Below are 72089 nucleotides of genomic sequence, written 5' to 3' on the forward strand. Positions count from 1 at the left end.
AGTTCAATCTGGCCTAAGGCAATGGAAGAAGAACTTGAATCTTTACACAAAAACCATACCTGAGATTTAATCACTTTTCCAAAAGAGAAGAAAATTGTAGGGTGTCAATGGGTATTTGTAATACCCATGAATTTTATCGGATAAATAAACTTAAATTTCATATTCATAAACTGGTAAGAGGATGTTCTCATTATTTTACTTGTACTCTTATTTGGATCTTGGACATCTTGTTTGGATCTTCAATGTCAAATCCCTAATATTCGCTTCAGATCTTCAATATTCTAAACAAATCTTAATGGGAAAAAACTTATATAGGTTCCATAATAGCTTACTTTGTATCCATATCAATCTAACGAAGGTTTGATCCAAAAAAAAAAAAACCGGTGCCTGAAAGGTCGGGATCCAAAGTACCTATTTGGATCTTGGACATCGGAATCTCAATTTCCAATGTGGATTTTTACATCGGCAGTGTAAGGGTCCAAATTAAAATTCTCCTTGGATCCAAAATAAGTTGCTTGGAATTTAGGATAGTGTATTTGGATCCATGATAATTTATTTGATAATAAATGAAAACTTTTTGGAACCCATGATCCGGAGTTGTTCATATGAACTCATAAATGGATTGGATTGTGAACCTATATCGCATCGGCCACCATTACGGTATGGTCCAAAACTTAAATGATTTGGATCCTTGAATGGATCCGAATAGCTCTGAGTTGGACCCAAAATGTAAAGGGATAACGGGCCGGGTGGTGGACGATCCAAACTCACACACGTGCGTTAAAATGAAAGCATGTTTAAAAAAAAACATAATGAAGAACCCACAAACCCTAAGTAGGGTTTGCGATCTCTTTTAAAATGAAAGGGTGCGAAGAGGGGTGGGGCGGCTGCGTGAAACCTTCTTTCACGCAGCAGCCAACCATGATTCCCCACCTTCCCACGATCTCTAACCGACCCCTCTACTTCCCCATTTTCTCCACGCCCTCTCTCCCTCTCTTATCTCTTAAAATCTCCCTCCACAGTGTCTCTTTCGTTCTCTCTTCCTCTCGTTCTCTCTCTCTCTCGTTCATGAATCAACGTGAAGGGTGCTCGGGTTCAAGGCAGCAGGAAGGAGAAATCGACAAAAAATTGGGGTCTGCGATTCACAGGTAGGATTCACTGTGATTATTGTATATGTGTCAGTTTCAAGCATGCAACATTTTGCCATTAAACTCAAATCAGAAAAAAATGTTTGGTTCTGTATGGATTCTATACGCAGAACGCTTGATCTGCTGGTTTTGATTTAGGAACCTATATTGAAAACTTGTTTTGCGTGTTTAATGTTTTGACAAAAATCGGTGGGATGGATCATAAATGACTCCCTATATATACATGCATGATGTTAAATTGGGTACTTTCTGTCCTAAGGGAGTGTAGTCATTCATTGGATTAAGAATGCTAGTTGGCTGCTTGACTTGCTTTTGCATTGAGTCCAAGTTATTGAGACTGGGATTTGCATGTTGAACTTCAAATTGAGGTGGTCGGGTATCATGGCTCATATTTCCTGAAATATTTGGTTGACTTGGCTTCTTTTATACTGTTTACCTTTAGTCCTATCAATAGCCCTACCATTACCGTAGAACTTCTGACTGTCGAATTTTTTTTATATGTATACTCAGTTTCTGGAAGTATAAACTATTTCGTTTGGAGAGGCTCAGAAAGAGCAATTTGGAGTTTTTCTATACTGTGCTCATTTCCTGGGTGTGCTGCTAGTGAATATGTACATGAAAGGTTTATGAAACTGGTTCAAAACTTGAATTGTAATTTGGGACTTGGGAAAATAAAATCAGACCCCCTTCGACCATATGTTGTGCGTGGTATTCACATCTTTTAATTTTTATTTATGATCAAATTTTTGTGAGTGGTGTCAAAGTAAAAATAGATATATAGATAGTTTTATGCTAAACTGCCCTGTAATAATATCAATAGGCAGTAGGTACATTCATATTGTTCACTGCATATATGTGTATTGTGAACGTCTGGTTGGACTTTTCACTGCATTAGAACAGTTAATGGGTTAAGGTTCAGCCAGTTTTATAATTCCCAATCAATAGACTGTCAAGTTTTTTTTTTTTGGTGTCTCCATTGTGATACTAATCTGAAACAACTTAGCTTTTACTCAAGTCACAGATTCAAACTTGCTTAAATAATAAATGTGTTCTGTCCAAATTTTATAAATTATGTTGTGCTATTCCAGCTCTCCTCAAATCTGATTGAGAATGATGAAATATAACAACTAAATCAAGAAACAAAGTACCTTGAATCCTGAAACTAGAAAACCACCAATGTTGGAGCTTGTATGGTAAGATATACCCAGCTGTTGTAATAGGCCATGGATCTTACAAAATGTACTATATGTGCCTGTGTTGTGATATACATCAAAGTGTTTCATTTCTGCATGTTATATATAAAGACAACGTGTGTTAGTGTTCGACAAATTGTAAACATTTCAAGATATTTATGATATGCCTACTTCGCTTTTAACATTTTGGAAACAGTATGCATGAAAATTTCAATCTAGTATTAATGAATTGACCATAGTGGGTTTGTGACTGTGGCAACTATCATTTTATTAAATTTTATAACTTCATTGATGCTTAGAAAGGACGGAGCTAAGTTAATGATGATTCATGTCAAAGAAAGTTTTAACCACCCCTTTAGTTTGAGTGTACCATGGTGGTGATGGATGAACAAGGATGATTTCACTTACGTGTAAAAGAAAATTGTTATGGTTTAGTGCTGGCACATGAATCGCCAAGCCTGGCACTTGTGGGTTTCATAATGGCTCTCGAGTTTAAGAGGTTAATACACGTAAATATTAACTTTTTCCCTATGTCCCATGGGTGCGGGTGCGGGTGCGGGGATGCGGCACTTCCAAAAAACCCGGGTGCGGGGATGCGACAGGGTTAAAAATGTAATATATATATATATATATATATATATATATATATATATATATATATATATATATATATATATATATAATTGTGAAGTTTTAACAGTTTAACATTTAACAATTAACATTGTCATAATATCATTCATCATGCATGCAGTATATCAACCAAAATATCAAATTATCAATCAAATAAGTAAAACAATTACATAAATTAACCTAAATATCAATCAAATAAGTAAAGCATAAAAGAACTAAATTACATACCAAAGTATATCCTGATAAAGTAATGTATGTTAATAATTTTCTTCTTCATCATCAGATGCATCATTAGAAGGAATACTGGGCTCAGCTAAATCCATGTTTGTTATGTTGAAATCATGTTCTCCCTCGAAGTCACACTCTTCTGGGTTTACATCCCAAAATTTGGATGTTTTTTGTCTGCGTTACAAACCCAATTTGAAAATGTTAAATACAATACAAGTATATTTAAATGAAAAACTAAGAAATAATCAAATAACTAAGAGAGCAAATTAGTACATGTATTCATCATTGGTTCGCAAAAGTAATCGAAGATTTGAATGAACATATACTAAATCCTTTGCACGCTTGCTGGTGAGTTTGTTTCTCTTTATATTGTGGATTTGAGAATATGTGCTCCAATTTCTTTCACAACAAGATGAACTAGCAGACTGTGATAGCAATCTTAATGCAAGACGTTGGAGAAGAGGTGTTTCTGATCCAAATGTTGACCACCATATGATAGGATCTATATTATCTTCTTCTCTCGCGAATAATGTCGGTCCATATAATCTCGAAGATAAAAATTTTCCAAACTCTTTTGTGACTTGATGTAGAAGATATGCTTCTGAAAAAAGTTTTGTCATACACATATTTTTATGTCTTGATAGCTCTTGGTCTAAATTTGGAGGGACACGAATAATACCACTAGCTTGCCACTTATTTGCAAAATATTTTAGATTAAGAGAATGTGCCATGCAATGCAAAGGAGTGTTGCTCTTATCCCATCTTCTGACTAAAATTAAATGAATATGATTAAAAAAATCTAAATCATCAAATGCGGGATTTTTTTCTTCATGCTTGAAATTATAGCTTGTATTTTTTCAATCATATTATCCCACATTTCATAAACTCTGTGAAGCATGGACTCATCCTTATCAACTTCTCTTAACGTTTTCCAAATAGGTTGCGTAAATTGAAGGAAGTATACCACTCTGTCGTAAAACTCATCATCAAGAATGAATTTTTTAATTTCTTGAGCTTTGATATCATCATCAACATGATAGAATGTCCAATTTTCATCAGTCACCATGTTAAACAAAGCATTCTTCACTCTTTTAATCATCTTCACCATCACAATGATGGACACAAAATGTGTTTTAGCGACCTTCAATAATTTCAAGTCAGAATGCCTATTAAATATAGCATTAACACGATGGTAGTTAACAATAAAATTCCTAATGCTTTTGACATTTCTTTCTAAATTTTCAATCCATGAACATAAAACACATGCTTGTGAAATTTCTTCTTCTTTGGGGTTGCAAGATGCTCTTTAGGGCTAGATTTAAGCTATTTGCTACACAGAGAGTCCAAAAAATATGAGGGTACTCACTCTTCAAACTCAAGGTTGCACTTTTACAAACTGGAGCGTTGTCTGTAATGATTTGTACCACTTTCTGATTACTCACTTCTTTAATCACTTCTATAAACAATCCCTTCAAATACTCTACATTTTTATATTTCCCAAATGCATCAACTGCTTTCAAGAATATTGGGTCACTAAGCGAACAAGCAATGAAATTGATTAATGGATGCCTTTGAATATCTGTTCATCCATCAGACACAATAAAAACTCCATTTTGCTCCCATAAATATTTTTTAATCTCTAGCAACCTCTCCACATTTGCCTTCTCTTCTGCAAGAAGTGTGGTTCATATTTTTTCTGAACTTGGAGGCACATAACGACTCAAATTGCAATTTGCCAAGGATGTTACTAAATTCTTCCAATAAGGATTTCTAGCCGCATTAAATAGGAGTGAACCAGAATAAAAATACCTCACAACTTTTTTATCCAATTCTTCTCTTCTATATGTATTGAATGATGCTTGTATCATTCCTCTACCTCCTACATTGACTTTTTTTTTTCAGCATCTTCTTAGTGGCTTGCAAATGGCACACTAACTGCACAAGAATCGGCCATTGCCTTTCTCTTCTCATATTCCTTTTGTATTTTCTTGTATTGTCTTCGCATTGCCTCATCAACTTTTTTGCAAGCTGAAATGCCATGTCCTGGTATCTTCAACAAATGAGCCTTCACTCTTGTGTAAGACCCAACAAAATCTCTTTCGCAGAGCTTGCATCGAAATCAAAAGGAGCAGGGTGGGGGGCTCAACCCCTTCTCTGTCGAAAATAGGGAGGGGATATGCCCCTCCCTTGCCGAAAACAAAGGGAGCAGGGAGGGCTCAGCCCCTTCCCTGCAGACCCAACAAGAGAGCGAGAGGGGGGGGCTCGGCCCCTCCCCTGCCGAAAAGAGAGGGAACAGGGGAGGCTTAGCCCCTCCCCTGCTGACCCAACAAGAGAGCGAGAGGGGAGGGGAGGCCCCTCCCCTGCCGAAAACAGAGGGAGCAGGGAGGGGCTCAACCCCTCCCCTGCCGACCCAACAAGAGAGCGAGAGGGGGGGGGGGGGGGGGGGGGGGCTCGGCCCCTCCCCTGTCGAAATCAGGGGGAGCAGGGGGGGCTCGACCCCTCCCCTGTCGAACCACCTTTAGAGCGAGAGGGCGCAGGGGGGGCTCAGCCCCTCCCCTGCTGACATAAGCAGAGAGCGAGAGGGGCGTTCTAGTTAGACGTTCGGGTTAATAAAACAAGAATGCATAATAAACCGCTGAATATTCTCTTCTGTTACAGTTGCTTTGGCCTACGAGTACTCACAGGATAATTCAAGAGAAACATTAAATTTTAGTCTTTATCAATTGGACAAAACATTGTGAGCATTGTACTTGAACTTGTTAATTTGTGATTAGGTAATTGAGCATATGATTAAGTATTTAAACCAATGTTTACTTATCTAATTAGATGTTATCTCTTGTTATGTTTTTGTGAGTTAGAATAGTAATATGCAATAAACTATTTTCATGATACTTGTTTCTTTATGCTATATTTTGTATCATGCTTCACTGTCTATAATTAAGCAAACACATTGCATACTTGTTACATAGTACATCTGCAAAATCATAGTAGTCTCCTATGCAAACTGGTTGTAGTCTGACATAAATTATTTTATTATTTTTCAGAAGAAGAGTAAAAGATCAAGAGCGGTTGCAGGATGGTGTGCGAACCTAAATATATGATCTATTGTTCCCGGTATGTCAAAAGTTAATTTGGCTATTATTAGTTATGTCATTCAGTCATTCATAAACTTTGGCCTTATGTTTTAAACTTTTTATTAGAAATAAAATGAATGGTAATTGCTTTAAGGATTCTTGTGACGCGCCTGAAATGCTTAGCTTGTTTAAATTTGAATATTTTTGTTGCCTTGAAAAAAAAATTCTAAAAAAATTGAGTTAAATTTTGGGGCATTACGATTATGGTATCAGAGCTTGGGAACAATAAATCATAAATCATGGTCGTACAACAACCTGACAAGTGCTCTATGAGTATAATTCATTTTTTTGTCATATTACTTGTATGTTCTTTTAAAGTATATATATAAGTATAGATATATACTTGTAATAGTGATAGAGATACCACAATCTAAAAATTATAAACATATGTGCGTATTGAAAATTTAATTAGATGTATCGCCGAGCGAACTCCAATACGAATATGGCCAATGATTGGCAGGAGCAATGAGGTTTCGTGATGAAAGCCCTCAACAATATTGCTCAAACGATGAACACAAATGCGTAACCAGACGAAGCTAGACGCAGTCGCCAGCGGAAGTCATAATGTCGAAGCGGTCACATACGAGAAGTTTCTCAAGTTGGATCTGCCAACTTTTTCTGGAAAAGCTGATCCAGAGTTGGATCGAAGAAATTGAGTGATCTTTCCATGTTCTACCAGTACTGGAGGATCGATAGATGGATTTCGGCACTTATCGCCTGAAGGGTGATGCATGAAAATGGTGGGATACAACTCAGGCAGTCAATTTTGCCGGAATGGATCCTATCCCATAGGGAGTCTTCCGGGAGGCATTCTTGGAGACTTATTTCTCTTAGCATGCTTGTGACTGGAAACAACAGGAGTTTCTGAAATTGACTCAGGGGAACATGAGCATGGTAGACTATACTACCAAGTTTCAGAATATGTAGAGGTATTGCCCCAACTTGTTCGCCAACGACAAAGCCAGGGTGACCAAGTATGTTCGAAAACTCAAGGACGGACTACGATACCGGGTGATGACTAGTCTACTGTCCACCTTCTCTCAGGTCATTGAAGCGGCTACCACTTTGAGCAAGAATGGGAGAGATCCAAGAAGGATCAAAATAGACCAGTTGGAAAAGGTGGAGCCAATAAGCAACAATACCAGGTTGGCAAGAAGCATCAACCACCTCATAAGAAGTAGAAGCAGAATGGTGGTGATCGTCCTTAATGGAACTAGAACTAAAATTGAGTATGCCTCGAAATGTAATTGGTTCCACAACGGGCAACCTTGCCCTAGAGCCACTGGTGCGTGTCTTTATTGTGTCAAGGTGGGCCATTATGCCCATCAGTGTCACAAGAAGACTGCGGACTTACAGAGGCGAAACGTCAGAGGAGGACAACCACAATCCTCAACAACATGCACAATAACAAAACGTCCAGAAGAGGGTGCCGGGATGGGTCTATGCAACTACTGCCGAGAATCTAGAGAAGAAAAATCTGGTGCAAGGTACACTGTTTGTTGATGGTCATGCTGTACTTGTTCTTTTTTATTGTGGAGTCATACATTCGTTTATATCTGTAAACTTTGCTAAACAATTAGGTGCAAACACTGAACCATTGAAACATATATTAGATGTGTATAATCCTATTGGATATAACTCGATACATGTAAACTATATACTGGAAGTAGAAATAATGTTGGACGGGCAAAATTTACTTGTTGACCTGATCGTACTCGATATGACTGAGTATGATGTCATATTAGGGATGGACTGGTTATATGAACATAACGCTATTGTTCTATGCTGTCAAGGAAAAGTGGTGTTATCCAAACTGGGTTTGCCAAAAGTAGAGTTCAAACTCTCCAGACCTGCTGTGAAAGACCGAGTAATATTGGCACTGAAAGCTCAGAAGTATATGCAACAAGGATGCAGAGCTTTCCTAGTTAATGTATCCTTAATTGAACCAAAGGTCACACCACTTGATGAACTCGAGGTAGTTTATGATTTTTCGAAGGTATTTCTGGAAGAATTGCCTGGACTGCCTCCACAGCGTGAGGTGGACTTTCATATCGAGTTAGTGCCCAGAACAACCCCAATAACCAAGGCACCTTATCGTATGACACCTATGAAACTGGAGGAGCTAAAGAAATAGCTACAGGAGTTAATGAAGCGAGGTTTCATCCAACTAAGCGTATTGCCATGGGGAGCACCAGTTCTCTTTATGAAGAAGGATGGGTTTATGAGATTATGCATAGACTACCGGATGCTGAATCAGGCAACAGTTAAAAATAATTATCTACTACCTTGCATCGAAGACTTGTTCGATCAATTGAAAAAAACTAAGGTACTTTTAAAGATCGATCTCACATCTGGGTATCACCAACTTAGAATTAAGAACGATGATATTCCTAAGACAACCTTTCGAACAAGGTACAAATATTACGAGTTCGTAGTGATGCCGTTCAGACTCATAAATGCTCCTACCACATTCATGGATCAGGCCATACTTGGATGCTTTTGTGATTGTCTTCATTGATGATATTTTGATATATTCAGAAAGCATGTAGCAACATAGAAACCATTTGAGAATTGTGTTGGAGACTCTTAGGGTATGTTTGATGGCTTGTCCAGGGTTGGACAAAATGAACAAAAAGAACGGAACAATATATTGGTTTTGTTCGTTCCGTAACAACTGTTCCAAGTCCAATGTTTGTTTAGACTGTACTCAGATGTTATGTTCCAAATGTCTATTGTTTGATGACGATGTGTAGACAACTTGGACATCCATGGATAATGGGTCAAATTACTTCATTTTCGATCGTATGACCCAATCCGTCCACCATTTTACATGTTTTAAGAAGTTTATTATGGTTTTTTGTCCGAATATGAATCCAATTACTAAATTATGTCTAAAATCATGATTTTTTTCCTTTTGACAGTCATGAAAAATGGAGGTTGCTTCAAAGAAGCAGAGTGGTAACAACTTTGCTTTTCAAATATAGCATTACAAAGGAGCAACATGGTAACAACTTTGATTTTCAAATATAGCATTTACAAATTCAAAAGGCACATACACACGTTCCCAAAACATACATTTCGGCATCATTGATGAGTACAGTGGATGGTATCCAAAGAATCAAGCGTAATTGAAACATGATGCAAAATTACACTTGTTGCAACATTTGGTAAAAGGCCATTGGGCAAGAGGCCATTTGGTTGAACCCAGCCTTCATTGTTGCCCATGCAACTTCCTGTAACTAACCCGTGCTGTCTACTTGTCCCTCCCTCTAATGAGAGGGCACCATCAAAGTCCCCCTGAGAGCTATGAAAAATATATACCTTAATGAAGTGAAAAATGACTCAACCATGAGAGTTTACTCTTGTAAGAGCCTTTGTCAATAATTTCAGGTAATGTTCAACAACTATTGAGCCCATCAATCATATTACTCATATGTACACAGTTCGCATTACAACCATCATTAACATATATCAGAATGAACGCTACAAGAATGCACAAATTACAGACCAAAATCATCAATCCAAATCAGTCACAATAGCCCCCCTCCCAACATGCATTAACTAAGCCAAATATATACTGCAACATGAAACAAAGTGAAACCCACTTTTCCCTTCAAGCTCAACGCCAGAAAACGAATTGGAGACACCAAAAGAAGTTACAAATTTCCCAGAATTTCGCTCCTCCAAGAACTCAAATCAGTAAATCCCTGCAACCTCAAAAACACAACCTGAAAGAAACCAGAAATCGTCAATATAACAACTTGATCAGTAGCACCTTGTGATAGTAGCATCCTCAGCAGGTGCAATGGAAACTTGATCAGTAGCACCTTGTGACCTTGTGACATTGTAGCATAAGGAACCAAAAATCATCAATATAACAAATTGCATCAAGCTGAAAGAAAAACAACAATCAACATGAAACTAAAGAAAAGCAAACAACAAAGTGCATGAAAGCAGAGAAGCAGAGGTGCATAGCAACAAAAAGCAATGAAATATATGGCTCCTAATCCCAATCCTCTAGCAAAGCCACACTTATATCCAAGCCTTTGAACTACTTTCAGTGGAGAAGAACAGGACTGTAACGTAATACGTGGCTCCTAATCCCAATCCTCTAGCAAAAGTTCAATGATTGTGATAAGCATAGGCCAATTATTGATCTTTTCTTTTTTTTTCTTTTCCTTTTTTTTAAGGATCCAATATCATGCACAAGTAGGGATGAGAAACAAGCTAAGCTGCTCATTGCCCAACTCATGTTTGGCTTGTAAAGAACTCATTCAAATTCATAAAATAACCTCAGCATGGAAGCTGAACATGAACAACAGGTGTTCGGCTCAACTCAGTTCATATAATTAACCTCTATAAATGGTAATATATATATTAGATATACTTTACATCAGATAATATGTTGTAAAACAAATGATCAAAGTATTTGGTTTTGCAAGCTATAGGTTTAAAGATAAGATTTTATTGCTTTCATCTCTCAAACAACATATTTGTTTGAAACCCCATTAATTCTAGCTATGAAACAATTGTAAACAAGCCAGCTCGAGCTCAGCTTGTTTAGCTCTTTATGATCTCAAACTTGGCTCGATTGTAACAAACAGTAACCACTGTTGAGCTCCAATGTGCTTGTGGGTTTAAAAAAATAATCTAACCTCCTTCATTTTTTCTTTTTGATAGGCATGTTGGGTGATTATCTGTGTGGGATTTAAACCCAAGACTCTTCGGTTATGATACTAAGACTTAGCCATCCAACTATCTAATTTGACCCTTAGTCTCTTTCATTTTTTCCTATGAACCTACTGGTTATTTTGCTTGATCGAATTGGTCGAGGTTGTCATTTGGTTGCAACCAGGGACTCAACAGAGTTAACTCACAAGTTAGGTCAACTTGGAATAACTCAGCTTTCTCTTGTACACACACAGTTCCGCACATTGTCTCTCAATTGATTTTAGATTACCTGTCTCGCTCACAGGCCATTCTAATTCCTAGAGTACAGCACAAGGAAGCCTTTATATACAAGAAAACCAAAAAAGAAGAAAGACAAGCTAAAAAACAGGGCACCCTTTAACAATAATTCCAGGAGCAGTAGGACATGAAGCCAAGGGACAGTGATCCAGTTCAGTCCCCCACCACTTGACGTTCCTATTGCCTATCTGGAAAGCAAAGTATAGCAGCATACCCATGAATGCAGTCCCTGCATCAAGTGCAGCCGACAACACATAGTTGTAGCGCTGCCACCACCTCTTCCGATACTGGAAAACAAAGAAATTGAATATGGTGCCAGTGATCAACCAGCTACCAATGTTGGTCGGCAATGCCGGTGGCATGCCAGCAAATCTGTAACTTATAACAGGAATGTTAGGGATCCATTTCTTCGCTGGGAATAACTACTTTCAGATAGAGAATTTCATTCTCCAAAACAAACAAAAACAGAAGGGAATTTGTCTCTTTATTGTGTATTGATTTTGTGTGTACCTGCTCAACAATGTTTCCTGCTCCAGACAGAGAATCTTGGCTCTTGGTGGAAAGTTTGGCGAGCGTAATTGTGTGAATAGCGCCGATGATGGCAATCAAAGGGACTACCGCAAGAATCGCGAACGCTAAACCCGATAACGAACCTGGAGACGAAAATCACCATATGAATGAAATTTCCCAATTGCAAAGCAAAAAACAGAGCACCATAGATTCAAAAACTTCAAGTTGCATTCTTCTTTTTTGCTCTTTCTTTTCTCATTACACCATCAAAAAAGTGACAAAAGGGCACTGAAGACTATATGAACAGATCGATGCCCATGAATTCCTTCATCTCTCTCCCTTTGTAAACCAGAAAGGAAATAACTCTATCGCAATCGAGAGAGAGAGTTTGCTCCCTCTGTGCAAAACCCTAACTCTAATTTCCCAATGGAGAGTAAAGAGAGAGAGAAAGAGGGAGAAGATTCGCCGGAAAATGAAGGGAACGACGGAAAAGAGATGGACGGGAATAACGGAAAAACAAATCCTCGCCTCCCCTCCACCGGCCGTCCAGCACCCTCCTCCTCCTCTAACTACTGTCTTCGCCTCCCCCTTCTGCCGACCATCGATGCGTACTCAAAAATTTTGGGCGAGAGAGGCACGCCTGTCGAGAAATTTTCGTTCTCCTCGTTCCTGTAACTTTTGTAACAAGGGGAGGGTGAAACGAAAAGATCATAGGTACAAACGCGGTGGACGCCCGGAATGTGGTTCCCCGCGTCAAACAGTTGTCGAAAATCACCGTTTTCAGCGAGATTTTCGTCCCAATCACGTTGGGAACGACGCATCAAACATACCTTTAAGGAACATCAGTTCGCTAAATTCTCCAAGTGTGCATTCTGGCTTGAGAAGGTCATGTTCTTAAGCCACGTCATATTGAAAGATAGTGTCGGTAGACCCAGCTAAGGTAACTACCTTTCCATAGTTATGCCAAGAATAATGTAAATAAACCAATAAAAGTATCATACTAATTGGTGTCAAATGCTAGGTTAAAGCTGTATTGAACTGGCAACAACAAAAAAACATCAGTGATATCAGGAGTTTTCTCAATTTGTGGGTTACTACCGAAGGTTCATTCAGGACTTTTCGCGGATCACCATGCCTATGACCAAACTCCTTAGAAATGGGATCAACTTTGAATGGACAAATAAGTGTGATGAGAGCTTCCAAACCCTGAAAAAGAGGCTTACAACCTTTCTCGTACTGGCCTTACCATCGGGTGAGGGTGGTTTTGTGGTGTATTCGAATGCATCAGGTACAAGATTGAGACGTGTCTTAATGCAAAATGGCAAAGTGATAGCATATGCATCCCGCCAACTAAAGATCCACGAGCGAAATTATCCAACTCACGATCTGGAATTGGCAGCCATAGTCTTTGCTCTGAAGATATGACGACATTACCTATAGAGAGAACAATTTGAGGTGTTTACCGATCATAAAAGCCTTAAATACCTATTCTCCCAAAAAGAGTTGAATATGCGATAACGGCGTTGATTAGAGTTCATAAAGGACTATGACTTTACTATTTCCTATCATCTGAGAAAAGCAAAAGTCGTAATAGATTCTCTTAGTTGCAAAAGGGGGTTGTACTTTGTCCAGTTTAGTGGCAGATGGATGAAAATTGGTGAAAGAGTTTATAAACTGGAAGTCGTTCAAAGATAAACTAAGAATCATTAAGCTATCCAGTTTATTTGCTCGCCCGAAATTTTTTACCAAAATCATTGAGGGGTAGAATGAGGATCCCCAATATGAGAAGCTTTAGTCGCTTGCTCAACAAGAAGATTCCTTATTCACACTAAAGGAAGATAGCAGTATCTGGTTGCAAAAGCGACTTTGGGTCCCTAGCGACCCTAAGTTAAAGGAGAAACTGTTGAGCGAGGCATATAAGTCCAAGTACACCGTACACCCGGGAAGTACAAAGATGTTTAAAGATTTACAATGGGGGTATTGGTGGAATGAAATGAAGCGCAATGTCGCAAGTTATGTCTCGAAGTGTCTGACTTGTCAGCAAGTCAAGATTGAACATAAAAAACTTGAAGAAATGATGCCGCAGATGGAGATTTCACAGTGAAAATGAAAGAAAATCACCATGGATTTTGTGGTGGGTTTGCCCAAAACCCGAAAACATGATGCCATATGGGTAACAGTGGATAGACTTACCAAATAGGCTCACTTTTTACCCATATGAATCAGTCAATTTCTAGAGAGCTTAGTGGATTTATACATCAAAGAGATTGTTCGGTTGCACAAAGTACCACTTTCGATCATATCTGATCGAGATCCACAGTTTACTTCTCGATTTTGGGGACAATTACAATAGGCCTTGGGTACAAAGCTAAAACTGAGTTCCACTTTTCATCTCCAAACCGACGAACAGTCTGAGAGGACTATACAAACTCTAGAAGATATGTTGCGGGCCTGTATGCTGGATTGGAAAGGCTAATAAGATAAGCATGTGGTTTTAGATGAATTTGCTTACAATAATAGTTATCATGTGAGCATCAGCATGACTCCTTTCGAGGCTCTGTATGGACGATCTTGCAGATCACTCGTGTATTAGGACGAAGTTGGTGAACGATCTATGGAATCACCAATTGTGCTACAACACTATACTCAACAGATGTAGATGATAAGAGATAAATTGCTGATAGCTCAGAGCCGACAGAAGAGTTATGCAAACCAAAGATGCATGAAACTTACTTTTGAAGTGGAAAATCAGGTCTTCGTGAAGGTGTCACTAACCAAAAGTATCTTCCGATTTGGTAAGAAAGGAAAATTGAGTCCCAGATATGTGGGACCCTTCGAGATTTTGCAACGGGTTGGTGAAACATCCTATCGGGTAACTCTACCTCTCAGTATGCCCAAATTCATAATATATTTCACGTGTCTATGCTGAGAAAGTATATTCAAGAAATTTTGGAAAGAGGTAAACGAGTGTTGAGATCGAGGACCATCCCTCTTGTCAAGGTTATGTTGAGAAACTCTGTTTTGATGTCACATAATATGATACACTGTCGGATTTGATTTTATATGATATGATAATATGTCCTCTTGAAAAATGTTATACTATGACTGAATATGTTTTGCCATAAATCTAACGAGTATTTGATGCAAGGATATCTCACCCAAAAAGGATGGAGACTTCCTGTTCAAGTACAACTATGGTGCAATCATACTCCTTGAAGAAAAAGCTTGATGAGCCATGCATTCCTAAAGATCAACTGAAGAGATCGGCTACCTCAAGATGAAGATTTTTTTCTTATTTTGAGTCATATGTAACAGAACCTTCAGGAACATGCATATTGCATATTACATACTCATTCATAAAAGCTATATCATAAAAGTATACGATAGTTTCAAAAAGCTCCTTTTTGAAAACTAATAATTGTACCTTCTTACAACCATTTATGAAAAAGGTAATTTGACATGATTTCAAAATGTAATAATTGTACCTTATCTCATATACAAGACAACTTGAAAAGTAATGTTTTAAAAGTAGGAAAAAGACAAAACATGAAATCGGCTATACAAAGAAAAACAAATATAATATGTTTTGAAAAGACTCTAGTCACCTTCTTTAAAGAAATGATTTCAAATATAAGAAAAAGACAAAAACATGAAATCGGATACACAAAGACAAACAAATATAATATGTTTTGAAAAGACTCTAGTTACCTTCTTTAAAGAAATGATTTCAAATATAGAAAAAAGACAAAACATGAAAATCGGCTACACAAAGAAAACAAATATAATAAAGGTTTTGAAAAGACTCTAGTTACCTTTTTACAAACCCATAGAATGTCAACTTACTTGAAGTCATCATTCTCTTTGTATAGCATTAAATACCTCCTGTAAGAAATCCTTGTTAAATATCCTTCTCAAGAATGTCGACTTTCTTGTAGTCTTCATTCTCTCTGAAGACTTTGAAAAATACAACATAAAGAAAACACTTGACATGACTATGTACAAATAAATATCTCAAAGCACTCATTGTACTTACACTCATTTAAAGTAAAGAAGTACTTATGTACCTGAAATCATTAATTAGAATAAAGACAAAACTACATAATAGCCTACAATCCAACGCTCAATGTACTATTGTAAGAAATAGACTTTTTACATAAAATATGTATTACCTAAAATATTACAACGACTAGTGTACCCTACATTTTACTTTTATGGAAAGAAGACTTTCTCGAATTTCTCTAAAGATGTTTTTGAAATGACATAACATTTCACATCTCAAAAAGCTACAATTTCAAAAAGTAACGACTACTTTTTTAAAAAGCTATATAAACACACTCAAATAAACTATTCAACATGGAATGGACATGTGAGCTTACAACGAGAAAAATTCCTATTCGATATTTGAAAAGAGAGCCTTGAAAAAGAAAGAGAAAAAGAAAAGAAAGAAAAGAGAAAAAGTCAAGTATAACTCTTTGACAAAGAGTATCCTCTGAGTGACAAACAGAATATTCTGAGAATCCTTCATTCGTGCATTCATATCATTCTGAAGGCTCTATAGGAAGTATTGTAACTCTGTTATTCACTGTTTTCCTTTTTTGTTGAAAGAAGTAGACCTCTGTGAAAGAGGGTGTTGCCCTTCTCTGTTGAGAGAAGAAGACCTCTGTGAAAGAGGGTGTTGACCTTCTCTATTGAGAGAAGAAGACCTTTGTGGAAGAGGGTGTGCCCCTTCTCTGTTGAGAGAAGAATACCTTTGAGGAAGAGGGTGTTGTACTATTTATCCGGTGACTCGGATGTTATAGTGGAAAAGCTCAAGTAGTTTGCTTGGGGACTGGATGTAGGTCTGGGTTTTGACCGAACCAGTATAAATTTTGTGTTTTATGTGTTGTGCCTTATTGCCTAATTATTTTATTTTATCGATCTGTATCCTATTTCACTATTCACCCCCCCTCTAGTAGAATTTCATTTGGTATCAGAGCAGGTTTGTTGGTTTCGACATAACAAGTCTTCCAGCACAAATGGCATCTACCTCTTATGCTCGTGATATTGAAGGTCAACACGCATCTCGTCCTCCTTTCTTCAACGGCTCCAACTATGGATACTGGAAGTGCAGAATGGCTATATTTCTCAAATCCATAGATTTTGCTGTATGGAAAATTGTTGAGCTTCCATACACATCTCCATCCGCAGACTATAACTTATGGTCTGATGAAGAAAAGAAAATGGCAAACCTAAATGCAAAGGCTATGAATGCCTTATATTGTGCCATTGATCAGAACGAATTCAATAGAATATCTATATGTGAATCTGCATATGATATTTGGCATTCTTTAGAAGTTATTCATGAAGGAACCAACAAAGTGAAAGAAGCCAAAGTCTCATCTCTTGTCAGAAAATATGAGTTGTTCAAAATGAACAAAGATGAACCCATCACAGAGATGTTTACCAGATTCACCAACATCACCAACGATCTGAAATCTCTGGGTGTAACACATTCCCAGACAGAAAAGGTGAAGAAAATCTTGAGATCTCTCACAACTGATTGGGAGAAAAAGACTACAGCTATTGAAGAAGCTCAAGATTTATCTAAGCTTACTCTGGACGACTTAATAGGCAATCTTATGGCCTATGAAGTCCACATGAAAGAAAGAAGGGAAGAAGAACAACCGGTAAAGAAAACTCTAGCTTTCCCAGCTCTATCTAAGAATGAAGACTCAGATAAAGAATTTGAAATTGCGCTACTAACCAGAAAATTCCAGCGCTTCATGAGAAGGAACCGGCTTCCAAACAAGCACAAGGAAAGAAAAGATCCTAAGGAAGATCCCATGTGCTATCAGTGTAATAAGCCAGGTCACTTGAGGCGTGACTGTCCCCTTCTCAAAAGAAAGTCCAAGACCGAGGAACCAAAGAAGAGGTTCTTCAAGAAAAAGGCGCTGCATGCTCAATGGGATGACTCAGAACCATCCACCAGTGAAGAGTCAAGTGATGATGAAGCCGAAACTGCAAACATGTGCTTCATGGCAAACGAAAGTTCTGTAAGTGAAATTTCTGATTTTTCCTTTGAAGAACTTCTAGATGCTTTTCAAGAACTATTTGAAGAATCTAGAAAATTAAGCTTCAAAAATAAAACTTTAAAATCTGAAAATTTAGAGCTTTCCCAGAAAAATGAAAAACTCAACAGTGAAAACTCTGAGTTGAAAAAGAAAAATTTTATGCTCACTTCTGAAATCTCTTCTACTAGCTCCAAAACTAAAAATCTACAAGTAGAAATTTCAGAATTAAAAAGTAAAACTGAGAACCTTATGAAAACAGTTTTCAAGTTTACTAAAGGAAAAGAGAACTTGGATAAACTCCTATCCTCTCAAAAAGTCTCTTTCTACAAGAATGGTATTGGCTACTCTCATTTCAACAAGCCTTCTTGTATGAATCAAAAGACCACTTTTGTGAAAAGTTTGTCTGAACCAAATAAGGAGTATTATAATTTTAATCTTTTTAACTCCTCTAAGGCTGTAGACAAACCCAAATCCAAATGGATATGGGTTCCAAAGTCTAACAAAAAAGGACCCGATTGGGTACCAAAAAAAGGATTTACTTAATGTTTTGCAGGCTCCAAAGAAGAAGAACAGATGAATACTAGATAGTGGATGTTCAAAACACATGACAGGACATCCAGACCTTTTTGCTGTTCTTCATCATAAAGAATGAGAAACCGTCACCTTTGGAGATAACAACAAAGGTTTGATAATTGGTATCAGTAATATTGGTAACATAGATAAACCTCTTATCAAAGACGTTCTCCTTGTTAAAGGCTTAAAACATAACCTCCTAAGTATCAGTCAAATGTGTGACACAGGTTATAATGTTAGCTTTAATCATGATACATGCCTCATAACAGACACCAACAAAAACATCATCTTAAAATGTATAAGAAAGAATAATATATATGAACTATACCTAGAAAACATCACAGAACATTGCCTCATAGCTAATAATGACTCACAACATTTATGGCACATGAGAATGGGTCATGTCAACTCTAAGTACATGTCTAAATTAGCTAAAGATAAGTTAGTACGTGGGTTACCCAAAATATTTTTTAAAAAGGATTATTTTTGTGATGCATGTCAATTAGGAAAACTGTCAAAATCATCTTTCAAATAAAAAAAATATCATTTCAAGCAAAAGACCTTTAGAGCTTCTCCACCTGGATCTTTTTGGTCCTTCTAGAGTAGCTAGTCATAATCACAATAAATACGTTTTTGTCATTGTAGATGACTACTCAAGATTTACTTGGGTGATATTTTTGAAAAACAAAAGTGATACGTTTTGTCAATTTAAAATTTTATGTAAAAAATTACAAAATGAAAAATCTTCTTCTATTGTTAAAATCCGTAGTGACCATGGAGGAGAATTTGAAAATGAACTTTTTGAAAATTTTTGTAACTTGCATGGTATTTCTCATAACTTTGCCTTTCCTAGAGTTGCACCTCAAAATGGTGTAGTAGAAAGAAAGAATAGAACCCTTCAGGAATCTGCTAGAACTATGCTCCAACACAATAATCTTGCTAAATCTTTTTGGGCAGAAGCTGTTAATACTGCATGCTACATAACAAATAGAGTTCTCATTAGACCCTTATTAAATAAAACTCCCTATGAACTATTCTATGACAGAACTCCAAGAATAGACTATTTCAAAGTCTTTGGTTGTAAATATTTTATCCTAAACACAAAAGATAGCCTAGATAAATTTGATGCTAAATCTATTGAAGGCATATTTTTAGGATATTCAAGTCATAGTAAAGCATACAGGATTTTCAATAAGAGTTCTAAGTCTATTGAAGAATCTATGCATGTTAGTTTCTGTGAATCTATTGATCAATCTGTTCATAAATAAACTAACGATGATGATGTTGAAAGTACAGATTTATTTTTAGATAACACAGCTAAGTCTAATGAAGATGATCATTAAAGAACATTTGTCGATATCAAAGATCATCCTCAAAAGCAGATTTTGGGAGAACTGACAAAGGGGGTTCAGACTAGAGCTCAGCTAGAACGGATTGCAAATATGACATTCATTTCTCAACTTGAACCAAAGAAGATTGATGAAGCCATCATCGATGAGTTCTGGATGCTAGCCATGACTGAAGAACTGAATCAATTCCAAAGGAATGAAGTTTGGGATCTTGTACCAAGACCAAAGGATCATCCGATCATTGGGACAAGATGGATCTTCAGAAACAAGTTAGATGAAACAGGTAATGTTATAAGAAACAAAGCAAGACTAGTAGCTCAAGGATACAACCAGGAGGAAGGTATTGATTTTGATGAAACATTTGCTCCTGTTGCTAGACTTGAATCTATTAGAATGTTTTTAGCATATGCAAGCTATATGGATTTCAATATATATCAAATGGATGTTAAAAGTGCATTTTTAAATGGTTTTATAAATGAAGAAGTTTATGTAAAACAACCTCCAGGATTTGAAAATGAACAATATCCAGATCATGTTTTCAAACTCAAACGTGCTTTGTATGGATTAAAACAAGCACCTCGTGCTTGGTATGATAGACTTAAAACCTTTTTATTAAAAACTGGTTTTTCTGTAGGCAAAGCAGACTCTACTTTATTTGTGAAAATAGTGAATAATCATACCCTAATTGTTCAAATATATGTGGACGATATCATCTTTGGATCTTCTAACAACACTCTTTGTGAAGAATTTTCTAAGTCCATGCAGAAAGAATTTGAAATGAGTATGATGGAAGAACTCACCTACTTTCTTGGACTGCATATTAAGCAAACCAAGGATGGAGTTTTCATCAATCAATCTAAGTATGCTCGTGAACTTCTGAAGAGGTTCAATATGAACTCAACGGCTTCAAAAACTACTCCTATGAGCACTACTACTGTTTTGGAGAAAGATGAAGATGGTAAGTCTGTTGATACAAAGGTATACCGAGGTATGATAGGATCACTTCTCTATTTAACTGCTAGCCGTCCAGATATTATGTTCAGTGTTTGCTTGTGTGCTAGATTTCAGTCAAATCCAAAAGAATCACATCTTAAGGATGTAAAAAGAATAATGAGATATTTAAAAGACACAGTTGATTTTGGATTATTCTATTCAAAATCCTCGACATTTGATTTAATCTCTTACAGCGATACTGACTTTGCTGGAAGTAAATCTGACAGAAAAAGCACAAGTGGAACATGTCATATGCTAGGGAACTCACTTGTATCATGGTTCAGTAAGAAACAAAACTGTGTATCCTTATCAACTACTGAAGCCGAATACATTGCTGCTAGCCTAGCCTGTACACAAGTTATCTGGATGAAACAAACCTTAAAAGATTTTGGTTTAAATTTTGAAAATACAACTATTTTCTGTGATAATACTAGTGCTATAAACTTATCTAAGAATCCTATTTTACACTCACAAACTAAGCACATTTAAATAAGACACCACTTCTTAAGAGAACAAGTCTTAAACAACACAATTAAACTCGAATTCATACCCACTAATCAACAATTAGCAGACATATTCACTAAACCATTGAAACATGGAGACTTTACACGAATTAGAAGAGAACTAGGAATATGCAAACTAAGTGACTTATAAATTAATCACACTTATTATAATACTTCATATAAGTTTTGTTAAAATCTTATTTTAAAAGTTTTTTTCTTCTTATCGATTTTTTAGTCAAACTAGATTTCCATATTCACGTATACTCTAAACTCATATAAGACACATTCTTTATGTCTTTCAACTTGTCATCTTTCAAGTACACATCCATAATGACTCTTTGTCCTATCTCCTTTCACTCATATCCATAAGAACTAATTATATTAAAAGCTATCATGACATTGTTCACATCACTCATCTCATAACTCCTTTATTATTTTTGTCCTTTTGTGAAAACTTCTCTTACGATAAGTTGATTCACCTTCAACATGATAACATATTAGTTTATGAAAAATCTTGCTTTTCAAATTTTTAGTCAAAATCGAATGATTATTTTGGCTCTTTTACCTTCTTCTAAAGATCTAGTTGCTATGTTCTCACGTAAATTTTTACTATATCATCTTTTATATCATAGCCTAAGAACAATCTATTATCATCTCTTCATGCTTTACATCTTTTCCAAAAAGTATTGTAAAATTCTCTTTTCAAAAACTTGTACTCCACTCATTAGTACGTTTTGTATCACCTTTTTATCTCTCTCTCTCTCTCTCTACATTATACGAAGTTCCTTTTCATCCGTGACCATGACTCTCTCATATATTTTATATCTCTCTTCAATCAAGACTCATTAAAACCTTGTCCTTCATTTTTTTTATTCTCATTAGTACCTTTAGTACTTTCTCTCTCTCATACGAATTGAGCCTCCATTCTTGTCAATCCGTGTTTTTGACTCCTTTACTAGTTTAAAACTTAACTTTATTCTCTAAAAACTATGAACTTCCTCCAATCGAGTTTCTTTAAAAATATGTTTATCAAATAAACATTAATTCATGTCAATCATAACTTTATTTTATGTCTTTTGTCTCATATCAATCATGATTTTTTTCTTCTTTTTTTATTCCTATCCTACTCGAAAATCCATATATGTCATCTCACTTTTCTCTATGACTACTCTTACTCCTTCCACGCATATTCATAAAAATATTTCTTATATAAGCAATTATAACTCTTCACTCATGAATATCTTTTGTCTCCTCATTTCATCTCTCTTCCCACTATTCATAGTCAAAGTGTGTCCTTCTCATATTTACGTATACTCATAAAAATTACAAATGTGAAGACACATTAATCATGGCACATCTTTTAAGTCATTCTTTTCTTTCAAAAATGTCATATCTTTCAAACTACATATCCGTATCACCCTTCTTTATGTCTATTCATTCTTCTTCCACGCATATCAAAATATATACTTCTTAAATAACAAATTATTGCCTCTCACTCACTTATCTTTGTTTGTCTTATTCCAAAATCACTCTTCACGAATTTGGAATGCTTCCACATAAAGTAATATCTTGTAGAAAAAGTTGTTTGTTTTATTAGGCCATTATTTTATTTCACTCTCTTCAATATGACACTCCATACTCAATTCATGACACTTCTCACTACTCGATAAACTCTCCCATAGTATATTTGTTCAAAACTATGTCCTTCTTAACATACATACCAATATAATACACTATCTTCCACCATTGATTTGATTTGTCATTCACAAGCCCCTTAACTTACAACTCACGAATTTCCTTATTCAAACTACAATCCAAAAATCATTCACTTCCATTGTCATTCAATTCTTATCACAATTATTTTCTCTCTTCTATTTAATCGATTGGTTCATTCCTCACCAATACCACTCGTATCCCACTATCTTCATACATACTTTCAAACTCGTTCCTTCTCTCTCAATTCCCTTTTGCAATGGCTTCCTCCTCAAACAAGGTAATCACTGCCGCCAATCTAAGGTATCCAGATCTATTTCACTTCTACAACTCCTTTTGTTCTCGACCAATTCATGAAGGAAAGTTGGTTCACTATGAAGACTTCATGTTATTTGACCTAGACAGCTCTCTCCCCGAACTCAAACACCTACTAGGATCTTCATCCCAAGCTGCCTACTATCCTGAACTCGTTCGACTATTCTACACAAAATTTTCCTCTGATCATGAGCAAACTACCATCACCACCAAAGTCCGAGGACAGCTGATGTTCTTCGATGCTTCCGACCTAGGTAGAATTCTAAACCTTCCTTCCACCGGCACAGACCTCAACAACATAGTACCACTCGAACGGTTGGTACTTCGAAAAATTCTTCTCTGCACCAACTGCTTACAACTTCCCTGGCACATGCGGAATCTCCAACCTCATGCTCAACTGCTTGCCCAGATTCTTCTCCACAATATCTATCCCAAGCCTCCACGCAAGGGATTAGTACCAAGAAAAATCTCTCTCCTTATCTATGTAATTTTTTCCTCTACTCAGATAAATTTGTCCTCCATTCTTTTCGACCTTTTTATTCGTTATCAAAAATTCCAGCCTCTTCTTTTCGGGTGTTTTATAACTCCCATTCTAAAATACTTCAAAGTACCCCTTCAAAATGAAGTTATCCTTCATCCCTCTCAGGTCCTCGATGCTACTTCCTTCAATCTCAGGTCCCTGCACCTGCCCGGCTCTGATGAAGCTGCTCCAACATCCAACAACTTATCTTTTAGACTTTACTAGCTGTATTTTTTTCTCGGTCTGTAATAACTTTTAATTAATTTTGGTCTGTAATAACTTTTAATTAATTCTGGTCTGTAATAACTCTCTTACTCTGATCCCTTCCTTTTTGTCTATGACAAAGGGGGAGAAAACCTGTCTCCATTATTGGAGAAATACTCTCTTTAAACATTTTTCAATATTTTATAATATTATTATTTCTATGCATAATGTCTTTTTGACAGGGGGAGCATATTTTGTCATCATAAAAAAGGGGGAGAATGTTGAGAAACTCTGTTTTGATGTCACATAATATGATACACTGTCGGATTTGATTTTATATGATATGATAATATGTCCTCTTGAAAAATGTTATACTATGACTGGATATGTTTTGCCATAAATCTAACGAGTATTTGATGCAAGGATATCTCACCCAAAAAGGATGGAGACTTCCTGTTCAAGTACAACTATGGTGCAATCATACTCCTTGAAGAAAAAGCTTGATGAGCCATGCATTCCTAAAGATCAACTGAAGAGATCGGCTACCTCAAGATGAAGATTTTTTTCTTCTTTAGAGTCATATGTAACAGAACCTTCAGGAACATGCATATTGCATATTACATACTCATTCATAAAAGCTATATCATAAAAGTATACGATAGTTTCAAAAAGCTCCTTTTTGAAAACTAATAATTGTACCTTCTTACAACCATTTATGAAAAAGGTATTTTGACATGATTTCAAAATGTAATAATTGTACCTTATATCATATACAAGACAACTTGAAAAGTAATGTTTTTAAAAGTAGGAAAAAGACAAAACATGAAATCGGCTACACAAAGAAAAACAAATATAATATGTTTTGAAAAGACTCTAGTCACCTTCTTTAAAGAAATGATTTCAAATATAGGAAAAAGACAAAAACATGAAATCGGCTACACAAAGAAAAACAAATATAATATGTTTTGAAAAGACTCTAGTTACCTTCTTTAAAGAAATGATTTCAAATATAGGAAAAAGACAAAACATGAAAATCGGCTACACAAAGAAAACAAATATAATAAAGGTTTTGAAAAGACTCTAGTTACCTTTTTACAAACCCATAGAATGTCGACTTACTTGAAGTCATCATTCTCTTTGTATAGCATTAAATACCTCCTGTAAGAAATCCTTGTTAAATATCCTTCTCAAGAATGTCAACTTTCTTATAGTCTTCATTCTCTCTGAAGACTTTGAAAAACACAACATAAAGAAAACACTTGACATGACTATGTACAAACAAATATCTCAAAGCACTCATTGTACTTACACTCATTTAAAGTAAAGAAGTACTTATGTACCTCAAATCATTAATTAGAATAAAGACAAAACTACATAATAGCCTACAATCCAACATTCAATGTACTATTGTAAGAAATAGACTTTTTACATAAAATATGTATTACCTAAAATATTACAACGACTAGTGTATCCTACATTTTACTTTTATGGAAAGAAGACTTTCTCGAATTTCTCTAAAGATGTTTTTGAAATGACATAACATTTCACATCTCAAAAAGCTACGATTTCAAAAAGTAACGACTACTTTTTTAAAAAGCTATATAAACACACTCAAATAAACTATTCAACATGGAATGGACATGTGAGCTTACAACGAGAAAAAATCCTATTCGATATTTGAAAAGAGAGCCCTGAAAAAGAAAGAGAAAAAGAAAAGAAAGAAAAGAGAAAAAGTCAAGTATAACTCTTTGACAAAGAGTATCCTCTGAGTGACAAACAGAACATTCTGAGAATCCTTCATTCGTGCATTCATATCATTCTGAAGGCTCTATAGGAAGTATTGTAACTCTGTTATTCACTGTTTTCCTTTTTTGTTGAAAGAAGTAGACCTCTGTGAAAGAGGGTGTTTCCCTTCTCTGTTGAGAGAAGAAGACCTCTGTGAAAGAGGGTGTTGTCCTTCTTTATTGAGAGAAGAAGACCTCTGTGGAAGAGGGTGTGCCCCTTCTCTGTTGAGAGAAGAAGACCTCTGAGGAAGAGGGTGTTGTACTATTTATCCGGTGACTCAGATGTTATAGTGGAAAAGCTCAAGTGGTTTGCTTGGGGACTGGATGTAGGTCTGGGTTTTGACCGAACCAGTATAAATTCTGTGTTTTATGTGTTGTGCCTTATTGCCTGATTATTTTATTTTATCGATCTGTATCGTATTTCACTATTCACCCCCCTCTAGTGAAATTTCAGGTTAAATTGCCATGGTATCGATGAAAGCATATGAGAACCTGAGGCCAGTATGCGAGAAAAGTACCCCAATCTTTTTTAGTAGTCCTTGTATGAGAATTTCGAGGACGAAATTCTTTTTAGGGAGAAAGTATGTAATACCCGTGAATTTTATCAGATAAATAAACTTGAATTTCATATTCATAAACTCGTATGAGGATGTTCTCATTATTTTACTTGTACTTTTATTTGGATCTTCAATGTCGGATCCCTAATATCCTATTCAAATCTTCGATATTCTAAACGAATCTTAATGGGAAAAACCTTATATAGGATCCATAATGGCTTACTTTGGATCCATATCAATCTAACGAAGGTTTGATAAAAAAAACTGGTGCCTGAAAGGCCCGGATCCAAAGTACCTATTTGGATCTTGGACATCGTAATCTCAATTTCCAATGTGGATTTTTACATCGGAAGTGTAAGGGTCCAAATTAAAATTCTCCTGGGATCCAAAACAAGTTGCTTGGAATCCAGGATAGTGTATTTGGATCCATGGTTTCAAATAATAATAATAAAGGAAAAAATTTTGGAACCCTCGATCCAGAGTTGTTCATATGAACTCATAAATGGATTGGATCGTGAACCTATATCGCATCGACCACCATCATGGTATAGTCCAAATATTAAAGGATTTGGATCCTTGAATGGATCCGAATAGCCCTGAGTTGGATCCAAAATGTAAAGGGATCACGGGTCGGGGTGGTGGACGATCCAAACTCGCACACATATGTGCGTTAAAATGAAAGCATGTTTGAAAAAAAAAAACATAATGAAGTACCCGCAAACCCTAAGCAGGGTTTGCGGTCTCTTTTAAAATGAAAGGGTGCAAAGAAGGGGGATGGAGCGGCTGCGTGAAACCTTCTTTCACGCAGCAGCCAACCATGATTCCCCACTTTCCCACAATATCTAACTGACCCCTCTACTTCCCCATTTTCTCCACACCCTCTCTCCCTTTCGTATCTCTTAAAATCCCCCTCCACACTGTCTCTTTCGTTCTCTCTTCCTCTCATTATCTCTCTCTCGTTCATGAATCAGCGTGAAGGGTGCTCTGGTTCAAGGCAGCAGGAAGGAGAAATCAACAAAAATTTGGGGTCTGCGATTCACAGGTAGGATTCACTGTGATTATTGTATATGTGCCAGTTTCAAGCATGCAACGTTTTGCCATTAAACTCAAATCGTAAAAAAATGTTTGGTTCTGCATGGATTGTATACGCAGAACGCTTGATCTGCTTGTTTTGATTCAGGAATCTATATTGAAAACTTGTTTTGCGTGTTTAATGTTTTGACAAAAGTCGGTGGGATGGATCATAAATGACTCCCTGTATATACATGCGTGATGTTAAATTGGGTACTTTCTGTCCTAAGGGAGTGTAGTCATTCATTGGATTAAGAATGCTAGTTGGCTGCTTGACTTGCTTTTGCATTGAGTCCAAGTTATTGAGACTGGGGTTGGCATGTTGAACTTCAAATTGAGGTGGTCGGGTATCATGGCTCATATTTCCTGAAATATTTGGTTGACTTGGCTTCTTTTATACTGTTTACCTTTAGTCCTGTCAATAGCCCTACCATTATCGTAGAACTTCTGACTGTCAATTTTTTTTTATATGTATACTCAGTTTCTGGAAGTATAAACTGTTTTATTTGGAGAGGCTCAAAAAGAGCAATTTGAAGTTTTTCTATACTGTGCTCATTTCCTGGGTGTGCTGCTCGTGAATATGTACATGAAAGGTTTCTCAAACTGGTTCAAAACTTGAATTGTAATTTGGGACTTGGGAAAATAAAATCAGACCCCCTTCGACCATATGTTGTGCATGGTATTCACATCTTTTAATTTTTTTTTATGATCAAATTTTTGTAAGTGGTGTCAAAGTAAAAATTGATATATAGATAGTTTTATGCTAAACTGCCCTGTAATAATATCAATAGGCAGTAGGTACATTCATATTGTTCACTGCATATGAATAGTTAATGGGTTAAGGTTCGGCCAGTTCTATAATTTCCAATCATTAGACTGTCAAGTTTTTTTTTTTGGTGTTTCCATTGTGATACTAATCTGAAACAACTTAGCTTTTACTCAAGTCACCGATTCAAACTTGCTTAAATAGTAAATATGTTCTGTCCAAATTTTATAAATTATGTTGTGCTATTTCAGCTCTCCTCAAATCTGACCGAGAATGATGAAATATAACAACTAAATCAAGAAACAAAGTACTCTGAATCCTGAAACTAGAAAACCACCAATGTTGGAGCTTGCATGTTAAGATATACCCAGCTGCTATAATAGGCCATGGATCTTACAGAATAGAATATACTATATGTTTCTGTGTTGTGATATACATCAAAGTGTATCATTTCTGCATGTTATATATAAAGACAACTTGTGTTAGTGTTCGACAAATTGTAAACATTTCAAGATATTTATGATATGCATGCTTCGCCTTTAACATTTTGGAAACAGTATGCATGAAAATTTCAATCTAGTATTAATGAATTGGCAATAGTGGGTTTATGATAGTGGCAACTATCATTTTATTAAATTTTATAACTCGATTGATGCTTAGAAAAGGCAAAGATAAGTTAATGATGATTAATGTCAAAGAAAGTTTTATCCACACCTTTAGTTTGAGTAAGCCTGGCATTTGTGGGTTTCACAATGGCTCTTGAGTTTAAGAGGTTAATACACACGTAAATATTAACTTTTGCCTCACTGGTTTAAGAGTATTAGGGCAATCTCAGTGGGGATTTCACAAATAACTTGACCTACCTACCTAAGGTAGAAATATTTGAGAACATACTACAACTGCAGTATGACTAGCTGTTTGATGAACACCTGTGGCTTTAAGCCATTGGGTTTAATTCATAAGGGAACCCTGAAAAAGTCAGGTAACAAAATTAATAAGATAAACAACCCACTCAAACTCGGGCTTACCTTGGAGAGGGTAGGTGGTACACAACTCCGGAGATATGTGCTTTTTGCTTCGATCAGCAATGGCTCAATGATCTCCAGTCCTCAGAGTTAAGGGACCCGAACTACCAAATTGTTTTAGGCGGTAGCTCCACGTTCTTTTGCAGAAGTTAGGGATGCATCCTGTTGTTTAGACTTTTGGGAGGTTCTCTCAGTTATTCAACCACTCTCTTAGGATTTTTAGTTTTAGTTAGATATTCGGGTTAATAAAACACCAATGCATAATAAACTCTCGAATGTTTTCTTCTATTACGGTTGTCTTGGTCTGCAAGTACCCGCAGGATAATTCAAGAGAAACATTAAATTTTACTCTTTATCAATCGAACAAAACATTGTGAGCATTGTACTTGAACTTTTTAACTTGTGATTAGATAATTGAGCATGTGATTAAGTATTTAAACCAGTGTTTACTTATCTGATTAGATGTTATCTCTTGTTGTGTTTTTGTGAGTTAGAATAGTGATATGCAATAAATTATTTCTATGGTACTTGTTTCTATGTTATGTTTTGTATCATGCTTCACTGTTTATAATTAAGCAAACACATTGCATACTTGTTACATAGTACATCTGCAAAATCATAGTAGTCTCCTACGCAGACTGGTTGTAGTCTGACACAAATTATTTTATTATTTTTCAAGAGAAGAGTAAAAGATTAAGAGCGGTTGCAGGATGGTGTGCAAACTATATGATCTATTGTGTTCTTGGGATGTCAAAAGTTAATTTGGCTATTATTAATTATGTCATTCAATAATTAAGAAACTCTGGCCTAATGTTTTAAACTTTTTATTAGAAATAAAAGGTAATTGCTTTGAGGATTCTTGTGATGCGCCTGAAATGCTTAGCTTGTTTAAATTTGAATATTTCTGTTGCCTGAAAAAAAAATTCTTCAAAAATTTGTGTTAAATTTTGGGGCGTTACAGTATTCAAGATAAAATATAATCATAACGGGATAGTGGAAAGACATAAGGTGAGGTTGGTGGCCAAAGGCTACATACAAACTCAGGGATTAGACTACGAAGAGACATTTGCTCCCGTAGCAAAAATGAACATGACTCGGGTATTGCTTTCAGTTGCATGTAATTTTAATTGGCCATTATTTCAGATGGATGTAAAGAATGCATTTTTACAGAGTGACTTGTAGGAAGAAGTCAATATAAAGATACCGCAAAGGAACCCTTAAGAATTGTCAAATCTCGTTTGTAGACTTAGAAAATCTATTTACGGGTTAAAGCGGTTTCCACAAGCATGGCACTTCAAATTGAGTAAGGCGTTAGAACAAAATAAACTTGTTAGATGCAAGGCTGACAATTCATTGTTTATACGCAGGGATGAAGATCATTTGGTTCTTGTCCTCATATATGTTGATGACTTGATAATCAAATGAAATAATGCTAGCCACATTCAAATGACCAAGAAAATGCTTAAAAAATAATTTGACATTAAAGACCTTGGTAGACTAAGATATTTTCTAGGGATTAAATTTGCTCATTCAAAAAAAGGAATTCTTATGTCTCAGAGAAAATATACTCTGAACTTGCTAAAGGAAACAGGAAAAATAGGCAGCTGGCCCATGGATACTTCACTTGAAAGCAATTTTAGAAACAAAGGCGAGAGTGATGAGCCCATTTCAAATATTACCCGCTATCAAAGACTTGTAGAGAAACTTATTTATTTAATCATGACCAAACCTGACATCACACATGCAATCAGTTTGGTCAGTCAACATATACATAGTTCTTGCAAATCTCACTTAAATATAATAGACATGATTTTGAGATAGTTGAAAAAATCTCCAGGTCAGGGTTTGTGGTACAAGAGGAACAATCATATGGAGATCAGACACTATTCAGATGCAGACTTAGCAGGCAGTATAGATCGCAGATCCACTATGGGATATTGTGTATAGGACATAATCTGGTATCTTAGAGGAGTAAAAGACAAAAAGTGGTATCGAGATCCAGTGCTCCGCTACAACTTAAAAAATTATGTGGATAAAAACATTATTGACTGAGATGGATCTTGTGTTCTCATCACCTATTCCAATATGTACTGTGACAATCAAGTGACAATTCATATTGCAACAAATCCTGTGTTTCATGATAAAATGAAACAAATAGAAATAGACTGCCATTTTGTAAGAGAAAAAGTCAAAAATAAAGAAATTCAGACTCCATATACTCAGAGCTCGAACCAATTGGCTGATGGACTAACCAAAAGTCTGAATAAACAACAACTTGCTATTGCTCTTAGCAAGTGGGGTTGCTACGATGTATACGCCCCACTTGAGGAGGAGTGATGGAAAGCAAGGTGGCTCACCAGGCATCATGGAGGCAGTTAGGAAGCTATGATTTGTTTCCATCTTTATCTGTTTCCATCTTTATCAAAATCTTGCCTTATCTTATTGTTACCTTGTTATTATCCCTTTACTATGTGGAGGATGTTTTTGGTCTCTATAAAATCCTTGTAACACAGTGATAGAAATTAATGAAATCTCAATGAGTGCGTGATTGCCTGGTCATGGATGTAGGATCGTTTGATCCGAGGCACGTTAAATTTGTGTTTCTCTGATACTTTCTTTACTTCATCACACAAGATGCAGGACAAGTGCACGCCACCTAAGCTGGGCCCATGTCCCACATCAAACGTGGGACATGGCTGTTTCATCCTGGATGCGACCAGTACCACTTGTTTGGAAAGGTGGCATTTGGGGGAATTGATTGAAAATGAGTTGGAAGGAACACGTGAAAAATGGATATAGAATGAATTGAAAGAAAATGACTGTTTGGAAGCACCTTGCGAGAGGTTTCAAAATGAACCCGAATCTTTTTCCTAGAAGCATTTGGCAATTATCCCCTTTCTGTGAAGGCATCCAAAATAAGGATTTGGAACGTATTGGCTGGTGTTGATCTCTTTCTTATTTTCTCAATTCCACCTATTCTTCTGTCCCAAACAACCAAATACGAAATCTTGATCCCCCATAATTACCCCGATTTCTACTTCCGAACAGACATGCTCGTGTTGCATCTGTATGACGTAAATAGCATCTTTAGATTGATTGTAACTACGGTAACTATATTAAATTGTCTTGTTTCCAAGACAACTTCAAGAGTGACGACGACGACTCCTTTATGTTTCAGTGATTGAATGAAAAATGTGACTGTAAGGAGAAGGTGCCGACCCCTTCTTTCCAGGTTTGACTCTCATCGAGTGTGCCAGTGAGTTTCATTGGTGGGCTCCATAAGAGCTTGGGGGTCGGTGACCCTACCTGAAGATTGTTCTGATTCGGCCAGGAACTTCGGCTTAAAAAAATTACTAGCAGAGCTTTAATGTCTTATTCATTGGGTGAAACCGCTTATGTAGTGTGGCTCTGATTGGACTGGACCTCGCTTATCGGTGAGAGCTAGTTTTGGTTAGTAGGGCCCGCCCATTCTGTCTGGCCCGCCTGTCAGCTGGTTCTGAAGAATTCATGGGCTGGTAGGCGGAGACCAAAGACAAAAGAAGTTCCATTTCTTCTATGATGTTTCAAAGAAGAAAACACCGTGGCAAATAACTTGTTCTCTATCATACTCAAGAAACATCGATCACCTCCGTGGAGAAGTCTCAAAGCGCTTAAAAATAGTTATTAAATTCTCGGTTCTCTTAGCATTCTAGATGTGATGCAACGAGAACTATTTGATTTTATTGGGTGTTAGCAAAAAATTTGCCAGATTTTATTATCAGGTTATCCACCTTTTTTTTAAGAATTGTATGCTTGGGAGGCTTTGGAATGGAGAACCTTTTTTGGGAGTGCTGCATGCTGTTAACCATCCCCTTCCTAAGAGAGGGTGGTGTATGTTCGCCCCCGATGATTCACTGAATCCCACGTCTGTGTTCGGGGGGTCGAATGAGCGCCACGTATTCATGCACATGGGTCTCGTATTCCCGTGTAAGTTGACATAACTTTGCATCGGACTCTGGTGCTGTTGCAAAGACCTAATCACCCTTACTTGCTTTTCATGCCCTGAAACGACGGTTCGAGAAAATGACAAAAATATCCTCCATTCAAAAGTTGTCAAACGACGGTTCGAGAAGCGGACAAAAAAGTCCTCCATCCAGAAAGTTTGATGTTAACTATTTAAAGTGGAGATGTTCCCTATTCATTAAACTCCTGCGCCATCTGCTGTAACAGTAGCTCCCATTATCAACCCAAACTTTGCCTTCGTCTCCAGTCGAGTTTTCCGCCTTGTTTTTTACCCTGTTTTACAACACATTGTTTCCTTCTCGTGCCTGCCTTGTGTTACAAAATATTCCCGTGTCTTCTCTTCATTTTTGCTGTCGTTAGGCATCATGGAAGAAAGCAATGATGCACAAACATTCCAACCAGTGCCATTAAGGCAACTTGAGTAGCTTTTCATCTCATCATGCTATCGATGAAGAAGGCATGTCGTCTTGTGTGCCATTAAGGCATTGTTTGGTTATTGCAGGTAGATCTAGTTCTTACGATGGTTGGAAAGTTTGATGTTAACTATTTAAAGTGGAGACATTCCCTATCCATTAAACTCCTGCGTCATCTGCTGTAACAGTAGCTCCCATTATCAACCCAAACTTTTCCTTCTTCTCCAGTCGAGTTTTCTGCCTTGCTTTTTACCCTGTTTTACAACACATTGTTGCCTTCTCGTGCCTGTCTTGTGTTACAAAACATTCCCGTGTCTTCTCTTCATTTTTGTTGTCGTTAGGCATCATGGAAGAAAGCAATGATGCACAAACATTCCAACCAGTGCCATTAAGGCAGCATGAGTAGCTTTTCATCTCATCATGCTATCGATGAAGAAGGCATGTCGTGTTGTGTGCCATTAAGGCATTGTTTGTTTATTGCAGGTAGATCTTCTCCTTATGATGGTTGGAAACTTATCGATATTTGTAAGATGCTGGGACTTGTTGACAAGAATGCTTGTTTACAAATGCTAGGAAGGGCCTCTACCCCATCAGGTATCCTACATTGTATGTCAAACCCTTGTATTAGTAACATACTCCCGTTTTTGTGAGACACATTTTTGTTAGTTAATATCGATTTGTTTGCTATTATGCTCAATTTCTTCCTTATCGATTTGTAATTTATTGTGTGATATATTTATCCACCTTTTAGATAATATGGTTTTGTATTGTCGAGTTGTAAGTTATTATGCTGAACTGCCGTATCGATTTTCAATATCTTACAAATCGATTAGTATATCGATTTATTCGATATTATATGTTTTATAATATGTATTTGTAAGATATTTGTACACAGACTTTGAAAACGTGTGCGTGCAGAAACACATCGTTACACGCATTGGGGGTGATTTTTGCATGCATATCGCTGCTCTCTTAGCGACTTCTATTGAACTCGCGTTATAGCCTCGTGGATATAATGAGAGCGTTATCGTCAACACACATGTACGACATGAGTATTCTATTGGCATGGTAAGCGACAACTCGATGCTCATTATAAGCAAACATCAAATCACATACTGTCATTCATTAAATCATTGCTTTGACTTGCTTAACCTTATCGGTATCCGTTGTTACATGCATCCTGATTAAATTGTAGTAAACGTATGTGCTTGCTAACGCAAATTGATATATTGGTTACAAAACATTCCACTATCTTCTATTCTTTTTCATTGTTGTTAGGCATTATGGAAGAAAGCAATGATGCACAAACATTCCAACCAGTGCCATTAAGGCGGCATGAGTAGCTTTCCATCTCATCATGCTATCGAGGAAGAAGGCATGTCGTGTTGTGTGCCATTAAGGCATTGTTTGTTTATTGCAGGTAGATCTTCTCCTTACGATGGTTGGAAACTTACCGATATTTGTAAGACGCTGGGACGTGTTGACAAGAATGCTTGTTTACAAATGCTAGGAAGGGCCTCTACCCCATCAGGTATCTTATATTCACTCATTATATGTATTGTATGTCAAACCCCTGTATTAGTAGCAGACTCCCATTTTTGTGAGACACATTTTTGCTAGTTAATATCGATTTGTTCGCTATTTTGCTGCAAACACAAATTGATATATTGCTTAAAACATTGTTGAGCTTATCATCAGGTTGTAATGAAGATGATGTAGCTCAATCAATGGAAAGATCTGGAGAATTGAATATCTGTACTAATAACGCAATTGAAGAATTGAACATCTGCATTAACAATGCACATGAAAAGAATGGTGCAGGCATTAGACCCACTATTGACTTGAATGTTCTAGTAGAAGAAATATAATTCAATAGTGAGGTAGACTACGATTATTCCAGTTTAGGCACCGGTAATGTACATGGAAGTACACTTGACTTGAATGTTCCAGCAGAAGAAATGCAAGTCAATAATGAGGTAGATTTTGATGTCAGTACACACAATAAAAGCGTAGGAACTGGGAATTCACATGGAATTACACTTGACTCTGTTCCCATAGAAGGAATGCAGTTTAATAATGAGGAAGCTGCATATAAATTTTACAATGATTATGCCTTAAAAGTTGACTTCAGTGTTAGAAGGTTTTCTTGGTCAAAAAATGCAAAGGGTGTCTTGGTTAGAAAGACATATGTTTGTTCTAAGCAAGGTTGAAAGAAATCAATGGGAAATCCAACAAGGAGCATGCCAGAATCAAGATGTGGATGTCAAGCGAGAATGGTTTTGAGAAGACATCTGAATGGGAAATTTGTCGTGCGCACTTTAATCAGTGATCATAATCATGATTTATCTGCATCATTTATGACTCCTATGCTAAGGTCACATCGCAAAGTAACTGTAGCGCATGCTGCAATGGCTGAAATAGCCGATAGCGCCGGCATTACACCAAGGAAGACATACAATTTGTTTACCCGCATAGATGGTGGTCGCGAAAATGTGTCATTCACACCTTTGGATCTAAGAAACCACTTGAGAAGGAAGAGGACAAATAACATGAAGAACGGAGAAATATGTTCTTTGGTTCATTACTTACAGAATAAATCAAGCAATAAACATGGTTTCTTTAGTGCAATGCAAGTGGACGAAGATGGATATGCTGTGAATATGTTTTGGGCAGATTCAAAGTCAAGAGTAGATTATGAATGCTTCAATGATGTGCTTGTGTTTGATACCATAGTAAAGATTAATACTGAACAGTGGCCATTTACGCAGTTTGTCGGAGTGAACCATCACACATAGAGTTGTATATTAGGCGGTGCATTTTTGTATGACCAGACCAAGCAAAGCTTTGAGTGGTTGTTTAGAGTATTTACACAGACAATGAATGGGAAGCATCCTGAAACTGTACTTACAGATGGTGATCACGCAATTACGGCTGCAGTGCTTCAGGTGTGGCCAGATGCACATCATCGCCTATTGATGTCTTCTTTTAAATCGTTGTAATTTTGAAAAGATTTTTATATGAAAAACATGTGAAAACCAGACATCAAATAATAAAAACCGGTTCTCACTAGTGGATGAGACCGGGTCGAACTCAGGGAACGGGAATATTTTGTATTCAAGCACACAATTCTAAACTATTCTTTATTGATGAATTATTGAAATGTAAAATGTTTAAGAAAAGTAAAAACAACTAGCTATTACAACAAATGAATACCCTTCGCAGAGGGCGTAAAGTGCAATATTTACAAACCCAATTAAAATTCTAATTCTAAAGTAAAAAGTAAAAAGAAACTCTACTCTTTGCTTTCTCGTTTCACGTAATCGCTTCAACTCCACTCCTTCGTTATCCTGCACAAATTCAATGAACACGAGCAGTACCAGAGATAGAAATAGAAATCTATATTGAATTAGCTAATTCTTAAAAACACTGAAGGATATTAACAAAAGACTTCAATGACAATTAAAACTACATTAACTAACACAATTAACTAAATTTCAATTTACTCAAACTAAACTTTATGAAATCTATTTATTTCAATTAACGAACAGTGAAGACAATTAATCACTAACACTTTATTAACAAACTATACACTTACACTATTGAAAAACACAAATACCAAAATTGAAAGCATTAAAAATCAAGAAATGTAAACATCAAGGAATGCCTAATGAAGAACAGAAATTCAGGTAGATATTCAATATCTCTCAGACTGAAAATTCATGATATATTTGATCGGATTCTTATAGAATTCAGTCATTTACTTCAGAAATCCGATATTCACTTGCTGGATTTTAATTGCTCATGCATCAGATGTAATGAAGCAGCTTAATCTTCTTTTCTTCAGATGGATATCAAATTGCTTTCTGATGGACCGTAGCAGAGTATTTCAGAACAAGCAAGAGCTTCCGGCAATAAAGAGTAACTCAGGCCATTTCACCGTGAATCTTGACAGAAGATCACGATTCTTCAATTTGTACAAAGCATTCCAGCAACTAGTTGCTGGATCAAGGCTTCCTCAGTACTTATCAGATATGAATTAGAACAGAAATTCAGTTCATTGATCAAATGATAATGAACCAGAGATCTTTGATAGCTGCCGAAGATTTCAAAACAAAAAGTTCACCGGATAACATTGTGATCGATCCAGATGATCGATCTTTAGAACAAATCTTTTTTGTTCTTTTTTCTTTTTTTTTCTTTTTCGATATACAGAAATTAATCCACTGAATCTAGATCAAGATTTTGATCAGATCAGCAACTTATTCATCAGAACAAGTATTCCGGCAGAATACCTGTTGATCGCCGGATTCCTTCACAGATTTTTTTTCCTTTTTATGTTTTCTTTCTTTCTTTTTTTTTCCAAATTGAAATTCAAACATTATGCAGATTATCATTCAGAAAGAAAGAAAAAAAAAATGAAGAAGAAGAAGATGAAGAGGAACTGAAGAAGAAGAAGAAGAATAAGAATGGAGTACTTACCGTAACTGAAGGATTAGGGGAAGAAGTGGCCGGCCTCCTCCCGTACGCCGCTACCGGACTGAGATGCCTCCACCGGCGAAAGAAATCAGAGGAATAGTGAAAAGAGAAAGAAGAGGGAAGAAAAACCGATGGTGGAGAAGGGAAAGAAGAGAAGCACTACAAGAAAATTGTTAATTAGCGACGGAAATTAGCGACGGATGTTTTCCGTCGCTAATTAGCGACAGATTAGCTAGAGATAGAATCTGTAGCTAATTCGTGACGGATTAGCGAGGAAACAACTTTTATCGCTAATCTGTCGCTACTTAGCGACGGATTAGCGACTGCAATTTTTCTCGCTAATTTTTATTACAAGAACACCATTTTAGCGATGGATTTAGAGAGGGAACTCTGTCGTCGCTAATCCGTCGCTAATTAGCGACGGCGTAGCGACAGAATATATTCTGTCACTTTTTTGTATTTTGATTTAGCGACGGCTTAGCGACGGAAACATTCCGTCGCTAAGCCGTCGCTAAATGTCGCGTAAATCCCTAATCCCATCCATCTTTCTCTTTTTCCTGTTTCGCTGTATTGCTCCCGCCCGCCGCCCTCTCCCTCCCGCCGCCCGTAGGCTCTCGCCACCGTCCGGCCGCCGCCGCTGTCCAGCCGCCGCTCCCCGTCCACCGCTCGCCAGCCGGCGCTCGCCAGCTGCCGCTCCTCGTCAACCTCCCGCCACCGCCCGGCGATGCGCAGGTAATCACTTCTTCTTCTTCTTCTTCTTCTTCTTCTTCTTCTTCTTCTTCTTCTTCTTCTTCACGCTATACGCCCCGGCGATGGCCGATGGGGTTGAGCCCGGGCTATCGGCGGCGAACCTCGCCTGAGCTTGCCTTGCCTCAAGCTCATGGCCTGAGGTGAGGCTTCGCCTGAGCCGGGCTTGCCTCAGGCTCATAGCCTGAGGTGAGTCCTCGCTTGAGCCAGCCTCATGCTCAAGCCATAAGGTGTGCTCGTTGAGGCCAGGGTCGAGCCCTCGCCTGGGCCAGGTTCACGTCTGAGCCTCCCCTGAGGTGAGCTCACCTCACGTCTGAGCCTCCCATGTGGTGAACAGCAATAGACAACAAAGATGTACTCTGCTCTAGAAAAAGCAAGCTCAAGAGAAGCTTACAGTAAATGAATCTCCAGGCAACAAACAGAGAAAACAAGAGAGAGAGAGAAGCTAGACATAGATACCCGAAGCTTCTTGCTACCTGAGAAAGCTCCCTTCAAGCAAGCAACTCTTTGCTCAAAACCCACTTCTCTGCTTCTGCTTCTCATATCCATTTCATTTCCTGGTAAGTGGTAACTATGTAGCTAGATAAAATTCAGAATTCCTAGTCCCGCATCAGAATAAGCCAACAAAACATGGCAGATGAGAAACTCTTCTCATCAACATGAGAACAAGAGAAGGGAAAGAAGCCAGAACAAATATTTGAGCAGGATTTCCTCGTTTCAAATTAAGTAAGGAAGAGAAACATTTTCCAGAGACATGAATTGATAAATTTGTTGTGTGAATCATTGAGAAGATTGCACTTGAGCAGTGAATCAGAACAAGAAAATAAAATAGAATGGAGACAAGGAGTTTACAGGAATTAGTAGAACTAACATGCAAAACTGGGATTTCCAAAATAAGGAGCTAGAAGGTTTAACACTCTCGGTTTGGTATGCATTCCATGTTCAATGAATGTAACTTGTGGAAGAGGAGAGGATAGCACTCTGAGCAATATTTCCACAAAAGACAACATGAAAAGATCTACCAGTGAAGCTATTCCACAAAAGTGGATAGTTTATTTTTTCTTCAATAAAAAGCAAACCTTGGCATATTTTAAAAATTCCAGAAACCGTGGTTAGATATTATTGTTTCTTTTCTTTTCTCTATCTTGTTTTTTGGGTAGTCAAGCTGGTGATAGCCTTTGCAGGATTTGTACCTGAGTGCCCACCATTGCAGATAGTGCAACCTCGACATCTTCGGCCCTAATGAATACAGTTAACAATAAAATGACTATTAAAAAGAAAAAGCTAACAATGAAAAAGTATAGCAGGCTCCAGGCAACACTGGAAGACTGTGTATTGTCATCTAACAACCTGACTTCATCGCATTTCATCATTAGATATATCATCAACAATTTAGTTGTTTTTTGCATTGCATAAGTGTTTGTGTTTCCCTAATTAGCTTCAATATTCATTTTAACACAGTGTTTTTTGCAGATTTCTCAACGGAACTCGCTTGTGCCCCGCCACCCGTGGTAAGTAAGTGACAAAAAAAATGCAAACCGGGTAAATACCCGTGGTGAGTAAGTGATGCAAGCACATCACATGTTATTTAATTTATTGAATGTAACACTTTATTGTTCACACACTCACTTAGTTGTTGATATCTAGGACTGCTTTGTTGGAGTTCGGAGATCATGCTGAGCATGATTTTAATGTATGAGAATAGAAGTGTTCTTATTTTTGGAGTACGGAGTCCATGCTATGCATGGTAGTAGTTAGTGGGATATTGAAGTGTGTTTGCTGCAGGTACATGTTTGACATTTGTTTGATATGAATTATTTCGATGTATTGCAATGTTTGATGTGATTGTATCCATGCTTACATGTAGTTACTTTCAATTTGATTATGTCTTCCATGTGAAATTATATACTGAAAGCATGCTTCAAATTAATGTATCGTGTCATGAATAGTTTGCACATGAAAATATTAAGTTATCAATGCATGCATCATAATTCTTGTGATTGTATGACATCATATATTGCATGATAAATTTGATATTTTCTTCATCATAGCATTCTGATGGTTCTCTTTTAACTGGTTAGGATACTATTCGTAACATCATACGACAGAATGACTGCAAACCGTGAATGGATGTACCGTAGGATAGTGGACAATGAGTTATCGCATGAATATATGGATGGTGTCGATAGTTTTATTGAATTTGCAACGGCAAGTGTCAGTACGGTAGATCCCACAGGTCGGATTAGGTGTCCCTGCAAGATTTGTAAGAATAATCGATTTGTAGAACCTCATGGCGTTAGACATCACCTATACAGGAAGGGTTTTGTGAGTGATTATCAGAACTGGACGTTTCATGGAGAAGAATTTAGAAACGATTTTGTGGTGATGATGTACGCGAGATCATTAATGAATCACTGAATAACTACTTTCAATACATCGTCGCCCCCTTTCTCCGAAATGAGATCAAGGCCGCTGTTCAGGATAGGGGATCTTCGATTCCAGGTCCCTCTCAGGTATAATCACATATTCATTTTTTTGACTGCCTTAGAGCACATATGAGCATGCTATATTCACATATTCAATTTTTTGACTGCCTTAGCACACATACGAGCATGATCGAATCACATATATAGTTTTTTGCCTGCCTTAAAGCACATCTGAGCATGGTAGAATCACATATAGAGTTTTTTTAGATGCCTTAGAACACATATGAACATGCTACAATCACATATTCAATTTTTTGACTGCCTTAGAACACATATGAACGTGTTATATATCATTTATGATAGAATCACATATAAAATTTTTGGCTTTGCCTGCCTTAGAGCACATATGAGCATGCTATATTCACATATTCAATTTTTTTACTGCCTTAGCACACATATGAGCATGATAGAATTACATATATATATATATAACTTTTTGTCTGCCTTAGAGCACATATGAGCATGATAGAATCACATATAAAGTTTTTTTGACTGCATTATAACACATATGAGCATGCTATAATCACATATTCAGTTTTTTGACTGCCTAAGAACACATATGAGCATATTATAATCACATATTCAGTTTTTTGACTGCCTTAGCACACATATGAGCATGCTATAATAACATATAGAGTTTTTTTACTGCCTTAGAACACATATGAACATGTTATATATCATTTATGATAGAATCACATATAAAATTTTTGGCTTTGCCTGCCTTAGAGCACATATGAGCATGCTATATTCACATATTCAATTTTTTTACTGCCTTAGCACACATACGAGCATGATCGAATCACATATATAGTTTTTTGCTTGCCTTAAAGCACATCTGAGCATGATAGAATCACATATAGAGTTTTTTTAGATGCCTTAGAACACATATGAACATGCTATAATCACATATTCAATTTTTTGACTGCCTTAGAGCACATATGAGCATGATAGAATCACATATAGAGTTTTTTTATTGCCTTAGATCACACATGAGCACATGATAGAATCACATATAGTGTGTAATTTATTTCATTATATTTTGTTTATCAATACTGACTGTTCTTTTCTTGTGTAGGCTGCTAGCGATAATCAGGGTAGTGGAGCTGAAGGGACAGATAAAGACAATGAACAAGAAGACGCACAAAATCTTGGCGATGATTAGAGGACTGTGTTGAAGAAGTTCTATTTTTTTTATTTTTCCTAATTGTAATTGTTGAATTGTAAATAATTAAACTTCTTAATTTTAAGGTGGAACGATTAATTGTTGTAGATTCTTGTTATATGAATTTTTTTGTGTGGTTTGTTTTTTATTTACAGGAAATATAAATTGTACAAGAAATAGAAATTGTACAGTTCCCGGTAATTAATTTTCAAATAAATTTTTTTAAATTTTTTTCGTGTTTGCGACGGATTAGCGACGGAACCACCCGTCGCTATTCATATTAATCTAGTGACAGCGTAGCGACAGAATTAAATCCGTCGCCAAGCGGTGGTCGACGTTGAGTACCGGCGGATTGGCGACGGAATATAGCGCTCGTTATTCCGTCGCAATTAGCGACGGATCTGGCGACGGAATAATTCCGTCGCCAGTTAGCGTCGAAATATTCGCGACGTAAGCATACTGTCGCCTCATTGTCGCTAACCATGTTAGCGACGGATTAGCGACGGAATGTGGTCGTCGCTAATCTATTGCTTTGTTGTAGTGAAATAAGAGAGGGAAAAGGGGTTTTGGCACAGGAAGGGGGAGACAAGTTATTTTTTGTTTCTTTCTTGGTTTTAAAGAAGCAAACCTTTCAAACCGGCTGGAACCGGTTTGAAACCGATTTTTTTTTTCAGTTTTTTAAAAAAACCGCAAACCGGTTCCAGCCGGTTTGCTATTATTTTTTTTTCAGTTTTTTAAAAATCAAAAACCAAACCGTGTAAACCGGTTTGTTAGAAATTTTTTCAAAAAGTTACAAACAAAACTTTTTTTATTTATAAAGAAAATAAAACTATTCTACTAATTTTTTTTCTTCTTTTCTAAAAAAACAAATACTTAAAATGAATATAAAACTATTTTTCTCTATTTTTTTATTTTTTATTTTTAATAAAAACTAAAACCAAACTACAAAAACTAAAATAGGCATAAAAATGTAAAATAAAACTATTTTTCATGCATTTTCTATTTTTAAATCATTTTAGCACATTTACTCGAAAACTAACATAAAATTGGGTTTTTTAAACATTATTTTATAAAATCATGCATATTTAAATGTTAATTAACCCTGATTTATATGCATGATCAAATACCCCCATGCTTATGTTTTGCTAGTCCTCGAGCAAACTAGAAAAGTGCATGAAATCAAACTATCACCTAACTCACTTTCGTAGGAATCACGGTTGCATTTAGCTCATGCAACAAGCCCTTTCAACCCCTAGGTTACCCCAGTGGACGAGTAAGGTCTCGTGAGGGTTTGCAGTGATGCTACCCACAAACATCTCTGTCATGTATGCATAATATTACACATCCTCACAATCAGTAGGTAATTAAAGACTTTGTTTTCACAAATATTTCCTGTTATTTCAAAATCAAAACATAATTAGTCTTTTATATACCACCACAGAAAAAGAATTTCTTTCACTTTTCTAAATATCACAATTATTTATGTTTTATTCTTAGAAAATCCAATAAAAACAGATTATTATTTACTTATCCTCACTCATATGTTTTCTACACAGGTTTTCTCAATCACACTTCTAAGCACTGAACTTTTCTCTCTTTTTCAGCTCTTTTCTCGATTTTTTCATTTTTTCACGCTTTTTCTTTTTGCGTACTTATTCTTCTCTTATAGCTTGCGTGTGGTCTGCTTTTATGCCTTGTGCAATGTTAATATCTTCTATACTTTTTCAATACATACCAAAAGATATCAACTAAGACATAAAAGTGACTTCCTTCATTCACCTTTATAACATGAGAGTCAAACATTTCAACTTGTATCTGTTCTCAGTTACTTAGGATCACGAAGTTTTCCACTCTCCTTTTCGAAAATGGAATTAAAAGTTTCAACTTACATCTAAGTTCCATCTACTAAGGATTGTGGAATTATCCAAACAACCTAACGCATGCTATTTTTTTTTTCTTTTGAGCTCATTTTTTTACACTTTTGTTCATTTGCTTAGTTTTTCAAAAATAGAACTGTGCATATTCATATTTGTGATTCAAAATAAATTCTAACATGTATCTATCATCATTTCTTTGAAATCCGCATAAACAAACATAATTTTTAGATCTATGTCAGAAACAATTTTTCGTGGGGCTTAAAAATCCTCTAAAAACATCAGATTTGAAATAACATTCATATAAGTTCAAACTCTTTCTTTAAAAATCTACTTTTCATGAGAAATGTGTAAACGTAAACAAAAATATCAAGGTGTGCACTCTACACCCTCCCCCATGCTTGAATGACACTGTCCCAGTGACACTCCCCCATGCTTATATGAAACTACATGAATGCACATGAGAGAAAATAAATGAGGGAAAAGAGTAGAATGACCTGACATGAATTAAAAATACACGTTCTATGAATGTAATGAATGCAATGTATACATGACAAAACATAAAACTCATGAATGAAAGAAAAAGAATATGAAAAACTCATGAAAAAGTAAGAACAAAATAAAATCTATAAATTCTAAGCAAATCTAATAATATACAAGATATGGGTTGCCTCCCATAAAGCGCTAAGTTTCACGTCCCCAGCCAGACGGATCCCTGGAAAACCCTTCATCGTCCATGAGATCAATGGACATGAAGTGAGACTCAACCGGGCTCTATAAAGAAAAGAGTGTCATCTGTGACACTACGCATTGTGTTTCCATCCCGTCTACCTCTAACTGTAGTATCAAAACTCTCTCGACGTGAAGAATAGAGATTAGTCTCATCTGAGAGACTGGTCAAGAAATGAGAGTCTAGGACCGACCGATTATCAATGAATGCAACTTCAGACAAGTGGTGAATATGATCTGGCTTGACTTGGTCAAGCACCTTCTGCATTTGAATCTCTTGCTTACTAAAAATTGGTGATCCTAAAGGCTGAGAAAATGGGGCTCTATATGATGATAATGCATGCTGTAGGTAAGGCCCCTTCTGTTGAGGTATCATGGAGCTCGACTCGTCAGTAGAAATGATATGGGGTTCATGAGTCGATTCCTGAATGGGGTGACACGCCTTCTCATACTGAAGGGATGTAATAGATTAGACTTTCTCATGATGTGAATCGGTGGGTTGCAAGTCAAATGATATGGAATCCTCTCCCTTTGAGACAACAGACTGACTATGAAGGTTCCCTTGGCTTTGCCTACTCAAGGTCTCAACCAACTGTCCCATTTGAGTCTCTAGCTTGGCTATTGACTGCGTATGGGAGCTCAAAACTTGTAATATCCTATCTTTGAAGGATTGACTAAATGAAGGCTCATGAGGATGGGGTTGAGTATAAAGAGGTTGGGCTGAGGAATGAACCTGTGGAAAAATGGGATGCGAGTATCCTTGTGAAGGGTTACTGGGTCTATACTGTGTTTGGGAGGGCTGATGGGATAGAGGAATGGATTGGTTTCGCCAACCTGGGGTATATGATGGTGTAAATGAATCGGGCATGGTTTTAGCGAAACCTTGGGCAGCATTCACCTGCTCCTGAACGAATTCAGGATATAATGGTGCTGCCGGACAATCTGAAACACAGTGTGCAGGGCTAGCACATAGCTCGCACACTCTTTCTACTGGATTTCTCGAGGAATTGGCTAGGATTTGATCTAACTTCCTAGTCAACTGGTCAACCTTGGTACGCAATTCTAACTCGGACCTAACTTCGGAAATCCCAACTTTCCTAGGACCACTAGACACAGGTGTAGTCCTATCGAGCCGTGAAGACAAGGTATGATGCATCATGTTTTCACTTAAGGTCTCGAATAGAGACCACGCCTCGTCCTCACTCTTGAGCATAAAAGTGCCCCCACAAGACAAATCAATCATTTGACGATGCTTCTCAGTAAGCCCATCATAAAAATACTGCACCAATTGCCAACGAGGCACCTGGTGATGGGGACACTTGCGGAGAAGATCTTTCAATCTCTCCCAAGACTCGTGAAACTGTTCTCCCTCAATTTGAGAAAAACTGGTTATAGCTTTACGAAACTGGTTTGTCTTACCAATTGGGAAATATTTTTTTAAAAATTCTTTTTGCATTCCTTCCCAAGTAGTAATACGAACCGTCTCAAGAGATTTTAGCCAGTGCTTGGCTTTATCTTTGAGAGAGAACGAAAACAAGGTTAACCGCATAGCATCTTCTCCAAAATTATTGATTCGCACAGTCGAGCAAATCTCAAGGAATTCATCGAGATGACGATATGGGTCCTCGTTGCTAAGGCCATAAAACGAAGGTAACATTTGAATCACACTGGCCTTAATCTCAAAATGGCTCGCTCCTACATCAGGTCTCGTGATGCAGGAGGCGGGAGTATACGTATTTGGCATGAAGTACTCCCTCAAAGGACGGATCAATTGATGATCGTCAGCCATTGCGTACACCTTAGAGTAGACCGGTGTAGCACACGTCCTAACTTTGGGTTTTCTATCTAACGCACTAAGCGGCCAAACCACGCAAACCACAAAGCGAATAAACTAAAAACAACAAAAACTAAACAAACACCACGCAGTTACACATAACAGGGATTATGCAAAGAAATATGAAATCTATGTGTACGGTACCAATCGTACACAGTCACCTCTAAGGGGGTCCTAGTAGGTGGGCTGTGCAGAAAAATAAGCTCTTCTCTAAGATATCAACATACGTGGTTCTAAACCTAAATGCAACACAAACACTAGGCAATAAAGTGAATACTAATATTACGTCGTTCCCCGGCAACAGCGCCAAAAATTTGATGTCTTCTTTTAAATCGTTGTATTTTGAAAAGATTTTTATATGAAAAACATGTGAAAACCAGACATCAAATAATAAAAACCGGTTCTCACTAGTGGATGAGACCGGGTCGAACTCAGGGAACGAGAATATTTTGTATTCAAGCAGACAATTCTAAACTATTCTTTATTGCTGAATTATTGAAATGTAAAATGTTTAAGAAAAGTAAAAACAACTAGCTATTACAACAAATGAATACCCTTCGCAGAGGGCGTAAAGTGCAATATTTACAAACCCAATTAAAATTCTAATTCTAAAGTAAAAAGTAAAAAGAAACTCTACTCTTCGCTTTCTCGTTTCACGTAATCGCTTCAACTCCACTCCTTCGTTATCCTGCACAAATTCAATGAACACGAGCAGTACCAGAGATAGAAATAGAAATCTATATTGAATTAGCTAATTCTTAAAAACACTGAAGGATATTAACAAAAGACTTCAATGACAATTAAAACTACATTAACTAACACAATTAACTAAATTTCAATTTACTCAAACTAAACTTTATGAAATCTATTTATTTCAATTAACGAACAGTGAAGACAATTAATCACTAACACTTTATTAACAAACTATACACTTACACTATTGAAAAACACAAATACCAAAATTGAAAGCATTAAAAATCAAGAAATGTAAACATCAAGGAATGCCTAATGAAGAACAGAAATTCAGGTAGATATTCAATATCTCTCAGACTGAAAATTCACGATATATTTGATCGGATTCTTATAGAATTCAGCCATTTACTTCAGAAATCCGATATTCACTTGCTGGATTTTAATTGCTCATGCATCAGATGTAATGAAGCAACTTAATCTTCTTTTCTTCAGATGGATATCAAATTGCTTTCTGATGGACCGTAGCAGAGTATTTCAGAACAAGCAAGAGCTTCCGGCAATAAAGAGTAACTCAGGCCATTTCACCGTGAATCTTGACAGAAGATCACGATTCTTCAATTTGTACAAAGCATTCCAGCAACTAGTTGCTGGATCAAGGCTTCCTCAGTACTTATCAGATATGAATTAGAACAGAAATTCAGTTCATTGATCAAATGATAATGAACCAGAGATCTTTGATAGCTGCCGGAGATTTCAGAACAAAAAGTTCACCGGATAACATTGTGATCGATCCAGATGATCGATACTTCTTTAGAACAAATCTTTTTTTTTTTCTTTTTCGATATACAGAAATTAATCCACTGAATCTAGATCAAGATTTTGATCAGATCAGCAACTTATTCATCAGAACAAGTATTCCGGCAGAATACCTGTTGATAGCCGAATTCCTTCATAGATTTTTTTTCATTTTTATGTTTTTTTTTTTCCAAATTGAAATTCAAACATTATGCAGATTATCATTCAGAAAGAAAGAAAAAAAAAATGAAGAAGAAGAAGAAGAAGATGAAGAGGAACTGAAGAAGAAGAACAAGAATAAGAATAAGAATGGAGTACTTACCGTAACTGAAGGATTAGGGAAAGAAGTGGCCGGCCTCCTCCCGTACGCCGCTACCGGACTGAGATGCCTCCACCGGCGAAAGAAATCAGAGGAATAGTGAGAAGAGAAAGAAGAGGGAAGAAAACCCGATGGTGGAGAAGGGAAAGAAGAGAAGTAAGAGAGGGAAAAGGGGTTTTGGCGCAGGAAGGGGGAGACAAGTTATTTTTCGTTTCTTTCTTGGTTTTAAAGAAGCAAACCTTTCAAACCGGCTGGAACCGGTTTGAAACCGATTTTTTTTTTTCATTTTTTTAAAAAAACCGCAAACCGGTTCCAGCCGGTTTGCTATTATTTTTTTTTTAGTTTTTTAAAAATAAAAAACCAAACCGTGTAAACCGGTTTGTTAGAAATTTTTTCAAAAAGTTACAAACAAAACTTTTTTTATTTATAAAGAAAATAAAACTATTCTACTAATTTTTTTTCTTCTTTTCTAAAAAAACAAATACTTAAAATGAATATAAAACTATTTTTCTCTATTTTTTTATTTTTTATTTTTAATAAAAACTAAAACCAAACTACAAAAACTAAAATAGGCATAAAAATGTAAAATAAAACTATTTTTCATGCATTTTCTATTTTTAAATCATTTTAGCACATTTACTCGAAAACTAACATAAAATTGGGTTTTTGAAACATTATTTTATAAAATCATGCATATGTAAATGTTAATTAACCCTGATTTATATGCATGATCACCTATGTTTGTGGCATATCTTTCAAAATGCAGCAAAGAACATAGGACACATATTTAATCAGAATACAGGGTTTGACAAAAAGTTTACAAGGTGTGTACTTCATAGCGTAGACGAGGTCACCTTTAAGTCAGATTGGGAGCAAATGATTAAGACATACGACCTTATTGACTGTCTGTGATTACAAAATTTATATGCAAAAAAAGAGAAGTTGACATTGGCATATGGAAGACAATACTTTTGTGCAGGTATGATAAGCACACAAAGAGCTGAATCTATGCATGCCACGTTGAAGAAAACCCTGTATTCATGTTTAACAATGTTTCATTTCATGGAACAATATGAATTATTTGTAGATGGTCTAAGACAGATTGAGCTTGAACAAGACGTGAAATGCTTCAATACACGACCTCTAACTTTTGGCATGAAGATATTGAGGCGACCTGCAACTCTGTATACACTAACTGTGTTTGAATGAATCAAGAAAGAGGTGTTACATGTCATGAATTGCAAAATAGAAGAACTCGTGCAAACCGATAATATGCACAAATACCATATTTTATGGTAGGGCGAAAAGCATCACGAAAGGCAAGAAGCACATGTCACGTACAATGTTGACAACGGAAGAGTTGCATGTTCGTGCAAAATGTATGAATTCAAAGGTATTCTATGCTGTCATGCATTAAAGGCACTCAATCAAGAGAAGATACAAGAAATACCTGAGTCTTACGTAATGCGAAGATGAAAGAGACACGCAAAGATTGAAATGCTCGTTATGGACAATGTGAGCAAATCTGGTGTTGACGAGAAGTGCCGCATAGCCTCTCGTTAGCAACAACTGTGTAGGTCATTCATGCATGTTGCAGATTTGGCATCGAGAAGTGAAGAAGGCTATGTATGTGTGAGAAAAGCTGCAATGCAGTTACTTGAAAACGTGGAGTTAATTCACCTTAAGTCTGTTGCAGTGAATGAATACCAGCCGAAGATAATGGGAACGAACAACGTAGGTGAAGATCATGTTTCTCTTGACACTCCTGAGAAGTTGCGCCGAAGCGTAAACATTATCTTCAACAAGTCAGTAGTGAACGTTGTTGATTATGATAGACATATTCATGAAACGAAGGGCATCAAAAGAAAACCTGCCTCTGATCGCAGTCGTCGGAGGGCAAAGGGTGCACTAGAATTGGTTGGCAAGAAAAAGACTAAGAAACAACCAACCTGTAATAAAAAACAACAAAGCCCTTCGAATGAACATATATGTAAGACATTATATTGCTTCCCATTACGTGAAGCTTGTCAATATCTAACTCGTGTAATGTCCAACATGCAGCAATACCCTACAGAAGTACCAGCAAACGTTGAAATCTCCATTCCTCCCAACCAAATTTCCTGCAACGATCGCTTGAGTTTTACAAGTCTTTTGGTATGTAATCAATGTTGTGAGGAGGTATGCTTTTGTTGTGAAACTTAATACAGTGTCTTATATTTTCTCTTTCATGACAGGCTCTGATGCATTCGACAGATAGGTATGGGACGCAGGAATCCTGTGTGTGCTATTAATGTAGTTGTCATGCATCTTTACATGACCCGAAGTCAACAATGTCGGATTTGTTAAGAGTTTATAGCGATTTGTCATTGACGACTTGCGGTCTATTGTTGGGTTTGCTTAAATCGAGAGATAGCAATTTGTGGCTTCCGCTGGAAGTCGATTCTTGACATCACTGAACGACGATTTGTGGTTATCGTTGAATAGCGATTTGTGGCATCGCATCATAGTGATTTGAGGGTATTGTTCGAATGTCAAGCTAAGCAGGCTGAGAAAGGTTGTTCAAGTAAGTTTTTTTGTGGCATTGATAAAGGTTGCAATTCATTTTATGATCTGAGTAAGCTATCACCGCGTAGGTGATAGCCTACTTAGATCATAAAATGAAGCGCAACCTTGATCAATGCCCCAAAAAACCTTGAACAACGTTTCTCATCCCGCTTAGATTGACAGTCGAACAATACCCTCAAATCACTATGCTGCGATGCCACAAATCACTATTCAACGATAACCACAAATCGCCTTTCAGTGATGTCAGGAATCGACTTCCACAATTGGCTATGCAACGAATACGAAGTCTACTTACACAGCTCCAAGCGATAAGCACTAATCGAAGCTTACACTTCTTCGGCGTCATGCCTGGACGAAGAGAGTTCAACCATGGAACAAAGAAGGAATTTCGGTCAATTTACCGACGTTAGTTGGTAAAGCTATGACGTAGCGTCGATTCAACTTCTTCTCCAGCACCTCCTTTTGCCTTTTGAAATCATTATTGTTATCTTGTGAAAACATGTAGCCATATATTATAAATAAAAGGCTAATCAATGTATCTTTTCTCTTCCTCACTTTATTTCTTAAGCGGTAAGTAAACCTCTTGATCTGTTACAAGGGGAGCTTTGTTCGCTTTAACAGTGGAAGTGCAAGTATGAGTGGTACTCCATAATTTCTAACAATCGCGTTTTATACTACTATCGTTTGATAACGCGATTCGGTGTTGACTAACACCGTTTACAAAGGCCGAGTATTACAACACAAATCGCTTTCCTGTGATACCCACAACTCGCTATGCACCGAATATGTAGTCGAATTACGAAGTTCCAACGGATAACCATAAATTTTTTAGTTGTCGTACATTATTCATTGATCATGTTGGTTGAGCAGTAGATCTTTTGGGTCATAAATAGTCGCACAGTTACTGGACGGTGTGATTATTTTATACTTCGTGAACCAGCAACAATCAAACCGACGATTCTGTCATAAACCTGGAGTTCCTCGCTCCCACATAGAAAATTGTGGATGGTGAGGCAGACGAAGACAACTACACGACCAACAATGGCGAATCATGCGTATATTGTCTACACATCATCTCTTTCATGCCGTTTTTTGCGATTTGTGTTGTGTACTATATAATTTAATCTCAATCCCGTAATTTTAATGTCCTTATTCATTTCAGTAGAACATCCACCGACGAAGTTGGGCGCAAACTTAGTGAATCACTCCTGGAGGACCTGAAATGAATGCGCAATGAATTCTCACAATGCAACATGATCAGTAATTTTGTTTGTATGAAACCAGTAGGAGTTTTCTATATTCGTAAGTCATGTGTAGGTGCGTTAACAACACCATATTTGCTGCAAACAGACTATAGCCGATTTCGTCAGTTATATTAAAAGCAACGCACCAAGCCAGACTATAAGCATCGTCAACCCGTATTTCATGGTATCTCGGTTGTATTTTATGTTGCTTTTGGTTATTGATTTAGTCCAATTGATTTATATGTTAACGTTAATGTTAGCAATGTTTCGGTATGCAGACGATCTTACGGCGTTTGCCATACTCCAGTGGATTCAAAGACAGCCTACCTTATTGGGTTAACGGTAATCATTGCAGAGACCTTTTGTCATGTGAAAAGGTAAGCAAACAAACCTAGCTTGCAAGGTTACAACATAACAGTGCTAACAACATTCTTTCGATCTATTTGCAGATATTGATTCCTATACTCTGGCAATCTGAAAAGCATTGGGTCTTATACGTGATGAATTTACATGAAAAACAACTATGGTTTTACAATTCGTTGGAAGTTGACAGTGTTTTACGGCTAGACATTTCCCATCTCGTAAGATTCCATCTATATGAGTATCGTGTCGTGTACTGGGGTCATGAATTTACTGTCGGTCGCATTATTCTCAGATCGGTTTTCTCAAAGCCATTTTGGGAGTCGATGTTAGCGAGTGGATCTATCGCACGGCATACCATGCTCCTTTACAAGATAATGGCATTGATTGCAGCGTATTTGTAATAAAGTACATTGAAGCGATATACAATGGTGCAGAACCCTGTTTCGATGCTGTATGCCATTTCTTGTCCTCTGTTATTGGGGATTAAGTGCATGTCTATTGGTTCTACTTTACAATCTCTCCTTGCAGGTTGATATACCCGGATTCCGCGAAGAACTCTGCAAAAAATTGATGTCCTTTCTAATTGCGGAGGAGAAAGTGACGGAGGCGTCACGAGGATCTAAAAGGCTTGTAATTGATAAAAGATGTACTCTCAACCCGCGTGATTGACAGTCGCAAAATGAGACTGCGATGTATGTAATGAACAAAGACTTCTAATGTTCGAAATGATAATATTCAACATCGCTTTATTGCTGGCATATGAAAAAGTGGTGAATAAGAGCCATTAATGTCGCTTTTGTAATTACGAATAGGACAAAGCGATACGACATGCTTGATGTTCAGAATTGGTGGTCTAACATCAACTACACTGCTACCACCATGAAAACTTGTGTAAGAATTTGAAAATTTCTTGAATTTTAAATGACATTTCCTTTAATTATGATCTTGCAGACATATGAAAAAAGTATAGACGAATACGACGACTGCGTCGAAGCCACCTATATACTCGATTCAAGAACAAGTCATTTATGCAGGAATTGTTGATTTGTCGGTTCCTTATTCGCGAAGCAAAGTGGAAATGTGTGTTGTGTCATTCAAATATTAATGAAACGTCCTGTCACCCTCCGTCAGTTTTTAAGTATATACGTCAGTTTTATTAAACCAAAAGCAAATCTTAAATAAAAATACACTCCGTATTAATGAAATTGAACAATGTCATGCCAGAGGGCTATTCTTAATAGTAATCAATGCGATTGGACCGAATTTTTGGGTCTTAAATAAATCCACAAGTACGTCCACACGCGTCCCAAGAAATCGCCTTAGGTGTATATTATCGTAGGTTCAGCAATACAGCGATTTCTGAGAACAAACTTTTTTTATTGATAAGTTCACGGAATGCGATTTTTAGAAAGATTTCGGAACCGCACCAAAATATCTTTCGCCATAGGAACCGCACCAAAATATCTTTCGCCGTACAGTATTTTTCATTACTGAAGAACAACTTTACTAGCATTGGTTATACATATACAACAAAAAACTATTTTTGAATACGATTTAATTTTCATAGAGGAAGCAGTACAACGATTTGCAAGCGTGTTTTGTAATCTTCGAATTATATTTCAACGGAGACAGATTTACAAAATTTGTAGTCTTAAAAAATTGGCCTATCGGACTTCCTCCTACATATCTCCATTTTGTGTCTCTCTCTGTCCGTCTCTGTCTCTCCGATTGTGTTGATACCAGAAAACCAGACGAATCATAATGCGGCGAGATGAACCTCCGTCACCGGAACAACAACTCCTCTGAGACCTCCTCGCTTGGGAGAGGAAGAGGACGTGGTGGAGCTCCTGCTGGCCACCCTCAGCGCGACTGCACCGACTGGGTTGCTGTCGAGGAGGAGGGCGAGAATGGTGATGGCAGAGCTCGTTAGGTTGTACAAACAGAGCAATCGATAGGTTTCACTTTACATATTTTGTCTGCCATTCTTTTTAAACTCAATCAATTTTCGGCATATTTCGTAGCGTATTTTCGACATATGTTCTTGTAACAAAACATGTAATGTGAAACCAATATATAACAGGAATACCCAATAACATCGGATACAAAGCTCATACAACGTGAAAACAAGGTTCTTCTCCATTGTATATTGCTTCAATATGCTTCATTACGAATATGCCACAATCGACCCCATTACTTTGTAAAGGAGCATTGTCAGCACAGAGTAACATCCACTCGGCAATGTCGACACCCATAAGCCTGTTAAAGAATCTCGCCTGTGATATAGGGATAATATATTACAGTCCGGTCCACCTCGAATAGCTATGATTCACCTATGGGCATAAGCTTACCAAATGCATAGCGTCGCATTCTACGCCACTGTGGCAGTCCAATGAGTTGTAGCACCATAGTTGTTTTTTCAGAAAATTCATCTCGTATAAGACCCAATGGTCGGGATTTTGCCAGAGTGTAGGAAGTAAAATTTGCAAATCGATAAAATAATTTTTCATTCTAGAGACATATCGTGATGGGGATGTTACGACTAAACCTTGGAGAAGAGGTTTGTTCACTTACCTTTCCAAATTTCGAAATGTCTAGGCACTCATCATCGTTGTTCCAACAAGGTAGTGCATCTATGAATCCAATGTCGTATGGCTTTCGTCGGACGTACATCTGTTGCACAAAATAGTAAGGTTTAACCACCAAGAAATGTGAGTATGTCATAAAAGCAAACAAAACAACAGCAGACCAAACATACCATGAAATAAGGGCTGATGATGCGTACTGTATTGCTCATTGGGTTGCTCTGAATGTAATTGACAAAATCACACATTGGCTGGTTGCACAAATTTACGAACTTCAATACATACAAACCGATGACCTAGAAATTGATAGTGGTTAAATACTTACAAAATTACTGATAGTGTTCCCGTCTGCAAATTCATCTTGCATCTGCTCGATGTCATCTACGAACTCGTCAGGGCGTTGCCGCCCACCCTTGCCTGTGGATGTTGCACTGAGTGCACCATGAGCGTGGTATTCAGGATTCGACATTGAAATTATTGTCTACAGTAAACAACACAAGTCCAAATACAACATGAAAAGGCAAATGTTGACTAAACCGCTCAGGCGTTTCAAAAAATATACGTCTTAAGCGCTAGTGATGGTACTGTGGATGTGGTTGTCTTCTTCTTCGGCGTCATGCCTGGCCGTTTTGCTCTCATCGTCCTCTCCATTGACGCCGTGCCTGGTCGTTTTGCTCCCATCGTCCTCTCTGTTTGCTCCGTGCCTGGTCGGTTTTCTCCCATCGTCCACTCCTTTGGCGGTGTGCCTGGTCGTTTTGCTCCCATAATCCTCTCTGTTGCAGCCGTGTCCGGTCGTAGTGCTCCCATCGTCTTTGGCGCAGTGCCGGGTCGTATTGCTCCCATCGTCCTCTTCTTGGCCGCCATGGCTGGTCGTACAGCTCCGATTGTCCCCTTCTTCGACGCCATGCCTGGACAGAGATATCGATGGCACCTTTGCAACACAGATACAGAAACGCCGTTCTCAGTCAAATACAAAGGTAAAGTCCTTTAACGTGCCGCCCTTTTTCGAAAACAGCCCGCTAATTAAATGATTGCGTTTTAAATAAATAAAAATACGTCTTTTCGCATGCTGCCCTTTTTTGATAACCGCCGACAAATTAAATGATTGTGTTTAAAGTATTTAAAAATACGTCTTTCCACACGCCGCCCTTTGCGTTTTAAATATTTAAAAATACGTCCTTTCACATGCCGGCCTTTTTCGAAAACACCCCGCAAATTAAATGATTGAGTTTTAAATAATTAAAAAACCGTGGTTTGTCGATCGCATTATAACAATCGTTCAGTGGGAGATAGACACGACCCGAACAAACCCGTTTTCCAGGTATGAATACTCTTTCACGATTATTCTATTGATTATCGTATATGGATACATCGATATATTCATGCAACATACTTTCCTTATCGTTTTTTTAACAACAAATGTTCATTATCGCGGTTTGCATTGAAGATGTCTCTGCCAAATGAACAATTGCTGACCGGGATTGCTAACTCCTCAGTTTTTAAGAGTCAAATTCAAAATTTCAGCGCTGATGACTTTCTTCAAGGAGGCTATCTATTTCCCTGATATGAGAAGAGAAGAAATATTCTTAATTTCATAAAAACAAGTAGTGAAAGGATATTGATAAAAGAATTTTGCATGAGAGAAAATGACTTCTGGCAATTTAGGTAGTTTGATATCTGGGTATTTTCCCATGATGATCTTCTTGCACTCTTTTTGAGTCATTGAACTTTTTTGGGCTTTTACATCATCCTTCATTTGAATGTGTCCTGACTTTTCTCTCTTTTTCAGGGGAAGGGTACGTCACAAACTCCTTCATCTTGGAGATGTTTCGATCCTTCTTTTATCTCAGGGATTCTATTGATGATATTGGCTCAAAAGATCTATTGATGATAGCAGAAATCAAATATCATTTAGGGTTTGTCGATAGGTTCATCACACTAGCCTTCATCTCGACGGTGATCTGAACTTTCCCTGGAAGGATCCTTCACAAACTCCTTCATCTCGGTAGATGATCCAAATCTTTTTTGGCGCCGGGGGTCTGCTCGCATATTCGCCTTCATCTTGACGACAATTGAGAGATCCCTTTTGCAGATATTTGATTGCAGCTTTAAAAATGGATAAGGAGATATGGATTGAGTGGATTCTTTTTATCGCTCAGGATACTTTCACTACCTAATTGCCAGAAAATCATTTTAAAAGATGCATCATAACTATGATCAATATCAATTCGCTTCCAGCTTTTCAATGTCATCGAATATTTCTTTTGCTAATCATATCGAGGATATTTCTTTCATCCTTTTGGTTGATCAACAGGAAAAAGATTTGAATTTTACCTCTTTTTTCGCAAAAAGTTTCACCTTTTTTTTGAAGAAAATACTAGAGGTAATCTGAGGTAGTTCTTTTGTGTAGTAAGAATATTGGAATCAACAAATACTTTTAGCACATTGGCAATTTTTTCATAAATTCTTTGTGAAATAATCACTCAATATAGATTTTGATACAAACTTTAGTTGCAATTTATGGTTTTGGTAACTCTGACTAGCAAACTGGGATCTTTCATTTAACGACCAGCGAAGTAGCTGGAACCTTTCATTTAATGACCAACGAAGTAGTTGGGACATTTCATTTAACGACCAACAAAGGAGTTGGAACATTTCATTTAACGACCAGCGAAGTAGCTGGGACATTTCATTTAACGACCAACGAAGTAGCTGAGACATTTCATTTAACGACCAGCGAAGTAGCTGGGACATTTCATTTAACGACCAGCGAAGTAGCTGGGACATTTTATTTAACGACCAGCGAAGTAGCTGGGACATTTCATTTAACGACCAGCGAAGTAGCTGGGACCTTTCATTTAACGACCAGCGAAGTAGCTGGGACCTTTCATTTAACGACCAGCGAAGTAGCTGGGACTTTTCATTTAATCATTTAACGACCAGCAAAGTAGCTGGAACTTTTCATTTAATCATTTAACGACCAGCGAAGTAGCTGGGACTTTTCATTTAATCATTTAACGACCAACGAAGTAGCTGGGACTTTCCATTTAATCATTTAACGACCAACGAAGTAGCTGGAACTTTTTATTTAATGACCTGATTTAAGTTCGAAACTTTTGAAAGACAACCAGTACGAGGACTGAACTTGATCTTTAGATTTAAAAACTTTAGCAAAATAACCAGTGCAAGCACCGGGTTTTTCCAACTGAGAGTCGGGAAGGAGACCGACATTCTTAAGATATTTAGAGATTGAAGCAGGAATGATTGTCGGGGTTTCAGGATTATCCCTTATCCTGAAGGAGAAATAGAAGATTTTTATGAAGAGATAACCTGAGACTTGAATTTAGAAGGGATATGACAAGATTTAGAATTTATGATCTATGATTTAGATAGACCAGGTATGCGCTCCAATTTTCAGGATTAAACCCTTATCTTGACGGGGAATATAGAGAGAATAAACTTTAAGAAGACAGAAGGATATAGAACTTTGAAAAAAAAATGTAGAACATTTGAGGAAATTGATTTATTTTTGTAAAAAGAATTCTCACAGGTAGCATGGTTGCCCCTATGAGTGATCTCAGGGTTATCCCTTATCCTGAATGGGAAAAAGAATAGAATTTAAAGAAAAAATTAATATAAATTTAGAAATCAATAAAGATCGATAAAACTTGTATTTGCAAAAAGAATTCTCATAGGTAGCATCGTTGCCCCTATGAGAGGTTTCAGGATTATCCCTTATCCTGAATGGGAAAATGAATAGAATTTAAGAAAATTTAATGTAAGGAAACTGATATAAATCTAGAAAATCAATAAAGATTGACAAAACTTGTATTTACAAAAGAATCCTCATAGGTAGCGTTATTGCTCCTACGAGGGGTCTCAGGATTTTCCCTTATCTTGAATGGGAAAAAGAATAAAATTTAAAGAGATTTAATGAAGGGAAATTGATATAAATCTAGAAAATCAACAAAGATTGACAAAACTTGTATTTACAAAAGAATTCTCATAGGTAGCGTTATTGCTCCAACGAGGGGTCTCAGAATTATCCCTTATCCTGAATGGGAAAAAGAATAGAATTTAAAGAAAAATTGATATAAATTTAAAAATCAATAAAGATCGATAAAACTTGTATTTGCAAAAAGAATTCTCAAAGGTAGCATTGTTTCCCCTATGAGAGGTCTTCAGGATTATCCCTTATCCTGAATGGGAAAAAGAATTTTAAGGAATTTAAATAAAGAGAAATTGATATAAATTTAGAAAATCAATGAAGGTTTACGAAACTTGTATTCACAAAAGAATCCTCATAGGTAGCGTTATTGCTCTTACGAGGGGTCTCAAGATTATCCCTTATCCTGAATGGGAAAAAGAATAGAATTTAAGAAAATTAAATGAAGGGAAATTAATATAAATCTAAAAAATCAATAAAGATTGAAAAAACTTGTATTTACAAAAGAATCCTCATAGGTAGCGTTATTGCTCCTACGAGGGGTTTCAGGATTATCCCTTATCCTGAATGGGAACACCTCGGACAACGAGGGTCAGGTTTATCCCTTAACCTGAGGGGGAAGACCTTAGACAGCGAGGGTCAGGTTTATCCCTTAACCTGAGGGGGAAGACCTCGAACAACGAGTGTCAGGTTTTTCCCTTAACCTGAGCGGGAACACCTCGGACAATGAGGGTCAGGTTTGTCCCTTAACCTGAAAGGGTACACCTCGGACAACGAGGGTCAGGTTTATCGCTTAACCTGAAAGGGCAGCAAGAATAAAGGAAATACCTCATGGGAAAGAGGCATCAGGTTTATCCCTTAACCTGAAAGGGTAATAGAATTGATAAAATTTAATAGAATTGAGAAAAAATTGATAAAACTCGATAAAACTTGATAAAATTTTTGATGTAAACTTGATAAAAATGTGAATAAAATGAATAAAACTGATAAAGATATCAAATTTAACTGAAAATTTATAAGATTTAAGAGAAAAAGAAGTTTTTCTGATCCTGCCTGCAAGGAAAAGTGTTTATTTAAAGGATAAGTGAGAAATCATTTTGGGGAAGAAAATCCATCGCAAGAAGAATGATCAGTGCAAGGTCTGATCCTTTAAAAAGGGAATCATCATGAGAGATCATCATGAGGTTTGATTTCGAGAATAGTGGTTTTAAAAACCAATTTTTGAAAAAGAAAACAAACACGAGGTGATGATTTTGAAGACAAATGGTTTTTAAAACCTAATTTGGGAAAGGAAAATCAATATGTTAGTTTATTTAAAAGGGATTTTAGATCAAAATATTTGAACTTTTGAAGACTTTTGCAAAAAAAATTTGAGATTTTATGATTTTGAAAATCCTCATAGGCAATATCATTTCTCTCATGATGGAAGAAAACAAATTTTGAAAATAGATGACAAGGATTTAAAATTTTGAAAAACAGCAGGCAGGATTTTGAAGAAAGCAGAAAAAAAGACAATACACCTAGGTTTTTAAAAGAGGAAATTTTGAATAATATATACCCAGGGTTTTGGAAAATATAAGGAAGATATAAAATATCATACAATCACAGATATACAAGGATGCGCAAACAGCACTCCCCAAAGCTGACTCTATATGCAACATTTGAAATGGCTGATAGGACCTTAATCCTAACTCTAAGATTTAGATCATCTGATTCCAATCAAGGTATGCCGATGTACTCAAGTCGAAGCTCGAAGTACGTGGCGTATAAGATATCTCTCTGGTTCTAAGGTAATGGCTTCCCAACATCCTTAAGCACCTACCGATATACCTCGGACTATGGCCCTTAGATACGTGGTAGGGGGGCGCGAACCCAAATAAGTGGTCCAGTTGTGAGGCTCTCTCCCGAACTATGGTTCAGTGAGACAACCCAGCAACGTGAAGACCGGGACAATATAGGTAGGGTTGTTTTGAAAAACATGTTCAACATGCAATAAAATCAGAAGGCTCTAATGCAATTCCTAAAGAGATAGAATTTAAATGAAAAGAAGCATACACTTGTATACATTGTTTGTATTCAATCCCTAGAATTGAGGAGAGTTGTATTTAAGACCTAAGTCTAATGTGAACATGGAATAATCTCCTCAATATGGTCCTACCAAACCATACTTAGATCCTATATGCAAAATAATGTCAGCTTAGGACAAAGTCTAGGCCTATAAGGTTTGCATGAAAAATATAGCTGACATAGAAAGAATAAAGACTTAGAAAATATTAAAGCAAAGCAAAGGCATAATTCGACCAGACGGGGATGAGTCCCATCACGGTCGCCAAAACTGTGATTATCGCAAAAATTTTCCTCTCTTTGTGGTTTCTCTCTCTTCCTTCTCTTTTCCTTTTCTAACCTCAATTTTTCTCCTTTTTGAAGGGAGAAAAATAAAAGAAAGAAAAGAAAGAGAGAAGAGAAAAGAAAAGAAAGAAAGAAAGAAAGAAAGAGAGGAACTCTTTTGCGGGGTCTTCACTTGACCTTGATTTGAAAATATTTTAGAAAATTACTCGCCTCCGTTTTGAAATATATTGCAGGAAAATAGAGAGACGGGATTCTCTCGTCGGTAGGAGGTTCGACCGTTCCTGGCGCCTTTACCAAGGGTAATCGAACAAAGGGTCGAATTTATGCCTTTTGCTTTGCCTAAATATTATCTAAGAATTTATTCTAACTCTAAATGCACAAAGAATCATACTTGTGCAATGCAGGGATGTATGTTCTTTTTAAAAGATGTTTTGAAAATTTCCAAGTATTCGGAGATGAACTTGAAGAATGGAGTGAAGAAATGGTTTCTGGATGATAAAATCCGACTTAGAACTTGAGATAGGTCAAAGAAGTTCTAAGTCTTTGAAGTAATCAGAGTTGAAAGATTGATTTTGAAAAGAAAGATTTTGATGAGAGATAAAGAAATGAGGCTTCAAAGTCAGAAATGGACTTTGAAATTGAATTTGAGTTTTTAAACTTGGATTTAAGAAAGGAAATAAATACTTGAAATTGAATTGAATGTCAAATTTCGAAATTTGAAATCAGGATGGATCTGAGAAATCCAAAATAGAAATGAATTTAAGAAATCAAGATGTGATCTGCAAATGGATTTAGATTTGAAATCTGGAAATGAAATGGAACTGGATTTGAAAGTTAGAATTGGGAATAAAATTGGATTTTGGATCCTGAATAGAACTGGATCCAAGATCTAGAATCTAAGATAGAGTTGGACTCTGGACCCTAAGATGGATTTTGGATCTTTAAAATGGGTTTAGGATCTGAAATCTAAGATCTAAAAAAGAGTTGGACTCTGGACCCTAAGATGGAGTTGGATCTGAAGTCTGAAATCCAAAGTAGAATTGGATTCTGGATCCTAAGATGAAATTGGATCTGAAGTCTGAGATCCAAAATTGGAAGTTGGATTCTAGATCCTAAATGGAATCTAGATCTTAAATCTGAGACCCAAAGAGTGGAATTGGATTCTGGATCCTAAAATAGAATTGGATCTGAAGTTTGAGATCCAAGGTTGGATCGGATCCGGAATCTGGAACCTGGAATGAGATTTGGATCTGAAGTCTGAGATCCAAAAGTGAAGGTGGGTTCTGGATCCTAAAGGTGAAATTTGATCCAAGATCTGGAATCCAAGATGAGATTGGGTTCTAGCTTTGGATTTGGATTTTGAAAAGTCCAAATGGGACTTTTTGAAGATGGATCTGGGTTTTGAAAACCCAGATTGAATTTAAAACTTTAGGAGGATTTAGATTTTTGAGATTCAGAATTAACCTCAGACTGCGTTTTTTGATTTTCGGGATCAAAAGATGAATTAGGAACTTCAAAGTTAAATTGAACTTTGAATTTGATTGGAGTTTTGAGTATGAAATGAATTTGGAATTTCAAAGTCAAATTGAACTTTGAAATCTTATTTGAATTGGAAATTTAGAATATAAAATGAATTTGAAATCTCAAGGTTAAATTGGACTTTGAGATTGAAAAAAAATGAAATAGAATTGAAAATGAAAGGATGAATTGGATTTTACAAGAATTGAAGATTGATTGAAGATATTTACATCACTTGGAGTTTTTAAAAAAAGAAATTTTTGAAAATATGATGCAGTTCTATCCTAAGTGATGAATGAATTTAAAGAATTTTGAGACTGGATTTTGAAAATCATATTTCATTCTTTACGTGAATTGAAATAGGATTGAGAATATAATACATCCTTGACTATGGTCATTAAATGTATTATATAATGATCTATATTTAAATTCAGGTGAAGAATAAAACACATTTTGTGCTTTTATAGAGTTTAAAATGAAATTAACTCTCAATCTACCCTGACTATAGCCATTGATATATATTTTGAGCAAATTTTAAGTTAAACTCTAATAAAAGAAGGAAATATTTGAAAATATGATGATTTTTGAAGAGGATCCAGTGTGGATCCAATGTTATTTTATAAAAGATAAAAATCCTAAGTTTTGTTTACATCCTGACTATGGCCATTGATGCAAATCATCAACTTAAGATTTAATTACCTCTTACGAAATTGTGCACGTGTCATTCGTGTTTCACCAAAGAGAGGGAAGTGTCAAGAATCAAGTAACTCTACACGTTCATGCATCCTATTCTAAGGAAAAGAATGTGAATTTTCATTATATCTAACTATTTGCAATCATTAAAAGGGAGATGATAGAATTCTGATCTGGAAAAGAAAATCAATATTTTCTCCGCATCTCTGCAAGACAAGGTTGAGATAAAGCAACAAGTTAAGGACAAGGAATGTACCTTGGCGAAATTGACATGTTTATTGCTTTTGTATGATATTTACCTCTAATAAAACATGCATGTAAATGTTAATGAAGGAAAAACATACCCCTTTGATTATAGAGATATATAGACAAGCATTCATATTGCAGAGGAAAATGCATATGAAAAGAGATGCTCATATTACATGAATAGAGATGTATATTCTAGGCTAATGAAAGTAGCATATATATATATATATATATATATATATATAAGCATGATATTTACATTGAAATGGGGGGGGTACATATATTTATGTTCAATATGCATGACATATTGTGATAACAAATGGATGAAATGTCATGGAAAGAAATACTGATGATGAAGAATATTACTATGGATGTATGGTAATGAAGGATGTTTTAGAAACTTATGACCATGAAGACTGACAAGATCTAACATATGCTTTTCATAACTAAATACAGGAGGGGTGTATGAATATAATGGAAACAGAAAGTGATTAGGTGGTACAAGGTAGAAGTTCAAATGGGAAACTACACAGGAGACCAGTGGCCTGTCAGAATTTTGCTGAAGGTAAAGGCATTTCTATGTTGTGTATAGTAAAGTGCTGCAGTTGATACAAACGGATGTCTACAATAGGGAGGAGTTGAACACACCTGATGTAAGCAGATAGGGAGACTATGGTAAGTGATTCAGCAGAAGTTGATGCGCTGCAGAGATAGTGTGGCTATCCATATGGATGTGCAAGGGTAATTTTGATTAAGATCGGTGTTCCACTTGCAATTTTAATATCGATTTGGACACCTACATCCACAGAGAATGTTAGTAAGATTCATACTGCCATTCATCAGTTTTAATGTCATCATGCAATCCATGCAAGCATGGTTGCGATGGTGTTTGTTTAATAATGAGATAACAGCTAAGTCAAATGATCAAAGTTTTCATTTAATGAAAATAGCGAAAATTGCAGATAAACTTTATAAGATCAGTCTATATCAATGAAGAATTGAGGGTGCAGCAAATACAGGAACTGTTAGACATGGATATAGAGAATGATGTGGCTGGGTGAGTGTGTTCAATAGTGGATTATGAATGTGTGCAAGTGGAAATGGTGATGCATAACAGGCGGCTACTGATATTCTCTTCAAGACTCCTGTCATCACGGCTATGTTGTGCAAATTGGACCCCTGCAGCTTGGATATACATTAGATAACTTACAAAATGAGAATGGAAAATTAAATGTTGAATGGTAAAAGGGCAAACATCATATAAAAGTCCTCGAGCTGATCATGTATGACATCACCGAGACCTTATTCCTTCTTTATATCATTTCCCAGTTCACCTGCTATTAAATTGGAAACTGATGTACAAATGTATAACAAACACACAGAGAATGAAACATGTCTCATGGCACATTAAAATCTGGTTTGGAACTAACACTTCAAAAGTATTTTTAGCAAAAACCCCAAAATTTAGTTTGAAGCTTTAGTGAATCAGGTGATTAAACATCGCACAACAAGCAAAAGATGACTTCAAAGTCCAATAATGTATTGCCATTGTGCAGGAATTCAGTTTTTTGCAGATTTTACCTTTTCTGCAACTTCTCAATCTCTAATCATTTTGACAGCCATTCAGGCAAGCCAATGGATTCGAAGCATACAACCGTCAAGCAAAATACGTTCTATCTTAAAATCAAATTAATGCTTTCAAAGCTTCAAAAGGAGACCAGTTCAAGAGTTCATCAATCTTCAGACTGACGGCGGTCAGACTTAAAATTTGAAACTGGGTCTGAGACAACTTGAAACCAGATAATCACGCCCAAGCCTTACACCATTGGCTGCTTGCTTCAAGTGCAAAATTCTAGAATCTTGCAGAGATGAGCTATTGTACCCGTCCTTGAACATTTCTCATTTCGCCCTTTTTATACCCATCTAGCTTCTGCTTTAACCAGATCATAGCACGGACTGCGGCCTCATTTCCACTGTAACAAGGTAGCGTCTCGTAACCAGGGTGGTCAGGTACTGGATGTAAATGGCAGGTTAGCTTCTTCTGCCAGCATTACTAGCGACCAGAGGTCATCTTCAGCTTCTGCAAACAAACAGTCATGAACTTGGCATGGAAAGTCAGTAGAGCAAGGCAATGGATGGGCTAACTGATAACAAACAGATTAGCTAGAGAAATAATAAGCTACAGATTCACCACATGGTTGATTTTACCCCATTTCTTATAGGATAAGATTTGTCAAAATCTGTTGGATTCTCTTCCTCCTCCAACCATGAGACAGGTTTTGAATTTATTCCATGAGTAACAAATTCTCCTGATGATGCCTTCCAAAGAAAGATCAAACATGCTGTATTCAGGCAAAGGAGGAGATCATTTTGAAAATTGAAAATCCACCCATTCAAACTCTGGCTTCAGTCTTTGACAGTGAACCGAAAACTTCACTAGGCATGCCTACTTTATTCCCCATGGATTTAAGATATCAATCACTACAGAACCACTGTTGTGTACCATTGCCATTCATGTTCATCAAAACAGGCTCTATTGTTTGTCCACTGCAATTGATTTGCTCACGGATTGTATAGATGAGATCCTATCAGAAGGCTCCAAAACAAAACAGTGAGAGATTGATCTCTGTAACGGCAGACAATACATTTGATGTCCATCGACTCAGATAGAGTTCTGGAGCCTTCAAAGGTTCTGAAGATGACTTAATTCAACAGGAACATCCAGAGTATAACCATTATATGAGAGTATCTAGCAATGATGATGATCCATACAAAAAAAAAAATAAGACAATCCAACTGATGATACGAATGAAATATAAAGTAAACATTAAACTGGATTTATGATATAGAAACAATCAGATACGAGCAAATAAGAATCTCCAAACATGCAACTTTACTGTTACCATCTCACAATGGATTCCTCAATTCCATATTGCCGCAAAATCAAGTGTATACAGATAGGGAGGTATAATCAAATGTGAACATAGAACATGTAAATAAAACGTGAGGTAGAAAATACAATGGTTCATGATATATGTACATAGGATGATTAAGCTGCAGAAACTAAGGGAATCTAAAATAAGTTATGAACAGGGAAATGCAGGAATATATATATTCCAATTGCACCAGCGTGGGTGTTTAACAGGGGAACTCACCATCAATGAAACGACTCTTACGGCAAATTGGGAGATATCTCAGCCATTATGAATGAAATCATCCTCAGCAACTGAGGTTTACTTGTTTCCGTTTTACTGCTTATGAAGATTTGAGCAAAATGTAAATTGGCATAGAACCATTTGTTCAGCAAACCCAGATCACTAACTGCTACCATAGATCACTGATATTAAATCTCACGATTGAACACGAGGTGATTTCTTGAAAATCAATGAACCAGGATCAACGAAAGTAAAAGGGTAATTAAAAACAAAGTGGAAGTTGCGAGAAGTGCAGCAAGATAAAAAAAAATCAACCATAAACCGGAACACAAAATAAACTGGTAAAACATAAAAGGGGAATGGGTCTTGACAGACAAACTAAGGGAGGAAATCGTGGTAAATCCGAGTGGTTTTGGAGAAAACTCAAAACACAAAAATAAGTAGAGTGGATCTAGCATAATTTCGGGTAGAATATGAAGTTAATTGAAACTCTCTCATAGAGCAAGCCCGATCTGATACTAGATCAGATCAGACATTGTTGTAGATGCTATATTCAGATGCCGGATGAAGATGAATAGAAAAGAAAAATTCACATGGATGAAAGGAAGATGGAAAATAAAGCATAAAGTAAAAAAAAATAACGCAATGAACTGCAAATAGGTATTAGATCTAGATAACGTAAAGAGAGATTAACATTTTTAAACTACAGAAATTTAACAAAATAAGTTATAAAGCAATTGTTGGAATCGATTGTCCGTTAATATCGCATATAGGTAGGTTGATTTGCTATAGGCAAACCGACCTTACCAATGGTGCTTTAATGTAAAAAAAAAAAAGGCAGTAAAATCAAGAAATCGAAATTAAACAGCAGATACTCATCGCGGTTTTGCTGAAGCTTTAGAATTTTGAAGGCAGTCAGGTGGGGCTTCAGCCGGCTGTAGTTCCGCAGGGAGGAAGGAAGCTGATTGACTTCCTGTGGCTTTGCAAGAGGGGAAGTCGATCCTTCTTGGGGAAGGCCAGTAGAAGAGGGGAAGAAAGACGCTGGGGTGAAGAGGAATGAGAAAGATGTGGATCGTGAAGGAAGATGAAGAGGATGCAGAGGTGAAGGAGTGATAGTGAAGATGAGGGAAGGTGCAGAGGTGAAGAGTGGTAGTGAAGAAGGAAGGAAGGTGCTGGGGTGAGAACGGATCGCTGAAGGTGAAGGAAGGTGCGAGGGTGAGAGGCGGTCGCTAGGGTTTTCTCATCGTGCCCTTTTTAAGGAGGGGGACAAAGGTTCGAGAAGGAGTGAATGAGTTGTTGAAGATGGACAGAGGAGGGAAGGAAGGGTTGTTGCCGATGGAGGGAGGAGAACCGCATGAGGGTTTCAATCATGGAGGGTGGAGGCTCTAAAGGGTTTTCGAAAGAGGAAGCGAAGGGGAGGAGGCAAGAGTGGTAAAGGGGTTTGGGCGAGAGAAGGTTTTTGTGAGAGAGAGGGTTTGAGAGGGGATTTTGTTTACGGGGGGCTCTTTTTTAAAAAAAAAAGAAATTTCAAAAAAAGAGTTTCAAAATGAGTTTTTTAGCAAACATTGATTTTTTAAAAACTCAAACTCATTTGTTTTTCTCATAGTTTTTCCATTTTTTTTGGTTTTTGTGTTATTTTTCATTTTTTTTGTATTTTTGGAATAAAATCTAAGATTTTACGAAACAAAAACAAAGATTAAACATTAATTTTTTGTATTTTTCTGAGAAATATTTACAAAAGTATTTTTCTGAGAATTTCAGACCATTTCGGGGAAATTTCTTCAAAAGAATGGGTTTGGACCCTGGTTTTGAGAAAATGTTCGAGTTTTGACACTCGAATTGAGAAATACAATTCGATGGATCCAAACGGAGACCGGACGAACTGTCTGAGCTTTTCAAAAAGTTAGTTTGGAAATTTTGAGAATTTGATTTTAAACATTGGACAACGAAGCTCAGATTTGGATCTTTTATCTGGATCCGGATCTGAAATTGAGTCAGATATACAAAATGAATTTAATTTCAGAAAACTTGAGAAATAAAATGGGATTTATATTTAAGAGTGACTCAATTACACAGAAAATGAAGATAAAGGGCAAAAAGGGAATATTTACAAACTTTTGAAAATTTTCTCCAGTCCATAAAATTTGAATTTTTTTTATGGAAGTTTAGTACCCAAAATCTAATTTAGAATTAGCATTTTAGGAAAAATCTTTATTTTTTAGGATTTTTAGTTATTTTTCACATAAAAAAATAGATTTTCAAGCCTAATTATGTTTTTAGGGTTAGTATAGATGTCCATGCCAAATTTGACTCAATTTCAAGTTCATTTGCTTTATATGTTAGTTTACTTTTAAATTCAGAAGCGAAATTATGCGAAAATTAAGCCAAATTTGATATTTTATAATATTTTTTCCATTTTAGGGGTTTTATCATGTAAATAAGCATGTCATGTCATATTAGGGTTAATTTCAATGTCATTTGCATTTAAGTTCCCATTTTTGCAAAATTTATTTCAGAAAACCCTGGTTTCAAGGCCATAGTCTTGTTATCAAGGGCATTTTTGACATTTTGACCTCAATTTCGAAATTTCAAACTTCAATTCTCCAAATTTCCATGCATATCATCATATTGCATCATATTGTGTTTGATTTTACTTCATTTGATTTTCAAATTTTATAAAAATTCTTTCAGAAAACCCTGATTTCAAGGTCATCAGGGGTATTTTGGTTAATTTGACCCCAATTTCAAATTTTCAAGTTTATTTTTGAATTTTATTACTTAATTCTCTTGTTTATATCAAAGGGGGTATGAATTTGGGTTTATATCTGAATAATATTCGATAATTTCCAATATTTTTGGGTAAATTCAGAAAAACCTATATTTCTGTTCTAACATGTTTTCTAGTTTTGCAGGAACATTCAAGAAAAAGACTTTTATTTGCTTATTTAATTCAATTCAATATAATATCAAGTTATAATAATTTGGAATAAGAGTTACTTTTCAACTTAGAATAGGATTGCATTGCATATAGTTTAATTTCTGAAAAATTCAATATCTGATGTATGATGCATATACACATTTTCTAAAATCACTATGGTTGACACGAATGACACATGCACGACCTCTTAGGGAGTTCACGAATTTGGTGGGATTCGTATTTATGGCCATAGTCAGAATACAAAGAAAACCAAGATTTGTGATCTTTGTATTAGCCATATTCAACCTACACTCTTAGGCTAACTTCAAAAATGCACTGCATTTCTCAAAACTCAAAAGAATTTTTCCAATTCTTCAATGAAATATCTTTCAAATTCACATTCATTCATTCATTTAATTTGCATCATTTTCAAACTCTTTTCCCAATTTCATTTCAGAGAAATCGCTTTTCCCAAAAATTTCTAAGTCTTTCTTAGGATTTGATTTTCTCGAAACTCTGAGTTTTCAAATGACATTTCAAAACATTTCCCAAGTTCAAATCATGATTTTCCAAGTTCAAATCATGATTTCCCAAGATTTACACATTCTCAATATTATTTTCTCAATAATATTTCTGAGAATTCATTTTCCATTTCTCATTTTTCAATGCAAATTCATGAGAATTCATTTTCCAATGCAAATTTCTGATTTCCAATGAAATTTAATGATTTTCCCAAGAATTCCATTTTCAAGCACTTTTCTCAATCATTTTCCAAGTACATCTCAATTTTCTAAAGCAAGCATCATATTTCTCAAACTTGCATCTTTTCAAAATTCCATAGCACATGCCTAATTCTCCGTGCATTCTAGGAAAATAGAGCATAATTTAGATGATTTAACTTAGTCAAAGCGCATAATTGATCCTTGGTTCAATTACCCCTGGTAAAGGCGCCAGGAACGGTTGAACCTTGTACCAACAGGCGGATCCCATTCCACGGATTTTTTTTGCAAATTTTCAAAACGGAGGCGAGTAGTTTTCAAAACCATTTTCAAAACTTTGGTCGAGTTTGACTCGCAGAATCGTTTCCCTCTCTCGTAGATTTTTTTGCAATGATAACAAACTTATAAAGAATGAGTCGCTTAAAAACTTGATCAAGAGCTTCAAGGTGATCTTCTTCCTCTTTAGATTTCGTGAGGATATCATCAACATAAGCATCCATGATTTTGCACATCTGATCATAAAAAATGATGACCATTGCTCGTTGATACGTTGCTTCAGCATTCTTAAGCCCAAAAGGCATAACTGTATAACAAAAAGTCCCCCAAGGCGTAGTGAAGGAAGTCTTTGATTGGTCCCGAGTGGCCAACTTAATCTGATTGCAGCCAGAATATCCATCCATAAAAAAGAACATGGTATGTCCTGTCGATCAGAAGATCAATATTTGGAAGTGGATAATCGTCTTTCAGGGTTGCTTTATTGAGGTCTCTGAAGTCTGTACAAATCCTCACTTTGCCATTTTTCTTTAGAATAATGACAATATTGGCTAACCAATCTGGGTAGTCGATAGTTCAAATGAACCTTGCTTTGAGCAAATCTTCGAGTCCTTCTTTAACTTGTTGTTCTATTCTAGGATCTATTTTTCTTAGTTTCTGCTTGACTGGCTTAGCACCTGGTTTCAAAATGAGGCGATGTTTGACTAATTTGGGATCTAAGCTCGCATGTCTTCATATGTCCATGCGAATACTTC

This window comes from Nuphar pumila, chromosome 6, assembly GCF_984573655.1.
Source record: "Nuphar pumila chromosome 6, dmNupPumi1.hap1.1, whole genome shotgun sequence".
Classification (NCBI taxonomy): domain Eukaryota; kingdom Viridiplantae; phylum Streptophyta; class Magnoliopsida; order Nymphaeales; family Nymphaeaceae; genus Nuphar; species Nuphar pumila.